The 64,963-nt window shown below is 41.9% G+C and overlaps 1 protein-coding gene across 1 annotated transcript; it reads right to left on the bottom strand.

The window, feature by feature from the left end:
• Nucleotides 1–6,359: 6,359 nt before the first annotated feature.
• Nucleotides 6,360–58,144, bottom strand: LOC130386056 (opioid-binding protein/cell adhesion molecule-like). The gene is made up of 4 exons (XM_056594839.1): nucleotides 57,707–58,144; nucleotides 22,526–22,761; nucleotides 8,118–8,273; nucleotides 6,360–6,490 (listed from the first exon to the last, which is right to left on the bottom strand). Exons 1-4 carry the CDS (start codon nucleotides 57,862–57,864, stop codon nucleotides 6,360–6,362), a joined length of 681 nt encoding a protein of 226 aa, XP_056450814.1. The 5' UTR covers nucleotides 57,865–58,144.
• Between the last annotated feature and the right edge of the window lie 6,819 nt (nucleotides 58,145–64,963).

Raw genomic sequence — 64,963 nt, 5'->3', positions numbered from 1 at the left:
TGTTGAGACTCTGAGGGAGCTGGCGTACTCACACTGAGTGGCAAGGTCACCGTTATAGAACTAAAACATAATAAAATAATTTTAGACAGTCTGTAAGTAAGCACATAAGTAGGAGCGCAAGTTAGCGAGTGAGCAAGCGTGTTAGTTTGTCTGCGTGTGCGTGTGTGTAGTGTGGGTGTGAAGTGTGGCATTATGTCAGGAAATCAGTTAGTAAGAGAGTGAGTGGGCTGGTATGTAGGTGGGAGGCGAGGGCGTGGGTGAATGAGTTAGTGGCTGTATTAGCGAGCGTGCGAGTGAGTCAAGAAGCATCCGAGTCTACAGAAAACATTGATTCCATCCTACTGTCATTTGCGAGAGCGTTCTACTGCGGTTGCATATTCAACTCTGTTATGGCTTTTGGCAGACCTGCTTGGAAGTGTGTTTCCTGATCACTGTCCCAGATGGAGAGCCAAAAATAACTCCTCAACTTTACTTTTTTATGACCCGTCCTTCGACTGTGCGTTTGTTTGAAATTGGTATTTTGCATCTCTGTACCTGAGATATACCCACTGATATCAGAGTATAACAATCAAAGAACCATGGTGATTTTGGTGTGCATTCCTGTGTGTGTCTACAAGCCTTTGTGCGTGTGTTTGTGTTTTTTAGAGTGTGTATGGGTTTGTAGGTCTATGTGGTGTGTGTGTGTGTGTGTGTGTGTGTGCATTCGTGCGTGCGTAAATGTATCAGAGCAATTGCTATTCATGAAAATGGGCATCTACACAGATACTCCTGTTGTGGTTTTGAATGTGATGATATCTGTTACAGGAAAGGGTAAACTGCCCTGGGATGAGTCTCCATTTTGCAAATACTGTCAAAGGATGTGTTGATAATGTTTGTGATGTGGCAGGGCTTGAGATTGATCCCACACAGGAAGAACCGTGTGTACTTTAAAGACAGCCGTCCTATCTGCGTCCGGACATAAGATACCACGTTTGAAGTCTATATTTGATAAATAGGGTAAAAAAGGCAGTCAGCATTGGAAACAACATCATTGTGTGCGTTTGTTTACTGATAAGACCTCTGTGGACGTGTGTGGGTTGGTTGTTTGTGTTGTGCTTTTCCAAAAAAAAAAAAAAACATAGTCTGTGTGTGCGTCGCTAGCCAAATCGAATGGAATTTGGAACAGCATTATCATATATTTGTTTAAGTTACAATTCGACTTAGTTTTGAATGACATACTGCATGGCTTGGCTTTGTATTTATCTATTTATTTGCCATCATCAATGATTTAAGTCAGTAATGAAACTCAATCTAAACACAGCCTGTTTAGCTACTCTTAAAAGGATGTTCAATGAAAGATAAGGCCAGCATGATTATACGCAATCATTATTGCATTTATCCTGAATGAAATAACCAAGTAAGACAATTACAACATTCGATCCTTCAAACTATTTGATAACAAAATCATTGGCCATCTTGTTGTTTCAATTGGGTTTGGCCAGTATTTTCTCACGCTATGATTGCGTGGTTCAGAAATGATTCACACCTGCTGTGGTCTGAAGAAATCAGTTGACCGTACAATTTTTGAGTCCAAACCTGACTGTTGCACTCAATAAAGGAGAGAAAAAAAAAACATTGTGACGTTTTGTCTTGTTATTATCTCAGTGCTCCCACATATTGACCAAATAAGAGTTTCAGGTAAAAAGCGTGAGCAATTTTGTAGTAAACGTAGCCCATAAAAACGTTCATTGTTGGAATCCTTGCTTCAATCGGCTACCGCAGGTTTCAAGATTTTTGGGCAACAAAAGATTTTGAAGCTTCGATTAAACGGCAATGGCGGTATTTCTAAAGGCCCGTTTACAGCGCTATATGTCCTCTGCCCGCCCCCCAAATCCCCTTCAGACGCGACCCATTGAGGAATCATCGTTTGCTGCGGGGTTTTAAAGTGGCACCCCTCTTTTTTTCGTTTTCCAAGAAACACCTGTTTTCAGGACATTTTTTTTTTCATATTTTTTTTCATCTGTCAAAGTGGTATCTGCATGTCTAATATAAACTGCCAAACACTGTTCTCATTGGGAGACAGACGTAGTGGGGAATAAACAAAAAAGGAGAGACGCCATCAGTGTGTTTTCTGCACGAGCGTCACATCAGGGGACTCGTCAAACGTCAGCGCCATTCACCTTAGCCACAATTGTTACGTCAATCACAATGCCAAAATGGGGATAGATTTATCTTCAGTTTCTTGGCGCTTTTTCACTTAGCATTGCCCTTCAAAACAAACTCCAAAAACGTCCTTTGGATACTCCTGATGTTTCTACACTGTGTGATTCGAAACCAAACACACAACCACTCAGACACACAGAGACTAACTTTAGCGAATGTTACCTATCTAGATGCTTTCATCTATCATATATAATTATATCCAGGGACCTCAGCACTATGGACAGCTCCAGTGACAGCCAGAGTCAGGACCATGGACAGCTCAAATGACATCCAAAGTCAGGACCATGGACAGCACTACTGCAACCAAAGTCAGGGCCATGTACAGCCCCATTGACATCCAAAGTCAGGGCCATGTACAGCCCCATTAACATCCAAAGTCAGGACCATGTACAGCCCCATTGACATCCAAAGTCAGGGCCATGTACAGCCCCATTGACATCCAAAGTCAGGGCCATGTACAGCCCCATTGACAACCAAAGTCAGGGCCATGTACAGCCCCATTGACATCCAAAGTCAGGACCATGGACAGCAGCGGTGACTCCCAAAGTCAGGACCATGGACAGCAGCGGTGACTTCCAAAGTCAGGACCATGGACAGCACTGGTGACTTCCAAATTCAGGAACATGGAGAGCACTACTGACGTCCAAAGTCAGGACCATGGACAGCACTGCTCACTCCCTAAGCCAGGACCCTGGACAGCACCGCTGACTCCCTAAGCCAGGACCATGGACAGCACCGCTGACTCCCTACGCCAGGACCATGGACAGCACCGCTGACTCCCTAGGCCAGGACCATGGCAGCACTGCTTCAGCAGTAGCCTGGAACTAGCAGACAGACTGAATCAGTACTAGCAACAAGAACATCAATACAGTACTGAGTACACAAGTATAGTTCTGGGAACCTCAGTATTGAGCACTACAACACATCAGTATTTGGCTGTTGAACATGTGGCTGTTGAACATGTGGCTGCTTGAAATCTGATTCAAGTCATTGATACCTGCCTACAATGCTGTGAACAGCTCTGGCCCATCCTACCTCCAGGACAAGGTCAACCACACACCCAGACCGGCCACTGCGCTCTTACCTGCCAGACTACTTGCTACTCCCTCACTACCAGGGGCCTCAGCTGCCGCTCAACACAATCTAAGTTGTTTGCTGTCCTGGCCCCACAATAGTGGAACGAGCTCCCCACTGACATCCGGACAGCTGACAGGCCAGCCCTCTTCTGCCACAGACTGTACTAATATCTGTTCAGACTAAATCTTGGCCCATCAAACAAAATACAATTCAAATAAAATAAAATATGAAATAGTCTCTCTTTTTTCTTTATTGTAGCACGAAAAGCACTTATTTTATGAATGGTATGTTAATGTATTATTACACTGAGTATATTGGTGTTGGGTACCTCAGTATAGTACTGAGTACTTCAGCACAGTACTCAGTTCATCCGTGTTATGAACACATCATCGCACTACGGAGTACATCCACATAATACCGAGTACCTCCCATTAGCACTGAGTACATCAAGCCAGTATCGAGCACATCAAACTCAGTACCTCAGTACCTAGTATCTAGCCTAGAGCCAGCACACCTACTGGTAAGCCACAACTTATGCGGCGAGTCGCCTATATAACTGCGGCTGGAGTGTTTATAGTGGATAGCGGGGAGGTGGTAGGAGTAAGTTAACGTCGATAGCATGCATCTCACCAGCACGTAGAGTCCCCAGCGTACGGCACTAGGAGAACAAGGCTACCCTTGTGGAAGTCCTGCACAAAGAATCCAGCGGGCTTTGAAGACACCGCTGTGTTCTGCTACAGCCCGGGTTGCTCCGCTGTCTCTCTCTTAGGTATTGGACGACTTTCCGTTTTTTTCTCTTATTTTGTGTTTCATTAAAAAGGTTCTCGTTTCTACAACCCACTCTTTGCCGCACTCACCTGGAGTTGTCGAGACAAGCACTGTTCTCGTTCTTATTTCCAGGAGATCCAAGTATCCGGCCCTGAGACCACTGGATGTGAGGCTGTCTTCTTTACGCCGCGACTTTGAATTGGCCTTGATCTATCCTCAGGAATGTGCCTTCTAAGGTTCTAAACACACGGGCATGCTGGGAAACACACGCACGCAGGGGCACACCCACGCGCAAGCAGACCTGAACACACGCGTACGCATGAGCACGTGTGTGCATACACACACACACACATACGCACGCACACTGGGAGCATTACATCCACACTGAGGCACACACACACGCACACCCACACATGCAAACACACACACACAGGCACACGCGCACGCACACACAGACACAGGCACATGCACACAGGGAGGGGAGGGCTGTGGAGTTTTGAGAATAAAAACACAAAACTACTTAGTCTGCCTTGCCCAAGAGGACACTAAATGACTGCCTGAGTGTCTTTTGCTATTAAATAAGGACTGCAGGATCCAAGATGCTGATCCATCAAACCTCATTGACTCGTGCTGACGTTGCCGGCCGCACACTGCCACACCGCGGCACGGCAGGCACCTGAGCCGGCCGTGTCCACCGTCTATTTAACGGGCTGGGCCTTAATGCGAGGAATTGATCTACATTGTATTATACCTTGAATAAACCATGCACGCTTCAATACACATATCTTGTAATCCTAGCTGCCAGCCAAGAAGATTAAGTGGACAGAATTAAAAATTGAGTGTGCAGGCTTTTTATAGTGTGAACTAAACAACATCACAGTGACGGGCCCTGTGTATTGAGAGAACAGCCCTGGGAACCAGGCAGTACGCACGGCCCACCGTGCATGTTGGTTTTAATGCTAGCTAGCCAATCAACTCAGCTATTATTTATGGATAAACTGAGCTCCTCAATAGCTCTTTTAATTTAGAGAAGACAGCGTTATTAAACAAGCTTGTCCTTAAAAGGACTGACCAAATTGGATGGCTTCTCCAGTTTGTTGACAGCCGATTGAGGTTTTTCCCTCATCCTCATCTTATTTGTTATTGGGCTGTTAATTCGTGTGTCTTAAAGTCTTCTTGGAAGAGAACCACGCCAAACAAAACAAGGTATGCTGTCGTCTTAACAATGACACCAGGCTAACACGCTCAACACAGTCATGTAGCTCGTTGCAGAGTGTGAAAGTTGGTGTGAAACTCTGTGACGATATCAAACAGAGTAGAAGAAATAGCACAATATCAGCTAGTTGAACGTGGCTACATTATGGATTTTGAGCTGCTGTTCCCTTTGGTTGAAATAATCTGGGAAGGGATCTTTCAACATCTTCGACAACAAACATAAAAGAAATTCCGGGGAGCTTGTTGAGGAAACGCAGCTGCTTCACTGTATTTTCAAATCTCCCCCTATCCAAATGCCAAACAAAGTGTACATGTACACATACACACAAACAAACACACATGCAAGCACACACACGACACACACAGACACACACACACACACACACACACGCAAGTGCTCATGTGTGACACAAGCGTGGTTGAATGTGCAGTGGATATTGCTGCACTGCACATAAACCAAGTCATGTTTCACATACATGTGAGCACACACACACAGACACATACACACATGCAGACACAAGCACGGACACACACACACACACAAGCGCTCGTGTGTGACACATGCATGGTTGTATGTTCAGTGTACATTGCTCCACTGCACACACAACCAAGGCATGTGTCACATACACGTTAGTATCTCACACACACACACACACACACACACACACACACACACACACACACACACACACACACACACACACACACACACACACACACACACACACACATACACACATACACACACACACGCTCGGTTGTATGTGCAGTGGAAATTGCTCCATACAACAACACACACAACCAAGGCATGTGTCACATATTGCTCCACTGCAGAGCTTGCGTTCCATTGTATAAAAGGAACTACTGTTTACTGTGCCTCTAACTGGATAAGGTGCTCCCGTATCCAGCTTTGGCTGATCATTTCATCTGTATAAATGCGTGCGTGCACACACACACACACACACACACACACACACACACACACACACCCCACACATACACACACACACACACACACAACCACCACACACACACACACACAAAAGAAGAAAGAAACCGAAGGGAAAACCCATGACTTTAACTCAGAGGACCATTCTCTAAATCCGTGCCAGCAGCTCCATCTGCCACACTGTCCCAGCGTGGGGGTCGGTGGCCGGCATAACCCTGTGAATCATGTGGCGACGCCCGTGCCCTGACTGCCGTCCGTCCGGAGACCGTTTGTGCGGCTCTGGTGTGAATACGGCGAGGGTGGTTAATGAGGGGAGAGGAAAACGTTCATGGGGGGCCCTCCCCCCCCCCTCCACAATTTTCTTCCCCTTCCTTCTCTTAATTTCTTGCGGCTCGGCAGCATGCCGGGTGTAGATAACGGCGTCGGGTGCTGGTGGGGAGGTGGAGGGGGTGGGCTGGGGGGGGGGGGTGGAGGTGGTGGAGGGGTGGGCGGCGAACAGCTGGGCTGTAAGCATTCATGTCGTGTCAAGGGCTGAGCATCTGACGCTACGGTGGGGCGACGCACGTGACGCCGTTGAAATGTGCAGGCGGGGGATGGGTGGAGCCCGCCGCGATGAGAAGGCGTCAAACACACACACGCACGCACATGCACACGCTCGTGGGCACCCGCCTGCATACACACGTGTGCTCTGAGACATCGAAGCGATCGCGCTCGTGTGCATAACCGCCCACGTGCATTCATGCAAACGCACATCTTGAGATGCGAGCAATTGCAGACATGCAACACTTACGGAGACAAACACACACACAGACACACAAAATAAACGCTAACACCTGCTGCACACACACACACACACACACACACACAAACACATATTCACACACACACTCACTCACAACATACACACAAAATAACACACTCTCTCCCCTAACACACACACACACACACACACACACACACACACACACACACACACACACACACACACAGACACACAAACACAAACACAAACACGCGCCACACACATACACATACAACCCCCCCAGAGTCTTGGCCCTGGTTCAGCAGCAGAGTTTCAGCACAACGAGGCCTTAGTAATGCAACCGTGTGGCCCCGGTCCAAACCCATGCTCCGATGCACGCCACAGAGACACACCGCTTGTGTGGCATCAGCCCACCTTCCATCCCATCCTTAAAATGTTTCCGGTCCGTCTACGATTTAAGGCCTCCCGCAGCAGTTGGAAACGGCGCAAGGCGGGCATGAGACGCGTGGGTGGACAATCGCTTTAGAAGGGTTGACAGTTGACAAACCCTGCCAATGCTCACTCGGTGTGTGCGTGTGTGTGTGTGTATGTGTGTGGTGTGGTGTGTGTGGTGTGGGGGGGGGGGATAGATGTGGGAGGCCCCCTGTGTGAGGATGGAGGAGAGAGTCCTCCGATTACAAATCGTAACACAATATGTCAAAGAAGCAAATAGGAAAGATAAAAAGAATACTGATTCTGAACTGGTGAAGTCATCTCGTGGTTCTATAGGGTGTTCGACTCCCACCAAGCCAACTGGCTCAAAGGGTTTGAACCCTAATGTCCGCAGGTCTAGCTGCAGGCATCTTTGAGGAAGAAGCCCGACCACTACCGTCTTGACATTAATGACAGGTATCCACAGAGAGAGAAAGAAAGATAGGACAGAGGGACGGACGGAAGGACGGAAGAAAGAAAGATAGAGGGACGGACGGACAAAATAAAGAAAGGAAGACAAAAACGAAAGAAAGAAAGAATGAAAGAAAGACACATGCACGAAAAAAAAGAAAGAAATCACCAACGATACAAACAAACAAATGAACTAAAGAAGGAACAAACGAAAGGACGACGCAAGAACCAAAACAATGAAAGAACAAAGGAGGAATAAACGGCGGCATCCAGGCGTGTCGGCCCCCTCACCTCTCACAGAGTGATGCTTCCACACCACGCTGGGCTCCGGCCGACCGAGGGCCAGACACACCAGGTTGACGTTGCTGCCCTCGTTGACCGTCACGGCCTGGGATATATTGGTGATTCTGGCAGGCACTTGGTCGTGGAGAAAAACACAAGCACAAATACAACAAATGAATATTTATGGACTTAATTCATGGGGGGAAAGCAAACAATATTATAATAAATAACACCCTGAAGTTTCCTTGACTGAACAATGTGGGCGTCGTTAACCTGAAATGACTCAGTGACGTATTGGAAATGATCCGGTTTGACGCGGTATCGCGCCTGATTGATTTTTCTTCCCCGTGTGTATTTACAACACGGCTCACCTCCACAGCAGTGCCATGGATTAAAAGATAGATGTGATTTCATCTCCCTCCCCAGACAGGAGGACTGGGGTGGAACTGCGAGACGAAGGTGTCAGGTGTCGGTGCTTGACCTCCTAGCCTCCTCCGCTAAGATGTGTCTGTGTGCCGACGTGACCTTAAAGAGCAGCCACCGCCATTGATACAAAAGTTTGAAGACTGCACCGTTATTTGGTTTGATTTTGTATTCTGGTCACTAAAGCTGGTTAACTTTAGTGACCACTTCATGTCTGATGAAAAAACATTCCCTTTAGACCCATAGAGATATTACAAAGGAAAATCAATTCATAACGATAGTTAATGGTAGGGCCGAGGTCTGAATGCAGGAAACAATTTCTAAACCACTGGCGTGTCATCTCCCTCCTACTCATGTGTAGCTCAAGCCTATTTATAACGTTTTGGAACTAACTGTCAAACTGAAGTCAAATTACGGTCAGATTACTGTAATAACTTTTAAATATTATTATCGTCCTAAATAACTTACCACCCCTGCTGTGGCCCCCACTTTGTAAATAAGAGCGCTAGATAGTGCAGATGATTCATCTCTTACGGGACGCCCCTGATCTCATTTCAGACTCCAACCAGGAAAGTATTGTGGGCACATGTGAGCTTGTGTACATGTTTGTGTGCAAATGTGTGCTCTTGTGTCAGTGTGTTTACAGTTTCAATTTGTGGCACGACTAAGTAAGCCCTAAGGCAAAACAAATAATATTATAAAAACCAAAATAAAACAAATAAAGCAGTGTGACTAAGATTATAAGAGGTTTTGGTGGAAGTTTGAGCACACTTGCCCACAGGGCCTTTGCTCATAATCTCAGAATCCTTTTTTTTCAGATTGTGTTATAAGAAAAATCAAATCGTGAAAGGCTGGCGGAGGAGACATAAGATCTCATTATACCGATTCTCAGGATCCACGCTGGGACCAGTGTTCTGCATTCAAGCGGAAAACAACAAACGGAGTTCCAGAAACACCAAAGCAGGGACAAGGCTAAGAAAGCCATTAACAATACAAGAGGATTCATAATGTACAGCTGTGACAGCACTTCATTTGGTGCGCCAAAACCCCATCGGTGATTCACATTCTCTTTTACTCTCTGGTTTAATTCCAAATTCCGAACACTCAAGTACACCCAAGCCCACTTCTAATCTGGAATTTCATTTTCGGGTTTGTTATCTGAACAAAGATCAATCTTTAATATGAATGAATGCAAATCAAACATCCATTCAATGCGTGACAGACTAAAGCCTAGGGTGCTCAATGCTCAGCTGAAGGGTTCTGTGTTTGATCCCCACTGTCCTCAGCCTATCTATCTACCCAAGCATCCTTGGCCAAGATGCATAGCCAATACCTGCTTCTTAATAAGCTGTCTCCGGCTGCAGAGACAGCTCATTAAGAATCCCCCTCTCCCCCCTTTAAATGACTAAATAACATCAATGCATGCAAAGCGTTGTGAAATTGACTTGTAGGAGATGGACTACTGCTTGAGCTGCTCCCCCCGCGACCCGACCCCGGATAAGCGGAAGAAAATGAGATGAGATGAGATGGACTATTTCTCCAGGCGTCATGGGAAATTATATTTAATAAAAAAAAATACCCCGATATGGTTGAAGGAAATGTTGACGAAGTGTAGTCCTAGCACGCGGCCTGGACCACAGGGATCAAAGCTGAGCGATTTGTTCCCTTGGCATGGCGTTGACCTTTGAATATCCTGATTTAATTAGCATGCATTCCTAATGGCAGCTGGATGGGTTCATTTCGGACACAGTGTGTGATCAGGTTTTCTAAATGCTGCGCAGAACTCTTAGTAACCCTTTTGTACACCCTGAGCAACCTGATTAATACTAACGCATTCAAGACCAGTCTGAGGGAGCAATGAAGCGAAGCAGCTTGTGAGTGAGTGAAATGGGTTGAATCAGACGTTGGCAAAACCAGTATCAAATTGAGATGAATGTCTCAATTATGGGGAAAAAAAATGTAATTATGAAATAAAAGTCCAATAGTTTGGAGGATTTAGTTTATTTTATATCCTAAAATGTAATTTTAATATTGATATTACATATTTCACACCAATTCACCCCCGTCACCTCAACTTTGCGTCGCCTACTCTGGTGTCCCCAGATATCCCATTATCCGCTGCTAATGTGATTTGGATAAGCAGCGTAGGTAGCATAGATATGCCGGATAGCATGACGGGGACACTATCTGAGATGAGGATAAGATATGGCAGCACAGCCACAAGAAGAAGCGCAGAATCCCTCAAATCTGGTTGGCTACCGGCCCCCAGGTGCATTCCAGGAAGTCAGGAAACATAATTTGTTGTTTGGGGAGAAATGACATTCCTTTAAGTGGTAAGAGCTTTCTTATCGACGGTATTTTCTGTTTATTTTGTTCTTCTTTTTTTACGCTTATTTGGATCATCCAATGTAGACATTGTAGGCATATCAGTAGACAGCCAGTAAGCCGCTAGTAACCTAGCAACAGAGTGTCGGTTGGGTGTCAACAAAGGTGGGGCTGAGAGACCTTGTGAGGGAAATGGAACCTCAGAAAAGGATTCAAACAGATTTCCTTGTGCTTAAGCATGACTGAATGAGTGCTAATATTGGTGTTGGTCTGGAGAGCACTGATATAATGATTGGGGCCAAGTCATTTGAGATTAATTTGAATAATGGACGTTGCATGAAGTCATGTCACGGCCACTGCATTCAAAGTATTACTGATTTCTAATTGGTTGTTAAGACGTGAAAACAGGGATATTAGCCTTTCACCTCTTTAGTGGAAACCACTTGTTCTAGGGAGATAAAGCCAACTAAGTTCGCACGCACGCACGCACGCACGCACGCACGCACGCACGCACGCACGCACGCACGCACGCACGCACGCACGCACGCACGCACGCACGCACGCACGCACGACGCACGCACGCACGCACGCACGCACGCACGCACGCACGCACGCACGCACGCACGCACGCACGCACACGCACACACGCCCACACGCACCACACACACACACACACACACACACCACACACATCCTGTGCAGTTAATATAACTATTTGGCAACATCTTTCCTTCCCTTTAACGTGGAAATGTAGGCTCACCTCATGTACAGCAAAAGCTTTACCTTTATTAAACAGAGTATATTATATTTCAATTTGAAATGAATATATCAGTGAATTAAATCGCTGTGGGTGTAATGTCTCATCCACTTCGGGGCTACAGGATTATTTTATACACTCAGTTTAGATTGGTAAATAGTTGTGACTCTTCAAGGTAATACAATCCACACTGCTTTCGTCAAGCATGAAATGTGGCCGAGTACCCTGCATTGACCCCGGCAATAGCATCCTACCGGCCTCGCTTAAAACCAACACAATGTGCGTTACAGAACTAGAACCGGAACACTGCTGACTCTGCCCTTCTTAATGCGCCACGGGTTCACCGCAAACACATCCCCCGTGAGCATGATGCAGAACAAACATGAGAAAACACATACAGAGGAGTGGAGCACAGTGTATCAGCACCCTGGCCAAGCCTTCTTCAATGCAGATTACTCAAGCGTTGCAGCCAGGGACGTGCCTGGGAGCTAAATATAAATACCCAGGTCCACTGGAAGGGCCGAGGTTAGGGGACTCCCCTGGGAGCTGAAATACCCAGGTCCACTGGTAGGGCCGAGGTAAGGGAACGTGCCCAGGGAACTATAATAAATACCCAGGTCCAGAGGTTAGGGGCTGAGGGCATGGCTAGTTTATAACACATTTAAAAGAATAAACAAGAAACCCAGAAATATCCAGGACACGACCCGGGTAACCCTGGTGGTCGTTACAGTCCGGGTTTCAGCCAGCTGCAATAAAATGAGGGAAAGACTGTACATAAAAAAAGGACAGATGATTTTAAAAAGAAAGTTTTCCCCTGTACTCATAACCTTTGGGCCATTGGAATAACTAATGCTAGAAGTGTCTCTGTGGGAAACCACAAGAAATGAACATAAGAATAGGTCTTGTTAACTTTTAGTTTTAAGGTAGAAAACCTTGGAAAAATATATACATATTTGATTGAAACTCAATTGAAAAAACACACTATTGCAGGTAACAATAATCAGGCAATGCTGCCTAATTCCTCATTGCTGTTTGTTGTTGAGCACCATTAACCATTAAGATATACTCCAATTTGTGCTACATGAGCCATAACGTTTCCTTCAGCAATGTAAACACTGCGGTATTCCATCATATATAACAGCATGCAGTTACAGCGAGCTGTGTACAATACATGACAAATAGGATTCCTAATGAACCCTGCAAGGCCATATTTATTATCTTAGCCAAGGCTAGAATACATCCTCCTCTTTTGGGATCTTTTTATAGAAAGCAGGATATAAATGGTGCAAACCGTCGCTTGTTTACGGTCCCTTGACAATGCGCTGTGGGTGTTACAAAGATCGGCCGGCAAAGAGTACAGGTAAAGAGTAGGTTGCGCACCACTCACCCAACAGACGCATCTGCATGCTGAACCGCAGTCAGGCAAATGCGGCATCAAGTGGTATAGTTACAAAACAATGATAGCCACACATCACCCACTCTGCAGAACACAAACGCATCACACAAACAGTTCGTGTTCGTCTCCATCCCAGTCTGTACAATGCAGTGATCAGCATTTTGTTCTACCTTGTTTCCAGGCTGTTTACGGAGTTCCTGGCTAACACTTTGCGGAGGCCCATAATAGACGGCACTTTGGCAAAATGTACAGATCGGGTCCTGCGATGTTGGGACACCGGCGGCCAGATGATAATCATCAAAGCCTGGTCGTCCCCGAGTTGGGGGTTTAGTGTGTGTACTGGCTGCCCTCCCTTGGGAACCATCACTGTAGATGTAGTCGCAAAATAAGGTGCTGATAAAGCAGTTGATTAGACAACGAAAATAGGAGGAGCGGGAAAAGAGCGTAATGTCGATTATGGATTTTGAATAGGCCTTTTAAACAACAGTGGTTCATTGTGTCTATTCCGTTCAACTTCTTTAATTCAATAACGTTTGGATAATTCTCACCGTCATCACATAATTTCAACTGGCACTTTAAAAAAGAGTAAGAGAGAAGGGAGGTGAGTGCTTAATAGTGCTGAATAACCTGTTCTTCAAGACAAGTCCCAATTATGTAATTGAAGGCTATCTTAATATGATGAGCTGTATTTCAGAGCAATGTCAGCACAATTAGTACACGGTCAAATTACATCGAAACCTCTCCACTATCCTCTTTTATGTTTGTCTGCTTGAATGCAACAGTCCTTTGGTTCAAATTAAGCAGTCAGTGTAGTACTGCAGGGGAAAGGAACTAGAGATGTGTGTCAAATAGATGAAACTGAAAAGAATATTTGAGTGCTACCTTATTCAAGCTAATAGGTTTGAAACCGTTTTGTAGCATGTGATATGCTGGATAGGCTCAAGCTTAATAAGACATCAATGTTGCACTTATGTCCGGGTGCAATATTTTTCCCGAATCATATTTGATTAATACATAAGTTAAATTGATTAAAGAGGTATAAGCTAATGGGGACGGAACAGCATTGCATTTATGGAGTAGACTCCATCTAAATACGTAAATGTGATTTTTTATGAATAATTGAATGTCTCTCTCATTTCCAGGTATTACACATAGTAGTTCAGTCATGGTCAACCAGAAAGGTTGGTATATAAAACAACCTAACCTTGTCTACATATCTTTAGTTCAGTAAGTAGCAATTGGTAGCAACATCGAAACAGGTATAAATTGAACTTCACACAAGATAAGGTTAAACCTGTAAACCCCTAGACAAGGTACAGTCAGCGCCATTTAGAGGATCACACTCTTGTCCAACAGCACTGAGGGTAAACTCAGTCGTGTCAACAGCACAGGCTCATCACACTACTTAATGATCCCAGGGCGGATATACAGAGGCCAGGTCATTAAACACAAGCTGTTTAAACTAGACATAGCAAAATACCTCCCATTCTGCGGCAGGCCATAAATCAAACCATAAACACACCAATCGTCAGCGTAGTTATAGTAGCGGCCTATCCCCTTTTACCCAAGGGAGAAAGAAATGCCTTACCCTCAGCAAGTGATCTCCAGCTGTGACCACAGCTGTTTACCGGTTTACCAGGTGAAGACACGTGACATATTAAATGGATCAATTAAACCACTGGATCCTTACAGCCAGTGAGCTCCACAACATGGGAAATGTTACTAGTTCTAGTAGGAGCATCGCTTCAGTGATGTCCTTCAGCTTTGTATTTCTCAGCGTAACAATGCAGAGTTGTCCAACACGAAAATACACATAGATTCTGTTGTTTTGTGGCATTCGGTAAATACTTGTTATTTAAATGTTACCTAATTTCACTGGCTTTAGGTGCAGAGGTTAAATTTACCTCTTTTGACTAATTCTGTTTTCGAGGTCTCTAATTTACCACAACATTGTCTTCTACAAAGGAAGCAGAACGTGACAATTGAAATATTCTGTCCAATCAGCTGCCACACATGCATCCGGTTAAATCAACAATTGTTGTGGATTATGTGCGTGCGGGGGTCTCGGCGGGGGTGATGGAGAGTCTATTATTAAATCAAGAGAATTGTGAATTGTAATATGACTCTGAGAAGCAGCAGGCATGTTCTGCCTGTGTCAAATAGGAAAAACAGAATGGTATGAGAAGCAACAGACATACTGTATTCTGTTTGTGTCGAAAAGGAAAACCACAAAGCTCTGAGTGGGTTTGAAATCTCTTAACTTCAAGGACAAGAGTTTTCCCATTGAAAACCGCCATTCAAATCTTTAACTGATCTTCACCTCATTGGTAAAGATCAGTTCTTGTCACGTGCGTCATCTCTAAATCCTAGCTAATACACAGCGACATAAGGGGTGTTTGTTTTGTGCACATTGTCTGTCGATAAAGTCCAACACCAGAAATCCACACCAGAAAAACCAAACCAGACCGGACCATGGAGATTCTTTAAAAACATCACAACCTGGGTTTTTGTGATGAAACGCAGAGATGAAAGGGGAAGCCATGGGAAGGTGGATATAATCGAAGCTAGTTGTACAACAGTTAGAAGCCAAAAAGAGGTTTCAACTAGGGCTGAGGCCGAATATTCAAATATTCGGATATTCGTTCCTTAGGAATATATTCAAATCTTGATTCATTATTCAAATCCCAATGTGTTTTTGAATGCTTCACTTTTTTTAAAGAAAAGATTTACATAAAAAAGGTTTTGGGATGTCTATGGATATTTGGGAACTGAACGCAGAAGGCTAGGTTACATTTCTTCGGAACATCTCAGTGACAAAAAATATATGTAAGGGGCCTAGACGTCCAACAACAATTCACGTCAAAGCATCCATTGAGGTAAGGGTAGCCATCATTAGAATGGTTAAATATGTGATTATAATTAAATAGTTTTTTTGTTCGATTTTATCTAAAATTATTTGGATATTCCGGTATAAACTTTGAACAGTGTTCAAACCACCCATTTGAGTTGTATTGATTGGAAGTAGGCCAACACACAACTTATTTTATCATTGTTTTATGTTTGTTTGTAAGCACTTTGGGTCAACTCAGTTGTTTTTAAATGTGCTATAGAAATAAAGTTGACTTGACTTGACTTAGGAATGGTTTAGGCTGCATTGAAGCTCTGCTTTTATTAAAATAACACATAACGACTAGAGGTCTCTTCCTGATACGTGACACGTTGAAAGACACGCACTATGAATGGATTTTTTTCTTTCTATTTTCCCCACCGAATATTCGGATATTCGTTTGGAAACATAACGAATATTTAGGAGCTTGAAATGATGTATTCGGGCCAACCCTATACTGTCAGCAAGCCACTAAGCTCTCTGTCTCGGTTCAAAGGCTGTTTTTTTTTGCACTACGGGGCCCCCCATTTCATCTTATGTTCTGGGCTCCATTCCAATGCCATGACAGCCGCATGGAAACAAACTAAAATGACAAAATGGCTGAATGAGTATATTGTCCTGAGACATGTAATTAATGTAACACGTTTAATGGATTCAAATTCACCACTGAGAAACAAGCTATGCTGCTTTGCTGGGGGAGCTGGTTCATCAGGGCACATTTGTGTATGCAGCTCCTAGATTGATGCCGTTGACCAGCCAATATAATTTAATATGTGAGTGAATATGTGATGACACACATTGAACGGCAAACTGAAAGTCGTCTGATTCATCTAGTACTATTGTTTAGTGTATTGGTAAAGGAGTGAAGCCAGGAAAGACGGTTACGATGGTTTAATCACCCAGATTGTTATTGTCCATTAATAGACATAAAAGATACACAGTCATTGAAATAGGGAAAAGGATCCAACAAGATAGATTGAACAAAACTTTAGCAAGTAAACATTGAATTTGTGACCTGTGCTTTGATGAATGTTAAGTAGAGTTAAGGTTGCTTAATGGTCCCCAACTGTGAATAGATGCAATGTCCCATTCCATAAGTGTTACTAAGGCAGTGGATATGGAGAGGTTGGTAACTGCAATATTGAGACATATCTATGCAAACGGATTGCTCCATTGGCAACATTTTGTGAATTCTTGGGGAGCCACTGGCCGACTCTTGAGTAAGCAGCATTTATCTTACAAATCGTAACTCGGGCAAGGTTATAAAATGTTCATTAAAAGGTAATAAGGTAGTGTAGGTTTACGTCAGATCATTAAGAATAAGTGTAGTCTAATAGTTTGAGATGTTTATTCAATCATGTTTCAATTTTAAACAGTTAACATACAAGTGTCTTTGTCAATCGTGGTAAACCTTAGCATTATTTTCACTGAAGTTGTCCAGTAACACAGACTCAGACATGCTATTCTGTCATTCAATCCAAGTTAAATGTATACAATTAATCGACATGACTACAGATCTAATCTGTTGCTTAGTAGTTTAACAGCATACAGCCCTGTGTAGCTATTTAAAAAAAGGATTTGTTTGCCAATGAGATTTCACAGTTGTTGCCATTTTATCGCTTGACAAGCCACTTGGCCGAGTGGAAATGATTGACAGCTCAACATCGGCGAGCACTTCGGCATAAGAATAACAAAAGATGGTAACAATTATCTAAGTAACGTCTCATTTCTCTCAAACGCTATTTGGAACATATGTATTATCGGTTCATATTTCTGTCCATGCCATCAATCTATACAATTCCATTCCCTGGATTTTCCTGCTGGTGGTTGAAATAAACAAATATAAAAATAAATAAATGCCAATTAAAACATTAAGACACAATCTGCAAGGCAAGAGGATGTCAAATCTGCTCGACCATTTGGATGAATGTGTTTGCCGTTTCCCTGTGCACAGAGACTAACAAAGTAAAGTAAAGATTTCATGGGAATTTGCATCTGTCAAGATGCAAAGGCTTGAAAGCCTTCCATTAGACTTTTCTTGAGCTTGCTAAAACTGTTTGAACTGAGTGGCTTGTCTCAATTTGTTGCTTAAAAAGCAATTCAAGCGTTGAAAATTATCCTGTGGGTATTTGGTATCTCTGACCAGAATATTCATGAGTCAAGCATCTATTTTTACTCACACATTTATTTTATGTTTCATCACATAATAATCATCAACATATGGGCTGTGTGAATGTAATTTGCATAAGAAGATGGAAAATAAAAACCTCTACAATCTATTTTTTGTATGCAGGTTTCACACAGGTTTCACACACTTTTTCACACAAACGTTTTGCTTTTCTGTTTCACAATGTAAGATAAGATGGAAAGAAAACCTTAGAGACTCCCCAAGGAATGCTAAGGGTTACAGAGCAAAGTAACAATAAAAGTGAGCATCAAAAAATAAATTAATAACAAAAATGTTTGTAAAAAAACTGCTACGATACGTGCTAGTACTGCACAGCTTGACAGCTGCGTAAGTGTACAAACTGTAAAGAGATGTCTAAAAGTGAAAAAGAAAAAAACGATTAAAACCAAACAAGGAATTATGAGCGATTAGCAAAACGTAGGGGTTGATGAAGCCTTTAGCTAAAAGCCATGGAAGCTAGTTAAAGATACTAGCCCTGTGTTTACATGATCAACAGAGGGCGGGTACAGTATCCTATTGTTAAGTAGGAAAAGCAAACAAATGCAGAGAGCTGCAAATCCCTCCAAATAGCTCGGGAACGCAGGAGGTGAGAAATTGAAAGTGAAATCAGGGCCAGCTTCATCAGAGCACAAGTGCTTTCTAATGTGTTACACAAGCAAAGCTTATAGGGCTCACTCTCCAATTTAATTTATCCTAATGTGGAATATTTCCAATGGCTCATTACTCGCCCTGCCGCTGGAGGGGGGACTACCTCCTCTCTACGATCCTTCTCTGTAATGAGCCCTGAAGTTTATTAGAGCCTTGTGCACGGAGGGGCCCGGTCTCCTCGCTCCCTCTCCCGCATCCCACGGTAAAGTAGCAAGGCCCGGCGCACTAATCGCTAACGCCACATCGTCGCTCTCAATGAAACCAAACACAAAGGCACGGTGGGAGTATGTCTTTTCGCTTTATGACCGAATGGAACTCCTCCCCGCTCTCCGAACACAACGCCGACTCGGAATCTTTCGGAAGACACGCTTGAATGTTTGGGCCCCGCTGTGAACGTGACTAAACGGATCAACGATTTTAATGGATCGCTTCCTTTGTGATACCTTAAAGTATAAACGATGCATTTCTGAATGATATTATGATAAACGCTATACTTTTGTGCATTACGCTGGGGGTGGGGGGTAGTGCAGGTTGTACATGGGATAACATTTTTTGAAGAAGAACAGAAGAGTTAAATTATATAGACAATTGCCAATGTATTTTAAATATTGTTCAGTAAATGTAGTTAGATGTTTTTTTATTCGAAAAACCGTATGACTTTGTGCATTCCATCATAGCATCAAAGTTTTCCATTGATGGTTCGTTCTATTTCGTGACTTATTAAGTACACTGGGAGCACAAGCAGCATTGTAGACTTTTCCTTTCAAATGTGTCCCAGCGGCCATGGCCTTCTTGCAACAATAACAGTGTATAAAGGGGGTGCTCGCACTCTTTGCCCAGCTGCCGCATGTGTGAAACATAAGTGATATCAGAGAATCCAGGGTCGAGGAATGGAAAAGTAAATACCATACATTCAGATTATTGTACGAGGACACGACCGGTCACATTCTCAAGTCGTTCCCTTGTTGCGTAACCTTCCCCCATCCGAGTGCTGGCCGTTTGCAAAGACTGCAGAACCATATAACAAGTGTGCGCGGTAATGCGGCGCTGTCTCCGCATTGAGCCTTCACATAGCCACCGCCTGTTCTCTTGCGAGCCACATGTGAGGAAAAAAGAAGAAGCAAATGTCCATAATCCTGGGGATGGGAGTGGGTTGAGGAGAACAGGCTGACAAGGTCACTGGGCTGATTGATGTTGGCCTCCAGAGTTCCTCCCTGGGTGCGGGTTCAACACAAATCTCTATTTCAGAGGTGCTGGAGATGAGACGGGACCAGCGGGGACAGCAGGGACCCAAACCTCCTCCCCACGGACCGCCGAGGAGCCCGGCGTGCGGGGAAGGTAGGATGTTGTGGCGTATTCATTCATCCCTCACCCCGGGCCATCGGCCCGTGACTGGACTGGAGTGTGGGAGGCATGCTGATCCTCCACAAAGGGAAGGGAGGGGGGGGGGGGGGGGGTGCTCCAGAGGGGAGACTCGTGGGTTGGAGGGTGGTTGGGAAGGGGGGGGGATGGAGGAGGTAAGGGACACCGATGCAAATGTTGAGAGCATGGTGATGAACTATTTTAATAAGCGACCACACCGAGGGAGACCCTTTACGTCTACTTTTCACACAGTGCACTTAGCAGAGATCTGAATACATCATTTTGTTTCTCTATTCAATGGCATTGGTGAACCCCCCCCAACCCCCCCCCTCCCACTTTACACACATGTAGACACGGGCAGGCAAAACACACACACACAAGGACACACACACACATGCACACGCATTAACGGCATAGAAAAACATACTGACTCCGGGAGGATAACTACCATGAATGATACAGTTCCTGCATTGCTGTGGCTCTCATCTATTATTATCATCATCATCGCTACCTTCCTCATATCCTCTTCCTGCTCCCTCTTCTTCCCCCGTTACCCGCTTCGTCTCCCTCACGTTACATGATAGACAGCGAGCGTTTGCGGGCCCGAGCCTAACACATTCATCAATGCATCGGATTAATCACAGCCATTAGCGCGCATTCCACCAATAGCACCGACGTCAAGACAAGCTGTTTTCGATACGCACTCTCTATTTAAAGGCAATGCACTGACGAACGACGGAGCCAGCAGATGGACAATAAATCGAAACAAATCAATCGAAGGAATACCAGAGATTTCCAGACAGTTTTTTCTTGACTTCAGAACGGAAACAGCCGCACACGTCTGACAACAGGCACTGCACATTTACTGATGTCCCATTGGACTTACTGTGAGTGCAAAAAAACAACCAATTGAATCTACAGGCAAAAATGGGGTTAATGGAAACATGGCATTGCTCAATGCGAAAACGGTTTAAGAGATATATATTGAAACTTGTGTGCACTTCCTAACAATGGTCCATTTAAACATTTTACAATACGAATACATTACTCGGTAATTGCTGAATTATGTCCATCACTTGCCATAGCTTTCTTCCAATCCCCATGCTATTCTGTATTCAAACTGTGCCAGAAACTGTTTTTGACATCAACACAGATGCACAGAGAGTGGGGATAATGAGAAACGTAGTGTCTAGGTACCTCTCTGTTAGTCTACATAGAAATCATTCATCCATTCATATTTTCTGTCAATCAGGGAAAAATCAATTTACTTTAAGAAGCCAGTGATGCAATTTGCTGCTCAGACTTCCACCGCTGCCAATGTACACACAAAAAAAATCCCTTTCATATGAAGTGTACCTTCGTATAACATTCATATTGATTGGAGTAAAAAAATCTCTCTTTGCATCCTTACTACTTTTAATTAAGGCGCCTGATTAAGTTTAGCTCAGCGTCCATGATGTACACCTCCCATCCCTGGCACGAGAGGTATCGATTGTTTTTCAGAAAACTGAGCGTGAAATGAAATTGATTTCATCGTAAATGATAACAAAGGTCTATCTGCTGACAGCTGATTTAGTGGGCCTTTGCTCCGAAAGGGAGCCAGGATATTTCTCAGTGTCCCCAAATCAATATCTATCAGCAGCCCCAAATTAAACCCCCGCCCATTTTCAGCAACAGCTCTAATATATAGTGGATTTTAAGTGAAGTAAAAAAAATAAAAGGGCACATGCACGAGCCAATGATTTTCTTTTTTGAGCCGCAACTTTCTCCACTTCCAACAGTTAGTTTGGTTCAAAAGCGTGCCAATAGTCCCACAACTCCTGCAGTGTGTACCGACAAATAAATAGAAACTACCAACCCGTTGTCCCCAATGCCATGCGTGTGTTGTGTTCAATTGCAATTGAGTTGCAGCAGCAGAAGAAAATAACTCCACACGGTGTGGGTACTGTATTGTGATGTTATCTGTGTTGCCCCAATGTGTGCGTGTATCTAGTGTATTGTAGGGTTTGTATGTTTCCTATGTGCGAGTCGCAGTAGGGGAAGAGACTACACACCGTGTAGGAACGGTATTGTGATCTTATCTGTACAGGGTTGCCCAATGTGTGTGCGTTGTGCATCTAGTCTTTTGTAAGCCATGGATGTGTCCTATGTGTGAGTCGCAGTAGGGGAAGAGACTACACAACCTGTCGATACTGCAATGTGCTGTTATCTTTATAGCCTTGCCCGAGGTGTCTGTCGTGTATGCATGTGTTGTAACGTGCTCCTAACGTGCGTGTGCAATTTTTTGTATCCACTCTCTTAAAGTCTGTGTATAGCTTTTATTAAAGCAAAAAAAAGAAATAAATTCAGTTATTCATTGAATTAAATAATGAATCAAGAGAAAAGAGAAGTGCGCGCTCACCTTGAACGATGAGGTGAACCTTGGTGGACTTGGGCTTCTTGTTGGTGAGGATGGTGCACACGTAGGGGCCCTCGTCGTGGACGTCCACACTGAGGATCTTGATGCTATACTCGCTGACCGGCGTGTTCTCCATGAGCACCACGCGGGGGTCCAGGGTCCACTTCTCGCTGCCCGCAAACAGGATGGTGGTGCGGTTCAGCCAGGCCACCCGCGTCACCTTGCTGTCCACGCTGCATCTGTTTAGGGACACGGTGACGGTGAGGAGGAGATGCAGTATGCTAACGACACACAAAAGCGCACGCATAATCCGATTGTCGGCGGGACGACAAGACAAGGCAGTGAGGAGATACAGTATGCTCACACACACACAGACGCCGAGTGTGCACAAGCACACAGTGCCGCGGTGATCCGACCAGCTCTCGTGCATCACACACAGCCTTCGTTGATGTTGTTTTTTCCCCCGCTAAAGTTGTTGTTCCTGAACTTGAGATGATAATGGATGGCATACAGGCGCCCTCCTCCACACTCAGACGCCCACCCAGGACCAGAATTTTGTTTGACTCTGGCATAACAATAAATGTGCAATAAAAAAATGATGTCCGCACTCTGTGTTTGGTCGCCTGCGCCGGTTGCCCACTCATACAAGAATCAGCTTCATTAAAACTATATCCGTAATTGGTTTATCAGGGTTAATGGATTTAAATATTGCCGGTGTAAGTAAAGCCTACCATTGACTTCAAATTGATATGCTTAAATGTTCATTTCCATTGGGAAGCAGCAGCTTCAAATGGATGCTGCAGAGACGGTGCCCTTCCTGCCTCAGGGCCACGTACGATATCTAAACTAGGTGTTTTTTAGACAAATAATCCTGTTGTTAAACGGGCCTCGGAGGGAGCTCCCCCCTATAAAAACAACGGCAGCTTCATCAAGGTAGCATAAGCGTTACAATCTATTCTTTGATTTGAATGTAAAACATGCCAAGGAAAACCGTTTTTTGCATCATTAGGCAAAACAAATAGGCCCTGTGCGTCTGCGAAAAAATCCCCGTGGTTAAGAACTGTTGTCCGTGAGGCAGGCTGAGGTCAAACCAGCAACTGAGGGCTGTTTTTTGCAGCGTATCAGGATCACTTTCAGAACCCCTTAAAACCCAATACGCCTCACAACATATTGGCTGTTTTCGCTGCAAATCTAAGCCGGTCAGCGTCAGGACAATTTCGATTAAACTATAACCTCTCTAATACAAACAAGGTCACCAATCTAGAGGGACTCAAAAGGTGAGATTTAAGATACCGGTAGTCGAAAGACTGCCACAGGATTGGCGTTCAGCGTATAGGTTAAAGGACACACCTAAAGGACAAGACAGTGTATTGATACCACATCAAACAATAAATGCGTCAGTCCTTTTTCTTCTGGTCAAAATTATGGGATGTTTGTGTCTCTCTGAAAAGTGTACAGTAAAAACAGCAAGGGGTGAAGTATTTCAGGGCGGGGGGTTTAGGGGATTCTGTAGAAAGATGAATTTAGCAAGATAGATAGAATATCGTATAAAATAACATGAAATTCAACACCTTGCATTTTCGGAACATATTACTCTCTACACTGGCTACCAATAACTTTCAGATCAGACTTTAAGGTGCTATTGTTAACCTATAAAGCCTTGCATGGATTATCTCCATCGTACCTGAAGGACCTGATCATTCCTTATAGTCCTTCTCGGTCCCTCCGGTCTTCGGGAGCTGGCCTTCTTTCACTGCCGAAGGTTAAAAAGAAATCGGCTGGACAGAGAGCGTTTGCCTATCGAGCCCCTTTTTTATGGAATAGGCTGCCATCAGCGATCAGGGAAGCTGACTCTGTGGAGCTATTCAAAGGGAAGCTCAAAACGCACCTCTACAATCTTGCATTTGGAGTGTGAAAACAACTGATGCGAGGCGAAGACTACTCTGTTTGCTTGTGCTTTTCTTATTACATTATACATTCCCACTATGTACTTTTCCGTTCTAATTCACTATTCTGTCAGTTGTAGCGTGCTGCGGGTGCTGGACTGGATGCCTGGACTCTCCTCATGGATAACCGGCCAGAACCCCATCACCATTTTAATATGATGTGCATGTATTTACCTGTGTGTCAATTGTGGCACCCATTGCACTCCTGACCATCCCTGGAAGAAGGGATCCCCTACACTGCGTTTCTTCTCAAGATTTCTTCCTTGCTGATTCAAGGGAGTTTTTTCTTGCCCGTGTGGGGGCATGGGTAAAGGGGGGTGTCACAAATATTTGGCCTGTTAAGCCCTTTGAGACTGTAATGGTGATTAAGGGCTATACAAATAAAATTGAATTGAATTGAATTGCTGAAGATTAATATTTTTCACAAATTGAAGATTTAAAACAACAATTACAATTTATATTATAATACTGCTTCAAACAAGTGAATACGGGTATGAACTCAACAATTGAACTTTTCCAATGTTTTTCTGAAACTGATTGAAAGTCTCAGACGGCGGCATTTTCACAACTCACCCCCGAGCATTGCTCCTTTATATAAGAAAGATCACCATGTGTGATGCTTCCCTTCAGTAGGTAATTATTTTCTGCATTGTTCACAAGGGAACAGAGTTTGTTTGCGTCACTCAATTGACCGCCGTACATTTAGCCCGCTAGCCTTGCTCTTAAACGCCACTTTCACGTGATGTCTGCTCCGACAGGGTTTCCACTGCGAAAAGGCCCTGGCAGACAGGTACAGCACGCAATGATTCAATAAATCGGCATGTGTCAGGCGCCTTTCAAATAGGCTCCACTTTTGTGATACAGTATTTGGAAAAGAGGCAAATAATGGATGGTGGTGTCAACAGCGACCCAGATGTAAGCACTCACGGTGACAACAGACAGAACTCTCCCCAAAGAGACTTTATGGCAGCTTGATCATTGTTCAGTAACTAATAGGAAACGTGTATTCCACTTGGCGACGTGTTGCTGCGACACATTTCCAGCAGGGTAGGACTGTTGTTTACATGTTTTTGGTCGCGGGCACAACAGGGCATGCGTCTTTGGGTCTTTGTTATGAAATTATTTCATGATTGACACGACCGTTTTAACGCTTGAATTTAACATAGAGGAAGAAACAACAGAGAAGGATCGAAACCCAAAAAGATGTCATGAGACGCCTGTCATGAAATGTCATGAAAAAAGTGAATTTACGGCACATGGCCAGCCCTACTCACTCCTCGATCGCCCGGCGAATCTATTTCAATCAAATGGACAAATACAGGTAACAATTTAGAACAGATCTGAGCTCTCCCTTTCAGTACAATAAAGAGAGAGAGAAGGTTAAACCATCCCCGGCGTCCATCTATACCTACGGAAGGGGATTCAGCGGTGACTCGCAAACATTCATATTCAGGACATATTGTTTTCCCCTGCATCGCCGTGGGCCATTCCTCAATCCAATGGACTACATTGGATGAATATCATAAATCATCCTGCCATTTCCGTCTGCTCGACCAGGGTCAGAGCCCATCGCCAGATGAGAATCCACTTCCATCACAGCGTTTCATCAAAGTCGCACGGAATGGATCGGAAAACGCAAGAGAAACTGTTTTTGTTTTACTATATCATATACGTATATATATATATATAAATAGAACGATTTCCCAAATTCACAGTTTGGTACGATAAGGTACGGTTCTAAATGTTATCGATATAAATGCCGGAATTTCTCATTTGTATTTAGATTAAAAAACATATAACAGTACACAACATGGATAGTTTGGTTTCCAGCAGCATATGGAAACATAAACCAAACATGAGTGCCTGCTGAATAGCACAAACTATAAAATAGTAATTTATACGCTACTTCAACAAATGAATGCACAGATCAGCAGCATATGGAAAACTGAAGTCACACAGCAGTGCCTTACAACCAATAGGAACGCTGTTTTAAAGTTGAGTCTATCATCATGAAATCAAAGGGTGGCTGGGCTTATTATCTTCCAGTCTATTCTAATGAGCCGTTACAGTGAGGTTGCTCTACATCTCTGGACGTCCAACCGCGCCTGCAGCGCAATAGAAGACTTTTTCTGACAACTCCACGTCAATTTGTTTTTCTGATGTGAATGTTTCCGGGCAAAATGTGTGTGGGAAGTAATCGTGCAACAACAGGTCAAGCCCCTTAAACAAGTTAGTGAACCGAGTATTCTCTAGCACGGAGAAGGGTCTCATATCTGCCTATTCGTTCTGCTATCTCTGCGGTGATCTCTATGGCCCTAGCGGAATCAGCAATCAACATTTTGTTGCCTGGATGCTTCGGGGGGAGATACTGTTTCTGTTTGCTTTGCCGTTTAATTTGTTTGCCTAGTCCTGTCGATTTTTCTCATCAATGTGTTAACTTTGAGATGCGGTTGGACAGCGTGTGCGCCCCACTCCATTGTTTTTCTTATGGAGAAAGCGCCGCCACAATTTCAGGGAGGACACACGACCTCAAAGCGTTTGATTTTTTCCTGGAGGGTTCTTGCTCCAAAGATTTGCAGTGCAGTCCGAAAGCCGTGACTTTCTGAGCCGTGGTTGATTGTGTGTGTTAAACTTCCCGTTCTCGAGAACAGCGCATGACCTAGCAACTTGTAAGGGATCCGACCATGTCTCAAGCAACAGAACATCAGACCGTATAAGGATCACTTAACTTTGTGTGGATAATTCCCTCGCATTGATCCCTATATATATACAATAATGTTTTATGCATAATTATTTTATCAAATCAACTGTGTGCTAAACACAATAACTGGTTTGCAGTGTATTCTGATCTGCGCACCGTGGACCCTAAACGGTAAGGAACAATATGAATACACGTACCGCTTCACCAACAATATATGAACGAAATCGCACTGATATTGTCAATGTTTCATTGGCCTTCAGAATACGTAGCACATAGATTAATACACATTTATGTAGGGGACAAACTTGACTTTTACTGTACGCGGTACAACTGTCTCAATAAATATGAACATGAATTATGCTAATTGTCATAAAATAGTACATGAATATGGATAGCACAACACAAGGTCTGCACAAGGTTTCATGTAACGTTTAAACTTGCGTACAGTATTTTGCATTTGAAACATATTAAAACATTTGAAACATATTATCATATTGAGCGGTGACATTGGCTGTTCGTCTTCAACGTAACTTTCCTTTACCATGTGGTACTTTGTGAATGTTGAGTTATGTTCTCGATACTTATGCACTCACTCACAGGCACACATGCGAAAACACACACAAAAACACACAAACCCACCACTCCACGTACACAAACACATACACATACCCACCCAACCTACCCACTCAACCAACCGCCCACACAAAAATCGACCACACAAAATGAGTCCAGTTTGAACATTCAGCAAGCTTGACCGTTCTGCCTCAGCTAATCGTGCATAAATCACGCATAACCCCTCTACTTATCATCTATTGTGAAAATAGCATCCAGTTTAAATATTCTCCTGCATCTAACAATAGATTGCACCTGGACAGGATATTCCATAAACAAACGGCATTAACTAACATGACAATGAATTACCATGAATAATTCAGTACTTCTCATACGGTATTTTTACCAGCAAGACCCAGCTTGTGTGCCTGTGGGTGACTTGAACACTTGCCACGGCCTAGTCACATACATGCTGTGGACATACAGATCAGTACAGTGGTGGGCGTCAGCACGGCAAGTCCCGAGCATGCAGCTGAATCTTTAATGCATCACACGCCGTATTAGCATTTAAAACGGTGTGAAGGGAAGAGTTTGCCAAGTTATTAACAGGATACCATGTATATATTTTTCCCCTGTAAAAATGTGTAAATGTGTGAGTGTAAATAATTAACCACCTGTACCGCGTAGGTATAATATGTGACACATTTAAATTTACATAAATACTGCAGATAGTTGTCGTCGGTGTCTGAACACGTTTGAAGTCCAATAGGACATTAGAGGAACTGTGTACAGCTTTCTTGAGAAAAGTTTATTCTTAGTAAATGACACTAGCCTCTGCAAACTGGTAGTGTTTGAGCCATCCGCCAAATTCTACAAAATAGTTCAAACAGAAAAGTTGAACTGCCACTTAGCAAACTAGTGTTTGACTGACACAAGCACACACACACACACACGCACGCACGCACGCACGCAAGTGTCAAAAGGGTTGGTCTGAAGCAGCCTAATTACCCGGAGGTGTGGTTTGGGCGTAACGTCCAACAAACCAATGAGAGTGCCAGCTCCCATCCCCTTTAAGAGCCATGAGCGCATTTGAATCGGACGAGTTGATATTTTGACAGCGCGTCTGCAGTCTCCGATGAGACAGATGCACATGAATTTCAAACTGCAAATGGCTCAGTTTATTGCCAAATAATATGGCCTAATTCACACATGGAATAAGGGGTTTTCTTCCACAACTTCAGAAATACTGAGTCTTCAAATAAATTTCGCCAAAGAAAACGTATATGATATAACATATGATATGCGGTAACTGGTTCTATTTAATGATATACGCAATACATTATAAACATTGTTTCTTATCAGTATTGTATGCTATCCTAATATGCATGTGTCCCCGCGGTAATAGACATTGCCATTGATTGTATTATGCGTTACGTGTTTAGTTTGTGTGTGTTTAAACAGAGCACACACGCGCGCCCGCATTCATTCATTTTTTAACACTCACTCGCGGTAAAACAATGTTTTTCACGATCAAATACTCATCAATCCTAAAAGTTATGGGCATGTAGGCCTACCTACACGATGTCTGTGTCAAGAAAATATGTTTTTGCTGTACGGTGTTTGCAGATGCATTGATTTAAAAGTACAACTTATTACCGCTGCATCAGCTGTTCTTTCCCAAATAATTTACCAAGAATGTGCGGCTAGGTAGAAGCAAAGTGTATGCGCGAGGTGCACAAGCAATCCGTATGCATCGCATGCGCGTGTATGCATGCGCCCTTAAAATAGCATCTGAACAACGCGCCACTGACTTTAAACCAGGTATTTCGATGTCAGTAGCGCAATGGTATTCAGCAACGGCAAAATAGCGTTTGCGCCAGAACACGCCTCCTCCTTCCGCCGAACCGCCCCTTGGGGCGCATGATCAATCCCTAATTTACCGGCGAGTGGCGCTGGTGGGAAAAGAACGCTCTGCGCCAGTTGTAAACTAGCAACGACACATGCGCCAGTGACTAAGTCACTTGCGCCGGATGCAAGATAGGGCCCAAAGACTTACTATAGCTGTCAGTGTTAAAATTTGGTTTTAAAACTTACGTTTGCCATTAAAGCGAATGTCGCTAGCTTGAGACAATTAATGCCTGCTTAGGAAGCTAATGCCAAGTGAAACAACTTTCAAGTGCGTGATTACAGAACATAAGTACAAAACTATACCAGAAACAGTGTGTATGATGTTAAAGAATCCTGATAAGATTGTTGGAATACAAATTATGCACTGATCCGTTTAGCTGGCCATACGAGATAGTCAGAAAAAAGATTGGTTCACACGATGGTTCACATAAAGGGAAGAAAACATGTTTCCCATAACAATCTAAATGTAAACTTGCAGAAAGGTGCTTTGTGCAGTTTTATATAACCCCCCCCCCCATTTAGAAACTGCACACTTTATAGGATTATGTGTCATTCATCCAGAGAAATAAGACGCTGCGGCTTGACAGAAAGCTATCAACATTCCTTAAGAGCAATGAAAGGGTATTCTAGTTTCAATTTTCCTGTTGAATGGAAATATAGACAGTACATTTTTCCACAAAAATGTATACTTTCTAACATGCATGAGTGCCGAGGTGTTTTTCTTTCGTCTCAATCTCTAACAGAATGTTTATATACAGAATAAAAATGAAATCATAAAACCACATAGGAGGAACTTTTAATATGAATGCTGAGAATTTTTAAAAAAATGTATTGGGTCAAACATATATATTGTACATAGATACAAGGTATGTTGATTTCTTTATGGCCACGGTGAGCTTTCAAGTGTAAGATCCCTAATGCTTTGATCCTGTATTCGCGCCCAGCTGTATTACGCCATGAAACGCTTTTCTGAATGTTTTCCTGACAAGGATTTTTTATGTGCCATTATTATTAGGATAAGATGACCATGACTTTAACAGGACAGAAGTCATTTTCTCCTTGCAAACAGAGCAACAGTGAAGCCATCAAAGAGAAAACCCAATAAAAGTATTAACAACATTTCCTTGGTGATTTTCGCTCAACATCTAATCAGAATCTAAACTCCAATGCTAATGTGTTCAACAGTACAATGCCGTTCCTCAGTTTTGTGGTAATGAATATCCCTGAAGCAAACTCAAACGCGCTTGTTACTTAGAGGTAATGCTTCGGAGAATCTGCTCTTTCAGGAATGTTTTGAACTATTCTTACTATGGCTATGACGTTGTTCATTTTTTAACCATTTAGTTATGGCACAATAACTATGGTCTTGAGTGTCGCTTTATATTTACCCTGAACTCAACTGTGAAAATGTGTTTCCTATAATATGCTTTATAATTTAGACTTCAAACAAGCATCATATTTCAGTATTGTATTATTTACATATTTGAAGCACAAATATCGAGAACATAAACGACAAGCAAATGTGCTTGTAGCCACTCTGTTAATGACGGATAACAATGTGCACAAGAGGAAGCATTTCATTTGGAGAGTTTTATCATGTTAGGAAGGCACAGCATAAATATGCATTTTTGCTAAATGTTGCACAAAGTACTCCATTCGTCTGTCTGGCACTAAGAAATACATGCCAATCAAAGTGAGTGAGGAAAAACAAAGGTGCAAAAAGATCAAACACAGCTGCTACATTTTCTACAGCATACACTGAGTTCACAATGTGCTATATCTCTATCTCTTGTTTACCAATACGGTACCCACAGGTCTTGAATCCATCTATCACGACTCAATTAGACCACATTCCTAACCTACTTATCACACATATCGAGGCATAACACCACATGTTTTTTCGTTGTATAGACAAGATAAACATGCATGTGAATGTGTTGTGTATGTTTTTCCCACTGTAATACTATCACCTTGTGTGTTGTTAGCATACCAAACGTATCTCCGAAGGTATATACACCTTGCAAGGTATGCTTGAGGAATCTCTACCCCCCCCCACCCAACCCCCCCTGCTTTTTTTACACTGAACCTGTTACCCGTTTTTCCGTCATAACAAAGAGTAAACAACTAACCCCACTTTTATTGTATCTTAAGCTCAACCCCAGCAGGAACGGGGGAGAGTGCCGTTTGCAATGCCTGCCTCTACAGTGTAGCACAGACACACAACTGCTCTAAAAGATGCACTGAAATCGAGGGGAGGACCACATGCCCTTAGGGGGTCATCTGGGTTTATGTAAATCCGCAGAATTTTATCTTTGAAATCCAGAGCGTAATATTTAGCCGATTTTTTTCTGTTTGTATAGCTAGGCTTTTTTTTGTGTTGCTTTGAATAAATACCAACACAGAGACAGATCCAAACACCAGTCAGCCAGCGCACGCACACGCAATAGACATGTGATGTGTCCTCTCCTTCAAGGCCTTTACGAAATAGGCAACTCCATCCCAAGAATGACAGCCTTGCGTCACGAGAAAAAGCAGAACCGATGAATTGTGCTTGGGTACACACGGTCGTAGCTGCGACTGCTGAACCGAACGGACGGCCTTGGCTCCATTCTTCATGGGGAGCCTGCAGTGGGCTAATAAACTATTCATTGTGGTGGTGCCGAAGATGAGAGGCCAGGGCAAAGATACAGCGCTGCACACCGCAGGGTGTTGTCACAGACAATATTCTAACGAGACTACGGCCGACGTGAGAGCCCACCAGAGGCAACAGCTAACAAGCCACGGTTCTGCCGCTGCAGCTTACGCTCAAGGGAGGGGGAAAGGGAGGGGAAAGTAAGGTGAGGCGGGGGGGAGCTAAACAGGGGAAGTTAAGGCAACCATCATTCAACGTCAAAACCCTCGCCCACACAGAGCGATCGGAAGGAGCGTGTGACGTCCATTGTTGCCATGGTATCATCATGGAATTGACCTTGAAGCTATACGCTGTATGGATGTCGTAGGAAAGGATTTTTATTAAAAATGTTTTACTGGTGAGATGTGACTATAACACATACAAATATAAAATTAGTCATTTGTGATGTCGGTCGTCAAAGTGATTGAAACCATGGGGTATTGGAAACCATGGGGTAGGAAGTGCATTGTACGATATCCATTGCCTACAAAGAGCAAGCCTCCTTCCTTTAGTCAACTAGTCATAAATCATTTTTGTATTATCCTCATAAGTGGTGATACATTTTTATCATTGACATATTTAATTTTAACATTCAATAGTCTTACAAAACTTTGGTGATAGTTTTCGCCAAATTACGCACAGTCTGGTCTAACATGTATTTTATAGCGTCTTTGTGCGTTACACCTGCACCAGAGCCATTTTTCACCCGCTTTTTACTGTTTACTGTACAGCTAGCAGGAGACAATATTGTGTATAAATATTGACGATGGCTCTAAAGAGTGCCGCTGCCCCGACGGCTTGGGAGCCCGGTCTTCTCTCCAACAATACACACGGGACTCATAGCGGGGGGGGGTTGGCGTCTTCCGTTTCCCGAGTCAGATCACTGTAATTCGGAGCGTGAATATCTGTTTGATTATTCAATATCTTTCACACTACATTAAGCTGCTAATGAGATGAGATTCTTGGAGAACACCACCGCCGTAGAGCCATGTTGCCTGCTATACATTTCACTCTGAGCATTATGGCGCCGTGTTCCTTGCACGCCGTCATCATTGTACAATTTGTCAAACACCAGGGGACTCCGTCTTGCCAGGACAGTCAGTCAGCATTGGCGGACTAACCTTTTTAAGCTTCAACTACAATTAACCTTTTGGAGACTGCAACAATGAAAGCATGTGCTTATCATTACTAAACATAAGATTACTAAACTTACACAAACCTTTGTTGGGCTAAGAGCCCCGCAATGAATCGCCTAGTCGATTACGAGGGGTCAGGTCCCCTGCATTGGTTGGATGAATGAAGATGTGTGCTATTAAAGCATTGTTTTTCATCACGTGGAACACAGATTTCACGCAATTACTCGGCTTTCGCTTCGAAGTTAAAGGATCGTGACAGACCCTTCATAATCACATCACAAAAAACAAGCCTGCGCAATACTCTACTGACAAATAGTACGCTAATATAAACCATATCTATACATATATTAGCGTCATAAATAAACAACAGCGACGTTACTGCTGCTTATCCCCGAGAGACATGAGAGAAACATTCTCCTTCCGTGCTAATTCAGTAATCAAGCCACTTTACAAAAACAACTCAACAACAACAAATTAAGGCCAACTGCTCTGCAGAAAAATGCAATCTGTTTTGTGCGTAATGTACATCTAACAAAGGCTTTTGAGAATAATACATTTAAAAACTCCTCGCAGAAGTTTTCCTGCGACCTGCGCCGGCGACTTAAAGGCGGACAAGATGGCAGTGTCAGCAACATGCACTGCTGCCTTAATGACTTAGTGAGGGGTGGCTTTTGAGCGTCGCAATTGATTCTGTTTGTTTCAACGCCCAGGCTTAATATGCTGAATGTCAAGACGCAAAAGCATCTAACGATGCCACATTGCCTGATTAAAGTTCTCAATAAAACAGACATGCTCAGGTAGTTACTATGTACCAGGAAAACGCTTGGTGGGAAAATAACTTATTACTTTACTTTAAATTTGATTAATTCATTGATTCAATTCTTATCATGATTAAAATAGGGATTGGTTGTGAGAAATATTCGCAGCAAGCTAACAGCTTTCTACCTGTCAGTACAAAGCCTAGCACACATCACACACACACACACACACACACACACACACACACACACACACACACACACACACACACACACACACACACACACACACACACACACACACACACACACACACACACACACACACACACAGTCCCTGGGTGAATGTCTTTTTGCAGGTGTGTTCATTAGTTTTGGCTATAAATTTGATTTACTTTTCCATAGGATGGGGCAGATGTAGCGGTTGACTTGACTTATCGTTTTTGTCACTTTTGGCTAGGGAGAATTTCATATCATTTCACACATATTTCCTCTCGAGCCGCAGAGCTCCGGGAGTTCCTCCTTGCCGGACGGCGTTGAGCTAACACGTGTGACGGAGACAGAATAACATACCGTCGTCTGAAATGGGACCCCTCATAACACACAGGGATTGTCAATTTGGCTGGACCGCAGACAACCAGATTTATCCCTAGATACAGCTGTCCATCATCCGTCCCATCAGTTTGGACTTATCCTTCATCCATCTGCATTACTACAGACCGTGTCTGATAACCTGCCGGAGGGCCTGGTGCTTCCGTTTCCACGACGACGGGATAAAATTGACAGCAGGTGTGGGACGTTGCGCAGGTCAAGATTTATTAACCAGAATATCTATAATAACAGCGTGCGGTTTGACATGTGTGACATTTGGCATTCGTTAAAAAAAAAATCCAATACGACGGCATTTCACGGCTGTATGCGATTAAGAGGGCCTCCATATCTACACCGATCTACAAAACCGTCTGTCGTTATAAGCGCTTGTTAATTTTTTTTTCACATTTATTAAAATTTCTGCAGCTGCTGATCTTGGGTCGTTCTTACTATCCGCTGCTGTCATTTGAGGCTAGAGCATTTGATCGACATCAGCAAATCAGTAAGGATATGAGCACGAGAGATGATCCAATGATAGGGGAGGTACTAAAAGGGCAGCTAGCACTATCACGGTAACTGTGAAGGCCCCGGTCTGTGAACGACTAAAATCTGATTGCAGACATTCAGAGTAGATCCAGGTGAAAAATCCCTGCTGCTTCTGTCAACCGATAGCCAGGATATAAAACGAGTATATGATATTGCTAGTACAGATGCCACTGAACTAGCAACACGTGATCGTAATCAGCATGGCCGATGATCCTGCAGGAGCCAATCACGTGACTCCAAAAACCCAATATGCACAAGAACAGTTTGAGACAAGACGTGGCTGTCATTATGTCAGGAATGAAACAACTTAATTTGTTGTCCTGCTAATTAACAGAATTCTTCTTTAAATGCCCTGACTCTCAATAAAGGTAGGCACCACTCAAAGCATAGATAAAGCCTGATGCATTGATCTGGTTTTAGTATGCAATACAAGCCTGCATCTTTAGGTTTGCACTTAAATAGTAGACCTACACTATGTCATTATTCTCCCCAGGTTACGTGTGAACCGAATGAATTAATGTGAAGGACAAGGCGAACTAGACTGAGTCCATTCCGCTTTGTGTGCAACTAACTATTTTACTCCCACTGCTTCAATAGTAGATGAGCAGATGCCAAATACTGTCTGATGTTTTGGTGAGTGAAGCTTGGACAGAGCTTCTTTTTATTGGCGGGGCCTCATGAAGGAGTCGTGTTACGTAAATACTTATGGCATAGACCTATATAATCAATGTCGAGGGGTATACGCTTCCTTTTGCATACTGGGTATTGATGTTTGGTTTAATATTCCGACATGTTGCTTTGCCTCAATTGATTCATGGAAATGGGTTGTCACACAGAGATAAAGGAAATCATTGTTATGGAATCGGATGGGGCTGGACCAGTATCACATTAAAATAGCTGGATCGGTATCGGCCTAACATAAATCTGATTGGGTAATCCCTGAATGCTATTCTATTACCCCAAATGCCTGTTAGCATGATACAGTACTTTTGTATGGGGTGGTATGCATGAAATAGAATAGAATATTGGGGGGGGGGGGGGGGGGGGGGGGGGGGGGGGATATGCCAGACGATTAATTCTACTCTGTGGCGGAAGAGGAGTCCTAGTAGACTCATGGAACACATTGGAAACAGACGTTCTAGATTTGTTTCACACTTCTTAAACTGAGGTCTGCTTATTTCGGGACTGTTGACCGTAAATCCTAGGTGTTTGCAGAGACGATTTAAAGGTGTTTATAATGGGATATCACCCACCCCTTATTAGTGTATAATCAGTATAATCAAATTGTCACACCTGCATTAAAATAAATGGCTCCAATACTGACCAGCGCTATCGCAAGAGAAATCAAACAATAAAAAAAAATTAAAATCATACACCACTCTATAGACGGGTTTAATGAGAAGCAACACCTAACCTGAAGTAAAATACCGATCCAAGGGTGATTAACAAAGCCAAACAGGCCTCAAAGGTATGTGGCAGGAGTAATTAACAGCCCTCCTTGATGTAGCTTGGATGAGCTTCTGTCTTTGTCAGCCCTTATGACCCAGATGGGTTCTGTACCGTGTCAGGTCTGTTCATTTTCAGCTTTACACAACAAATTAGGCTAAGAAGATACGTAAAAAGGAAATGTGTCATAGTACTTGCCTGTTCTCGAAGTGAGCTAACACAATTACCTCTGCGTTCGAAGAACGCAACCAACAGAAGAAAAGCAAATATCTCAGATTGTGTTATATCTGACAACTCAGTAATTCCACACTACACTTCGAGAGTTTAGTTTGATAGTTTGATAATTCCTAAAACAATAAGAAATGGTTTTCCCTTTGGGGGGGAAAAATTATAGTACTTGACAGAAACAGTCTTTATAAAGTTAGCTAAATAAGCAACACAATTGTTATAATGGTGCGGACATAATGCCTATGGGAATACAGATTGAAATGGCAGACACTGCAGCATACACAAAGACACACACACTGTTTATAACTTATCAAAAGAATGACCACCAGCAATTCCACGTGGGCTCCTGCAAGTATGTTCCTTACCCAAATCAAACTGACACTTCCTAACACCTCAAAACACAACCTCCCTTCTAGAAACTAAATCATTTTATGAGCACCACTAATTGCCAGAAACTCCTAGAACAATCAACATTAGTTTCACTCACCAACACACACACACACACACACACACACACACACACACACACACACACACACACACACACACACACACACACCACACACACACCACACACACACACACACACACACACACACACACAAAATGTGACATAACTAAAATAAATGCCAATTATATTTGTGTGCGGAGAATGTATGACTGCAATGTGTTATGCACTGGAGGCTTTTAGGACAAACATGTCCAATTAAGCTTTTTTTCAGTTCAACATAAAGCTTTCTTCACGTGGCCAGCCAGGTATGGGTGTGTAGCTAACTGAAAATGTCACATGTAGCAGTAATGATTGCGTTTCATGACTAGAAATCGGGCTCTAGAAACTATTTGTTTTGATAAAATCATTTTTTGGAGCTCGCTGTAGTCCAAAGAAGAAATAACAGTTCATTACCTTTCTTGCGCTAACTGTGTGCTATTCGAATTGTCGTGGCTTTTTCCATTCTCTCAGTCCCCAATGTAAAGCTCTGAACAGCAATGATCATCATTAAATGTCTAGAATGTTCTAAGGGCCACTGGGTTTGCCTATCTGGGCAGTGAACACACAGTTTAGACCTTGAAGCTCGAGGCCGGCTACATGAGGCGACGGGGAAAGGCCGAAGGGAGGGCGAATCTTAATTGGACCTGGCCCCAGAATTCTCGTCAGGTAAAATGTTTTGTTTTTTTTCATTGAGCTTTGTTCCAGTTACATGTGGCTTGTCACGGCCATATTGAAATGAGTCTTGGTGGATCTTAATCAGGTCTGTATAGCCAGTTGGATCTTATCAAAGGCCCCATACAGGTGATAGGGTGAGCCTTCTATCTTTACCCTAATCATCTGCCTGAGTCTCAATTCATCAGTTAGCCATGATCTAAACATTAACTATTCATGAACTTGTATTTTTTTTTCATTAGGAGACTCTTATCTTATATCGATAAAAAAAAGTAATTAAAAAGGGGGGGGGGGGGGGTCAGGCAAGTATGTCGACAGGTCGGCTGCAGAAATTGGGGATCAAACCCAGAATCTTTTGTGTCAGAGTCCATCGCCCATGCCACTAAACTTCCCTCCTTCTTTGTATGAAATAACGACAGCAAAAATAAGCACCATTATTATTATTGTAAGGAACGTGATCCATGGAATTTACACTGCAGTAGTGATCATGGAGGTGGGTCATATTCCAGGTTAAAACATTCCCCAGTCAAAGCCTTGAAGTTTCTTTATCTTTCTTTTCCTACACACACACATTCAAATTCAGTAGTCGCCCACTCATATGGGAAGACAGTGCTCTAGTCCCAGGGAAGTAGCTATCTAACATTGTCTTGGAGGAGGGCAGCATGCTGAAAACCAGCCTTTCCTGCTGTCATGTTCCCGGTGCACACCCCGGGTTGTAGGAACCGATACACTGTTGTCTTTGCTTTTTTGTTTTCGGTTGTTCTTCATCTAGAAGGGTTACTTTGTTCATCATTTTAAGTAGGACCTCAATATGATTTATTTGTAATCCAACTTTCAGTTTATTACCCACATTACTTTTGTTGTTCTGTATCCTGCTGTCATAGCCACATAATGAAAACCATTACTAGTATGTAGTAAAAACCTTGCTTTTGGCCATTGATGTGCATTGTGTTAGAATTGAAGAAGTGTATGAACTATCAGGGATACAATGAAAAATTATGAGACCAATTACTCTCAAAACCATTTTCCTTTTTGGATCAGGTTCGCTTTGCATCATTTTACACAACCGTTATGGTTCATAAAGTATAGGCTCACTGTAAGAGCCCATGCTACGAAAAAGACCCTTCTAGATTCAGCCCTATTATTCTCGGAACTTCTTCTAAGTATGTGTTATTTTCCAGCTGGATATTTCTGTCGGACTAAAAGAGTAAGCGCCGTGGTTCTTTTATGGTGTTGTCATCGCCCTACAGCTCAGAGCCGGAGTCTCTTTCAGCCGTGATGTTCCCGCCTTAATTACTCCTTGAAGTTATATTAAGCACTTTAGTCTCCCACAGCAGGATTGCATCACTCGCAGGAGGGGAACAGAACAGGCATTGTTCCAACTGCCGATGTGTGTTTATGCATATTTGGATGTCTTTTACCCCCTCGCGATTGGGTCCAGGACTGTGCCAGTCGCCTGGGTTAAAAGAAACGATGCATTAAACCTATTATTTTGATGTGTTAAACGCAGCATAAAAGTATCCATGCGTATTGCCGGTGTGAACATTTAGTTGATCAAAACATTTTATTATGTAATATCTGACATATTTCTGTAATGGAATGCAAATGCCTACATTATATTTTATTGAAATGGCACCCTTACTGGACTACAAACTGTGTAACGTATCAGTACTCACTGCTCCTTAGAGTATACAAAACAGGATTTAAAGTCTGGGAAAGCTTCATTAGGTTTTCTAGCTCCAAAATCGCTTCAAAATAACAGCCAAATCTTCTCATTAGTACTGTACTTAATCTACCCAGAAAACAGCACCGCCTGTGATTCATTGTTGTCCGAAGAACAGACTAAATCAATTCACAGAGCCATGCCAAAGGTTGGTGCTTCACGGTTCCAACTGGACAAATTGTGTTCACAGGAGAGATAATAGTTTGGCAGATGGTCAGTTTGAAGGGGTTTTAAACCAGAACAGACAATAATACTTCAGCAAGTATGCTTTTCCTACTGTAAAAATATCTATTTTTGTAAATGCAATTTTTGAGCTTACAATCAATACCTTATGTTAATTGTTTTCTTTACACACAGATGTGCATATATATGTCTTATACAAACTATTCAATGACTTGCAGATGATGCGGAAGAGAGACATATTCTATGACTCAGTATGTGCTTTTTCAGTATTGATTCGGGATTGTTGGTTTAAAGTGAAATATTCACCAAGCGCCACATAGCTGATGGGCCTCAGTGGACACAGGCATCCATTAAACCACTGATGTAAGAAAACACATCCCTCACTTCTCACTTCACACAGACATCACACCATCAAAGCATCACAGCTGCACAGCTGAACGCCCAAAAAAATAAAAAGGTACAGCAAAGTGTTCCACGCTCACAGTCTTGCGTTAGGGGTGTATTTCACATAGCCTGGAGTCTAACAAGCCAAACTCATTCTCCCCCTTAATTAAAAACCAGACGGTAACATATAATAGAACGTCTATCTTGTGTATCTAGCAGGTGACAAAAATTCAAGACGCTTCGAGATATTCAAGTCTGTACGCCATTCAAATTCTTCCTATTCCCCGTAATAGCTTATCATTGTGCAATAATGTCCGATGAAAAAGTGCAGCTGACACACAGCAACACGCCCACCCATGCAGATGTCTGTTATTTATCATTGTACTGTGCTCCTTTGTAGAGGCCAGATCGCTCAATTGTTGTGTTATGATTGCTATTCCTTGATGTGAGTGAAAAAAAAATACTTTAGCTCGACCAGAAACAGGCACTTTTGGACATTTGCTTGGTAAACAATATCAACCAGTGTTTAAAAGTAATGAGCAGAAAACCACGCAAGCCATTTCTGCTCGTGCAGATGCCCATTCAGTCCTCTCTTCTGGGCCTACGGGACTGGTTTTATTTCCTTCTTGTGGGCACACTTAAGGATTGGATTATGGGCTGCCCTTGAGTGAGGTCGCTGTCGAATTGTGAGCTACAATCTGTCGAGCATCCCGCCTGAGACTCGTAGCAGCTTGTCTTTATTTTTTTTGTTGCATTGGTAAAACTCAGGCGAAAAACAAGATATTTGTTTGTTAGCATACCACATTCGTAACACACTGTTGGTGAAATGAAATCTACTATATGGAGTGCTAGCTAAGTAAACTGTCCCGGCAAGCAAATCCACCAGACAGACAGAGTAAGGGGACGGAAGAAATGCGACTGCAGCGGCTGGAGAAGGCGATGACCCAGAAGACGAGAGGGGCCGCTACTCTTCCTAGTACGGGCCCTCATTTCACCGCTGCCAGTCAGCCTCCTGCCACCTGCCTGAGAACTGATCCTCTGGCCAATCCAACATGCACTCAACCGTGCAGCATGAGTTAATACCAGGGTTTTTGTGAGGGGGGAGGCCACATCTGTTTTGCAGTTACAGGTAGAAGTGAGACATGGTTCTTGAAGGCTCCTTATGTGGGCCTGAAAATGATGTGCTTGCCGTCATCGAGCCACCACCATGTTTTCTCTTCTATTTATGCTGTCATGTGTCAGAGGTGAGGAACAGGGACCTGGACAGCTTTCTAGGAGCTTTCCCAGGTAAGATTGATGATGGTGGGCTGCCTTGAGTCAGGCCTGAGACCAGCTCTCCTTGTGTCTTATAGTATAGGCACCAGGCATCAGTTTCCCCACTTTCAATCAAGAATGCAATGGCAGATTAAAGGACAAAGGTGATATCCGTCTGGTCTGGACTAGTTTTGGGCCCCAACTTATTCAATCGGGTATATTTCTTAGCACACCACACAGCAGCAAACCTGTGTTGCCGTCCTGGTTAAATAAATAAAGCAAAGGCTAACTTTTTTCGCTTTAATTACATTTACCATGGGTAAAGGGCCTGAGAATATCACTTTCTAAGCAATCTGTGGTAGAAATTATAAGCAATTTCATTAACTGGCTTCCAAAGCTTCAAAATGTCAGTACAGGCCTCAACAATTTAAATGGTGAGCCAAGCCAAAGAAATGGCTTTTCTGTTGTGAAAAGCCATTCTGGTGGCTGCTTCCCTTGATGAAGGAAATGTTCAGTGTTGTTTCTCTTTGCTTATAATCACCAGGAACATGACTGTTTGACCACTGATAACAGTTATAACCATTTGGAAGGGAAGGCTGACCATTATCAACCAACCAATCAATTGAAAAAGCAAGCAATTGACCCAGCAACCAAATCAAACCAATGGATCAATCAGGACCTTTGTTGTTTATTTAAAATAAATGGAATCAGTTGCATTCCCTGATAAGGTTAAGAGAGAGACAGCAGTCATATAAAGATGTGGACGATATGTATGCATGTATATATATATATATATATACACACACACATATATATATATATTTTAGAGTTTTAGTTTCTAACTCAAATGAGCATATGACACAATGTGATAATGATGTGCACTTTAAAATCTGGAAAGGATTCAGACGGTTGAAATTAGTTTTGTATTTGTACCGGGAAGAAAACTTCCCCTGCTATAAGGAATATGGGACATCTTAAATGTCCAATCCAATCCTGTAACCCGCTAATGTTTATTTTAGGAAGAAAAATATGGGAACAGTCAATAAGTTATTAAGATAAATAGCTAAATAAATTGCTACCTCCTCATTTTATTGCTCTTTGCGTGGTAATAATAATAACATTTCAGTCTCGATTTCACTAAATGCCATCAATATCCATCCCTAATATTATCATCCGTCATTGACTATTGAAACCACTCTCACAGGATTGTTAGTTTTTAAAGTTGCCATAAACTTTAACTTCAGCTTTCACCTAGTGTCCTTGTATGCCCTGCACGTGGGCAAGTACATCGTTTTCAAACTCTTGGGTCTAACTCCTGGTTAACTTACTCCAGATGGTAGAAACAATGATGATTAAAATAGTCTGGTGGAACCAAAGTTGACAAGACAAAATCAAACAAATCTGCTAAAATACTTGTGATTGCCTAATTAAAAATATGGATAAAAGCAGTGGTTTAAAACTGGAAACAAGCAGATGGAGGAGAATGATACCTGAGAGGACACGTCACACAAATTCACACACATTCATGCACCCAAACACATGCACCTATTTTTGCACATGCCCAAACGCACACACACTGTGCATTGAGCAATAGTTTTTGAATAAAGGAAAAGACAACTGATGGGAGTTATGTGATTGTCAGTCACGTTAAAACAATTATTGTCTTCAGAGGGATCACTTTTGCACGATTGCTTGATGTACTTGGGTTGCGTTGGGAATTACGATGACATTCATCTGATCATTTATTATTTGCACACTTTGCATCTCATTGTTGGGCAGATTATCGCTCAAAACCTCAGTGGATGCTCCTTAGGGATGGAAACGTTTCCTGCTTGCTATCTCCGTTAGACTCCATGATGAACCATCCCATTCTCCCACAAAATCATTTATGTTGATTAACAAAAACACGACATCCAGAATGATAATGACGCACCAGATCACACTTGGTGGTCGTTGGCAGACAAGACTGCATACAAAATGGTGGGCCTCTCTCTCCCCAGCCAGACCCATGACTACATACATCTCACTGCGATTGTGGCGAAGGAGTATCTATTTGTTAAGTTCAGATTAGTTTTTTACCCTCATTGAGTTTTATTTTCAACGTGTCCATTACACGTAGTTCATTATCGTAGCCCACAGGCTTGCTTATGGGGTTGTGGGGAGTAATTATAGATAAAGTACTGAGTGAACGAGGTGAATCGTGCATGCAGGTTTAAAAAGCTAAAAGACACAGATACACAAAGCTTGGCCGTTTATACTATACATACAGTATTCATATCTAGCGAATACACCTATACTTCAGCAATGAACACCCAATGATTCTCACCTTTATACACAATGTTCCTATGTGCATTAGAAAAAAATGATCATTATTAAGCAGGATCTCAACCGATAACATTCATGTTAGTTTTGGAGGTGCAAGCTAAATAAAAAAAGAATTTACTTTTGTTCCCTTACGCGTTCCATAAATAGATTAAGGTTGCTAACTTTGACAGACTAAAAAGACAAAATTGACGAGGAAACAATCGTCAACAATACTTTTGCTGTTCGTAGCCAGCACTCAGAAACAATTTTCTGTATACTCTTAAACTAAGAAGTTATTGTAAACTCTAAAATACAAATTTACATTGGGTTTCAGAGCTGTTTTTTTATTATATTCAAGCAAAGTGTATCTTCTATGCTATGTGCTGATATTGAGGTGGCAACATGCCAACGGTATTGAATAATGATGAAGGATAAGCCAAAAATGCAAAGGAGTCTTAAGCGATGACTTAAGACATATTTTATCTCAAGTGGTCTACCTGAGAGAAGGTGGGAATGTGATGCAGGAGTGCACTGCAACACCCCGACTTTGTTTCAAGGAGTCCCCTTGGTAATTGAAAAGACAAAAAACTTCAATGTGTTGAGTCATCTTTTATTTATAGAATAAAAGCCCCCCCGCTTTTTCTAATTGAAAGGCAGCTCTTTTACTAACTGCTAGACACCAAGCAAGGTTCCAGCCACTAAGACTTGCAGCCAAGATTGTATCTTTATGTCCTTCTACACCCATTACCTTTTATGTAGGCAGATGCTGCGGGAACAGAGCACGACATAGCGTAACTTAGCCGTACTTGCTGTCACTCTCGCTGCCAGAACTTCCATAACAAAATTGGCGGCTACGGTCACTCTAGGGCTCGGCTAATGAGGAGTTTTCCAGCTGGAACGAGGCCATCTTCCAGTGACCGTCCTCCCGGTTTATTCAGAAGGCCATTAATTCATCAATAAATACAGGCAGCTCAAACTGATCAGACCGAGTGACCACTGTACACCACAAGACTGAATGCTGATTTCCTCAGAGAAATAAAATAAAACCTTGCAGCGACTTTCAGTCCAGCATTGATAACACAATGCATAACCAGCGAAGTCCACAGGCTGTGAACAGTTAAGATGTTGAAAAGTACCTCCGCAAATACATGGCAGTTACAAATGAACTATTGTTTCTAGCACTTCCTCTCTCTGCCTCTATTAGCTGTTACGTACAAGGATTGTCCATTTATCTACCAAAACCACATTAACTATCACAAATAGGTCAGAACAATTTGTTCATTCATTTACTGAAGTCAAGAACATATTTCCATCTATTTATGATCTTTTACCTTTCGAATGGTAAACATTTCTTCAATGCACTATAATAAAAAAAAATGCTTTTTCTTAGTGAAAAGGTTCAGGGCTTTAACGACCATAAAGAACACTGATGTCGTGTCCTCTATATTTTATCTTAATGGTCCTTTCACTAAAAGGTATCTTCAATTAAAATTCCAACTCAGAGAGAAAAGCTGCATAGCTCGACCTAACCCGCCAACCATGGCCTTGATTCTGTTCTGCTATGTCCCGGATCGTTATGCTCCTGCATTAATGTTCAGAAGTACTATGAACTAAAGGAAAAGGAAAAAGGTTTTTTCGGATTTATCATTCTATTTATTATTGAAATCTTGGATTAAATGTTGAATGAAACGGAGACAGAAGTACTGTAGGATAATAGTTGAAAATAATGTACTAATGAGATATCCTATTAGCACATTACTTGTACAAATGGGATGCATATATGGATAGGTCACATAGGATACATATGTTGGCTGTGTGATCTAACATCCTTTTTGTTTTCGAAAAAAATTATTCCATTCCATGTCAACAGTGTTGTAATGTCTGGAGCCCTTCTAATTTGCCTGGTGGGAAATCCATGTCCAATTAAAAAAAACAAAACATTATGCATATTACAATGTGTTATTTCATGCAAGGTTTTCTTTGTGGATCCTAATGGCCCTGGCTATTTTAGAGGTCTGCTAGGATTTTTCAATGATCCTTTACGGTGAGATGGTGCAGATTAGTAGAGATTAAGCACATAAGAACCATGCCATGTCCAAGCCATGTTGGATATTAGCTTAAACTCTAATTTCCCATATCCGTGCCATAGTTACAGAAACCATAATCCCATTTTCTTTGGCATTCAACTTTGACAAGGTTTCAGGTCATCTAAGGTCTAGAAAGCGGTTGGAAAGGTGATTATAAGTCGACTTTGCTTTGAAAATTGTCTGCTCAGCTTTTGTTTATGTATTTATGATACTCATTTGCAATTGACATGGACACACATTCTTAAGCATAGCATGTTTGTGTGTTTAAAGCTTTCCACTTGCAAGAATTGTTTTCATCCAGAACCATTAAACAACTCAACAACATTTGTACTTGTTAACTCTATAGCTGTTATTTGCTTGAATGAGGGCAGATGGTAACATTACATTGTCATTGTATTAAAGATAGATTACTGTCTTGACATGATATTCTGCCAAACATTTGCTGAGCAGATTTCTGAATTTGAATCAGATTTACAGTATCCCTTTGAGTTAATAATATTCAAAAGAAACATTTTTCACCAAATTAAATTGCTGATTTATTTGTCAAACCATCTCATCTCTTGCAAACGTTACACATTGACATTAGGCCAACATGACAAAACAGTTTAACAGATTTAAGAAAATGTATACCATTGTTAATTGCTACTCTATGTTCGGAATGCAATTTTAGGCTTAATTTTCAATTCAAGGAAAATATGTTGCCATCCATGGATGAACAGAGAATATTCCCTGGCAAATTTTGCAGACAGATGCACTAAACTGACTTGAACAGCATGAACTTTCAGACCCAGTGGCATACGTGGAATTGCATGGGGTATATACAGGATCACCGAAACCCAATTGATTAAAAGGCTATGAACCATCTGCCACATCTTGAAGGCTGCACAAAAAGATTGATGATGTTTATCATGTTTCTATAAAACTCCAATGGTGGTTTAAGAGCCATCACATAACTGGCATCTCGATCGATCGCTACAAGATACAAGCTAAAGATAAAAGCATGACGTGTGTGTGTGTATGTGTATAAGTGTCTGTCTACGTGAATGTGTACATGTGTCTGTGTGTGTGCATGTGTTTATCTAGTGAGCAGGAATTGTAGCATCTGCTAGCAGGCCCCCTGCTTCCAAGCATTGAAATGGTTACTGAGCGCCCTCATCTTAAATTCAAATAACAAATATGGTATAGCCATTGTCAGTGATGCTCGGACTGGTTTTGTTTACAGACGAGCTAAGTGAAAGCAGTCGATACCGACTACAGCCTGAGCAATTCTGCGTCTATGCCATTTAAATGGACATCATAGATAGAAGGCCCGCGATGTCTTTGAGATATGGATCTCACTGACTCCATTCTGTTCATTACTTTGGACTCTGCTTGGCCGAGATAAGAAAGCGTTTGTTGTCTCTGCAAGGTATCTTATATTAGCTATAAATCATACTCTGATCCATGACTTTCTAGCATACTTCATCCAACCATTATCTAAGCACATATACTCTACCAATATCTATATCTATATCTATATCTATATATATAGATATAGAGAGAGAGACACACACAGACAGACACACAGACACACACACAAAAACTCACACACACACTAAATATATTGCATGTTTTTCAATGACAATCTATAAGAAATTAGAGGAGAATTAGAAAAAAAGGGAATTATACAATTCTACATAACATACTATCAACTAGTGATTTGGATGACTAGGAAGAGTGAACCAAAATGAAATATTCAATATTAGTTTAACTTCATCCGAGGATTCGACCCTCGGCAGAGAAATTACGAAGGGGAAAAGGGAATACATTGTATCAAGTGGCAAGGCTGTGCTTGTACCTCTAGAGGGGCAAACAAACAGAGCAACTAATAGTATATTATTTTTTTCTTCAGGGCTGTGTGAGTATGTGAAATTATAATAACCTCTGTATTTCTTATCTCATTCACAGAGAGCATGCAATTTTCTGCATAACACATTGGTATTTAACTATTAACAAATAAAAGATTTAGTGAATTAAATTCCATTAAAAAAAATCCTAAAAATGCATTTAAGCTTACACCTAAAAAAAATGCCAATTTTCTTTAATGCATTACCGAAGATTAAATAAAAGTTCATGTTCAATATCTAAGGTTGTGTAAAACCTCACAAAACTGGATGAAGCTATATTTGATAAGGGTGGGACATTGTCATCAATTCAAATGAGGACTGAGATGGAAACCATGGACAGAAAAATGACACTTCTACTTGTTAATTAAACATAGTGCACAGAGTCTGTGTGTCTTAAATCTCAATATTCTTTATGAACATGTGAATACTGTGTCATTCCTTTCCTCTTCAATCGATTTTAACAGAGTAGACACATGGCCCATGCCAGCTATGTCTTATAGACTATATTAACACGAGCATGCAGTAGAATACATAAAAGTCACGCAAACAGAAAGCAATCTATGACAATGCTGTCTTAAAGTTTAGACACTGTGCTACAACATAACAACTCAAGCTTTGCAAACCTAATGATGCAGAGTGTAGCCATTTTTTAAGTCGAGAACAGCGGAGGCACTGATCCAGATTGGCATGGCTCATTTAATGCAAGGCATCAGGCTGGCTTTAAAGCTGGAATATTTTCTCTAAAATAAGCCGTAGAGTACCCAAATCAACACCCATGAAGGAGACCATGTCCTTGTATCTGAGCTAATTTTACCAGATCACAACTTTGCTGTTCTATTTAATTTTGTCCAGTAAAATGTGCCACCTGTGAGGTTGACAAATTAGTTCGCGGCCCTTTTTTAGACAGACAATATTGTTGACATTGAGTGCCCTCAGAACTTCTTCAGTAACAATAAGTCAAATTCAATAAATACATGCATCGACATATTTTGAAAGCATTTCATACATCACTGAATAGGCATGCTATATATAGCGTTCTTCAAGCACGCAACAAGATTCAACTTTAGCTATGAATACAAGATGGTGTTGATTCATTGTGTTTAGGCCCTGAGCTGCATTATTTCAGTCTTTTGTGTCTGACAATGTTCAGCTGGTCTGGAATTTGTCAAAATAAGCGTCCAGAAAGGAAAAGCCTGTAGCATCAGATTCCAATGGAAATCCATCCCAGTTGGGCTGACTCTGACAACGATTTCAGCTGACAACAGCAAGCAGAAGATGACAACTAAAAGCTGTAAGCCTTGCTAGGCTTACAAAATGGGCTAAGTGATAGCATCTATTAACATGGTTCCTATTTTCCTTTTTAGTTTTCAAGCACAGACACGGTATACTTGTGGAATAGCGTAACATCACTAAATCATAATGTATCGCTTTGATACAAAGGAATACGAGTACATTTTTGTATGAGAAGTGAGTGTAAAAAAAATCATGGAATTCCCACCTAAATTAATTCCCCAAGAGGCCCCATGAAAAGTCCCAATGGTTTACAGAGTGGCCAATGTGTCAGAGGCCTTGGACATCTGTCCTGTTGCATGACATGTATCAGTGTTGAAAACATATAACCCATTCATCTGCTACAATAACATAATGGGTTTTGAACTGAGCTGACGGATCTGAAGAGCAGGCACTTCACAACACTACTCTTTCATCAGGACGACTCATGTATAATTAATAATTAATCACAGTTCACCGTTGCATCATACAAGGAAGTGTGATGTCTTGAAAAAGAGCTTTGTCTTGGATTGTTGCACTTCTTGATGTCTGGCTTGTTACGCACATTGGACTGTAAACAAACACTAGCCAACAGTAGTGTAATTAAACATGCATGGCCATGATGTCTCTGACCCTCTCTGAAGTCAAAGTCCTGTCGCCCCTCCAGCGCAATATATCAAAAGCCAAGGATTAGTCACCATCCGGCATCTCATTGTTGAAACAGCTCTAGCTCTGGACCTCCATTCCATCATTCACGAGACCATGCTGGCTTATTATTTTTGCAAAGTTGCAAAGATTGGAATTTAACTGGTGTGATAATGGCACCCGTCTTCTGTTTAATTTTTTACAGATTACCCCCATTCAGAGTGAAGTAAGTGAGTCATTCATCAATATTATCACCTTCCGTGCCATAAAATAAGGGAATGTGTTCCTTCCTTCCTCCGAGATAATAAGGATGGAGGAGAGATACTGAAGTGCAATTTCAGCCTCTGTTGTTGCTTGAGCCTGGATTCCCATTTACAACACGGTTGATCTTCTATCATTCATTTTATTTTAGATTAAAGCCCAAAAAACCTGTTAAGACATATGTTGCATAACAGAGATGCTCCTGTGCCTTCCTGTCTTTGTCTGCGAATGCAGATAAAAGAGTGCTTTGCTCAGGTGACATGCCAGATGGCTTGGGCTGATGGCTATCATTTGAGATTATTTGCAGCTCTGAAAGAATGTATGTTTCAAGCCCCATATCCACATGCGAAACATGCAAAAAAACAGCTGAATTTTTTTTTTTTTTTTTTTATGAACCGAAGATACCTAACCCTAATATCCCAAATTTAAGGAGGCCCATGCCTTATTTAATCATTATATTAAAACTTTTGCTTATATCCACCTTGGGTCCTTCTTGGCATTAGACTAACTAATGGTGAGGCCTGGCAGGTGGTGCAACAATGCTGCACAAACGTTATTATGCCAGAAATAATGATGAAGGAAACGAGGAAAACAAAGACTTCGATTTTCCAATGTTGTTCTTACCTCCCAAATCAAATAGCTGGGGAACATTTCAGATTACTTCTGAAGCCTTATTACAAGGGCAATTGCTCTCTCCGCTAGCTTGAGTAATCTTCTTCGTGCCAAACCCATTGTCCCAGCTCTGCCATTTTGCAATCAAGTGCAATTTTGACATGTGTGATTAATAGGCTAGAATCACACATGCAAAATCTCATGCTAAACCCTCACATTGTGTGTGCAAACAAACCAAAGGCACGTGCACACATGCACTTTCTCCATCTCTCTCTCTCACTGCCCCTTCTCGCACACTCTATTTGACTCACTTTCGCTCTATTTCTCTCAAGCACAGACACACATGCACATATACGGACATACACATATAAATGCACACACAGGCAGGCACACCAACACACACACAAAAACACAAAGTTACTCATAAATGAAATACGAGATGTAGACCCAAACTATTTGACGAGCATTTGATGAGCATTTCCAACAGCAACAGAAACAACATGACCTTTTTAGATTACCATCACTGTAATCCTAATTGTATGTTGAAATGGAAAAGGACTGAAAGTGTGTTTGGAAATCTCTCCAATGCTCAGACATGTGACCGCTCCCTACCTTCCTCTCACCAGGTTGCATGTTTGGTGACCGTGAAGGGTGGCTTCCCCCACCCTCTGGAACTCCCTGCTGATTATTGTTTTTAACGCTGGGTCAATTAGCTAGAATGATTTTCTATTGTAAAATGCGTAAAAATGCTATTTACCCTGATTTGATTATTATTGTTGTTATTTTTGTGTACGATTACACAATAACAATATGAATTATTATTATCACTAGAATAGTAATTAGTGGGATGATCATTAGTATTATACCTAGTAGTAGTAGAAGCAGTAGTAGTTGGTAGTAGATGTTGTATTAGTATAATGGAAAGTCTTCCATTACTAGCTGTGTCAACAACAACTCTCTACGAATGCATAGTGCAATCTGCTGCAAGCATTTGTCCACAGCATTGTGATCAAGGACATATTTAGAGGAATTACGTCGCATGGTCCAGTTGAGGTTGTTCATCTCTGGAAGGTCACCACTTTGGCAACAGTGAATCATTGCAGAAGCCACACACATAATTTCCCAGCCTCGCTCAGACGATGCCTTTTTCCAATATCTAGTAGTCAACACCTGACAACTGCAATTTAAACAGAATACTTCCAGCAAATTGCACTTCCCAATTGCACAAGTCAACCGTCTTCATCTGTCACCTGCCACATCTGTTTACATGTCTTCCCCCCCTTCCAAATACCAAATAAATTAAAGATTGGGTTCTGTTGAACTGAGACATTGATAGAGGCCAACCCTGTATCTCTGCGGCTGTAGTGTCTAAGAAAAAGTGATATACACGTGCATGTCTATTTACCATTTGATGAGTCAAAACTAATTTGATACCCAACTGGTTGTTATTGTCGGAGAATGTGTTCATCGTCTGGCCAATTCCACCCAATTTGCATGCAAGGTTGTCGCATTTTAGTTCTTCCTATACTGCAAACTGCGCCAGTGTAGCTCACTGTGGCTATGGATCTGCATTTGCAGTCTGTCTTTCCATTAGCTTTAAAGCTCCCGCTGTCTTCACCGCATTGATTAAATGTGACTCACTTGCTCTCCAGGTAAGTTGTTTCAAGCAATCCCTGTTCCATTGCACGCAATCTTGCTGCCCTACTACACACTTTCATATTCATATTGTGGTGATTATGTTTGTTTCCAGCAACCTCTTCGGAACGATTGTGATAATTCATGGTGTGATATTTTTGTGCAACACAATACATATTCCGATTTGTTCTATGTCTTTTAGCCAAAAGCACATATTTTGGGTTCATATTTGTAGCAAAACGTAGCAAAACATCGTATTAGACTCATAACGATTCTGAGCAGGAAAACACTTAATTATGAATTCAAATCTCTCCAGACATTATTTTGTCCTGATGTGGTCGGGTGTCTTTGGCTTTACCATGATATAACTAAAATATAAGTATGTAATTGATAGATTCAAGAATCAAATTGACCAAGATCCTGTTTTTTTTCGACAAACACTACAGGGTGTAAAACCTTTCCAACTAAAAAATGTGCGCCTCTCAACATGGTTGCAAATCAGTCAAAATACAATCAGAAGACGCAGGACGCAGGCTGGAGGCTTCGAAGCTTTGTCCTTCCAAAACAAATAATTAAAAGACTGTCTGGATCCAGAGCAGTGGATAGTGTCAATGAAGCCTAATATTCCTGTCGCAAATATTTATCTTGTTAAGCCCTTTGAGACTGTAATGGTGATTAAGGGCTATACAAATAAAATTGAATTGAATTGAATTCCTCTGAGGATGTTAGATATTACTGTGACCATGATTTAAAGAAACACACAAGACGGCCCTACACATGTCCTAGTTACAGAGATGATTGCATCTCAGCCACTGGATATGATGGATGAAGTTAATCTTGAAACAAAGGTGAACGGCCAAACACAGCTTTGCGGAGAAAGACAGAATTGCAAGCCGCCATTTATTTTCTGTGAGATAGAGCTAAAAACCTTCAGATTAGCCTCCATGATGTGAAAGAACTAGCTTTCACCAGAAGAAGTTCTGTTTGGCTTTATATAGCAATGCTTGGCTCTTGCTGGAGGTAAGATGTCTACAAGCTGGATGGATACAATATGTATAATTCATCAATGTATTGTAATACTAATATAGCTGGAAGCGGAATTGGACTTGTGAAGATAAGTAGGCTATTATATTATTTGACAAGTATATCAAAAATCCTAATATTCAACAAATAACCTTTAGATTTAGATCCTGACCATATAGATCCATTGTCCTGTTTTTGTCAATAGGTGTGGTAGCTTGAATGCAGTGACCTTTTCAAACAGAATTCAGTTACTAAGCAGAGACTGCTAGGCAGTATAGTAATGTAAATGGATCAACAACAATCGGACACAATCAATAAAAAACATTTCCTAATGTGTACATAATGACAGTAATACAAAGCCGGCTGCATGAAACATTCATCCATATTCATGTCCATGGCTGGGCTTTTACATTGATCAATTCAAGCTGCTAAAATGTGTCAGCCAATTTCATTTAATTGCCATAATAATAGCATCCCACATATCATAGATGCGTTTGCTGGGGCTGAAAATGTTCCATGAAGATTTGTAGTCTCATCACTGTGCTAACCTTTAAATACATTTCGGTTACTTGAAGTCCAAAAATACAGCTTGCAGCACAACTCTTTCTCTAACAGTCACAGTAGAGCGGTGTGAAAACAGAGTGCAAGAGCCAACCCCCATTCAATCACAATCTAGTGTATGGAGACAGTTTTAGTAATGGGTAGCGTCCGAGAGACGGTGAAGAGTTGGGATTCAGGCTCAAACTTTGTTCTGACCTGAGTGGCAGCCGTCAAGTAATGGCAATCAATCAATATTAATCAATCAATATCTTTTGTCAATATGGTGGTTCTATACTTGTCCATCATCATTGATGCAACTCTATAAACCGAGTTTGAAACTATAGCAAATTGCATCTTCTCGGTTGCGTTTTCTTTTGGCCATTGTTGAGGAAACCAAAACAAAGAAAGGCTGTTTTCTCTGCCATGTTCCCCTATTAGGGTGGTCTTTTTATAAATAAGGGTCCAGGATTTGGCAAGAGTCTAGAGAGAATTAGAAATGATTTGTGTGGTCACAGGAGGCCGGTACTTTGCGTTGACATATGGTTGGAGACATCTAATTTCAGGATTGAGCTAGATCTGAAGTGGATTGGACACGCAACAAAGCCAAAGTGATTTGAAATGCAGCTTTCTGCTGACAAACACGGTATCAACATATGTGCTAGCACTTGGATGAATAGGCTTCTGTGATGAAACTGCTGTTCCCTTTTTCTATACGAGACTGCAACAAGTCATAAGACTTGAGGAAATGGGAGTAAATTATAGTGCCTTTGGTTTCCCCTTAAATGTCACTCCTTGGTACTCTCTCAATGCTTTCGACCTGAAAGTTCTTGGTTGCAGATGGACTTGTATTTTGAAAGTGGTGTCTCCTGTGGTATATGAAAGAAGTGCCAGCGCAGCATAAATCCGCAAGTCCTCCAAGGGTATTCTGGTCATTTCTGCAAAACATGCCCTACTTATCTTACAGCAGAGATCGACCTTCTTAGGATGTGGAGGAAGTGCACACGCAAAGGCTGTAGCAGCAAGTACTTTTTGTTTCATTTCATTTTGTTAAACCTAATGTTGCACACTCTGTTATTGTAGAACAAGGTGTCTAAGTATAAGAAAGTTGTCATGTTGTATGTGTCTTGCTGTCTTATCTGGCTTTATTTTCTTGGAAATTCAAGAAAATAATAAGAATTAAAGGATATAATCATTTTCATAGTCCATTGTTGCTGAGATATATACGTGTGATTTAACGTAGGTGGAGACAACAAATTGGAGTAAATAGTTGTGAAGGACTTAAAGAAGAAAAAGTAGGACACTTGCAATCAGCAGAGCATGCATTTGCTGGCCGAGGGTGACAGGAAGGTGTTGCCACTGATGAGTATTAATGATATCAGAGAAGTGCGCAGAGACGGGCAAGAACGCTGGCGTTGATGAACGCGGCCGGCCTACACTGGTGGTGGGGTTCTAGTTGAACAGCGCCACAGCACACAGGTTTCTGGATATTAAACATTAATGAGCAGCCCTGTGATTTATGACAACATGAAGAGGCTGTAACCCAACTGGTGCAAGATGGATGTCCACACAGTGCTCGCGAGGGGAGAGTGATGCAACCCTCCTGGGCTGGGGAAGAGGGTGACACCTGAACTTGAAAGGATATCCCAGGGGACTGGCAGATATAGTAAGTTAGATCATTGCATCATCGTTATAAAGATTAATGGGTCATGTGAACTTTTTATTACCCAGGGCATTGGCAGACTTGAGAGATTCTTTTCAGTTTTAGTGCAATAAACTTGTTCTATTTCACAACTATTATTTTTTCAGCGAAGTCATACAGAAATGTGTAAATGTATTGATATAGTTTTGCTTGGTTTATCAGCCAGGCCTTTCATGTTAATGAGCCGTGTTCTATGAAATAGCATCCTTTGCACGATAACTGCCTTATGGTCAACACATTACAGGATTTTACTATATTTGAAGATTTTTATCTATTGTTTGGATTTAATATTTTTCTACATAATCCCAATAAGACTTAATAAATCAGAATGTATAAAAATGTAATGGTTGCAAGTGGGTACACCGAGACAGCTCTGTAGCAAGCCATATTTTTTGTGGTTAAACTATCTGGTCACGCCTCAGTGTGTAGTGATACTATATTGAGCATGTCCTTGTTTCACCTACAACCTGCCACACCACAGTAAGCCAGAGACCCTCAACAGGGGTGCCCTGCTGACAACAATCTCTGTGTCTTTTAACACGGTTCACATTAAAGTCATTGACCCAGATGCCAATCAGTGTGACATGGTTAGCACACTCTGTGTCTTTGCTGGGGCTTTCCCTCACCCTTCCATTATAACCTGCTTCTACGTATACGTTGTGTGTCTGTGTAAAGGCAATACGCTATGAAACAAGCCGTTTATAATTTAATGCATTTAAATGAATGATTCCAAGTCACAATTGATTACCGGCAAGCATACCACACATAATTCCTGTCAAATGGGGAATACAGAAGCTTGTGAAGCGTTTGCAGTGAACAGGCCAATTACGCAACTGCATTGCAATATACAGCCGTGTTAGCAATACTGCCTCAGACCTACAGGGTCCTTGGAACTGGCCTTCAGTGTGTTTGTATGTTCTGTCTGTGCTACCTCTTGGCTTTTTTTTTCCAGGTGTCCCAGGTTCACCCCCCAATCCAGGGGACATTTATGTTAGGTTAATCCCCCATTGCCCTGGAGCGGGCACTGGCTGTACACCTGTATCACACCCTAGGGTGCGCCCCACGGCTGACCACTGCGATGGTTAAATGCAGAGAACACATTTCATTGATCTCCCAGGGATCGATAAAGGGTGTGTATTTGTTTTTGTCTTGAACTCTGAGGGGATTAGTGTACAAACGACATAAACATTCTTTGGAATGCAGTTTGGTGTACACAAGATGTTTTCTTGTTCTCTGCTATTGGATGTTAAACGTGTTTTAATGGGATCAATTTTTGCCAGCCATAAGTCAGATTTCCATTATTTTTTTATGTTTTTCTTACATAAACTGCCTTTGAAAATTGGGTTTACATGAAGCATACATTCGTCTAATGATAGAGCTGAAGATGAAAGACACATCTTCAGTCTGAAAAACATCTACAGAGAAAGCACCACGTTTATGTACAATTGAGGACATTTCCGAGAGATATCTCACCAGTAAAAATACAGTAGAAAGTAAACAGATAACAAGAGTGTAATTAGGGGGTCTGATATGATCCAATACCCTTAATACACCAATCTCAGTTTTGGTACTGATTTTCTAGCAGTGTTATTGCAACGGCGCGTTTCACATCCTTTAACGCGATTTTAATGCAATTGGTATCTGGTCTGAACCGGCTATTCAATAACCAACAGCCTTCTAACGCGGTCAAGTTGAAATAAAACATCCACTGACATGGTAGGCTGCATTCAGAAATGTCATAAGGCTCAGGCGCTGAGCATCCCCGGATCAATAACCTTCAAGGACAATATTAAAGATGTACACTCGGGAACAAAATATGCATTCATGTGCAGATCAAACACAAACATTACAAGACTCTTTTTCTTCAAAATAAAAAAAAGAATATGAATAGCCTTACAATACGAGCAAGGCCCAGTGTGATGATTTAGCCTCTATTTAAAAACACACAAACAACACTTGTTAATCGGATGAATACCAACACACCAGAGTCAGCACGACGTGCGGATCAATATGACGCACTGGGAAATGACTTACTTTAGGACGGCGCTGTCCCCTTGTCTCACGGTGATGTTGTCCTTTAATAAAGAGTCCCCGCTTCTTGCCGGAACTCCTGCAGGTATAAGGAACAACAATTTTAGTCCGAGGACAACAAGGCATTTACCGGGCACGGCGAAAAAGCCACCAAATCCCATTTTGACAATGCGCAACTTCCAAGGGAAAACTTGAAGGGTATTCCTCGAGTCGTTCGGCACAAACGGAGAGAGAGAGAGAGAGAGAGACCGCAGATGAGCACCACGAGACGCAGTTTGGTTGCAATGTGTTCCCCCAAAAGAAATAACGAGCGACACTGTCTCCCGTGTAAATGGAGAAAAAGTGACTCTTCGCTTTGAATGTCAGCCGTCGGGTTACTTTTACGCTCGCAGCGAACGTGTGGGTACTATTGCGCTGGCTTGAGGCTGAAGATAAACAGGGGATCTCTTCGGAGGATTGCAGACCGTCCCCCCCCCCTTTTGCTTCCAACTGTAATTGCCGTGAAATGGACGCTCGCGCCGAGATGCATCAGCCAAGTCTCCTCGTTTTCTTTAAGGACGTCGGGTGTGGGACGGGTTCAGTCTTGAGACAAGTGCAATCCAACGGGCGGAATCACTCCAGTGTCTCCGTTCATTTCAAATTCAAAAGTGTCCTCTGCGTTCAAAAAAACGACCCAGTTCGATTAATAAACCAGGAGGTGGAATCACTGCACGAGACTGTGATCTTTTTTAGCGCGCGGTAATCAGCACTCCGCAGTGCCCTCGTGCGCGTGTAAACTCACTGTCGTCCGCACGCGTGATACTGCCCGTATGTGTGTATTGGATTTTTTGGTTACACCACCCCCTCCCTTCTCCTTCCCCTCTCTCTCTCCCGCTTTTCACCGAGTTATGTGATTCTTTATTCCCACGCCACGTGAGTCCATCATCTTCATATCACATCGGACATGTCCCAAAGTGCAGTTAACGAGTTGGAGTAGCGTGTTATAGTTCTCTTTTTCCCCATAAATAGCTGCTGTGCGAAGTTGGCAGATTTGATTCGGTGTTGTCATGTTGTTTACCGTCGCTCGTTAACGCCGCTGCCTCTTCTGTCACATCATGTTATATACGTGCATGTTGGGGACGCTATCTAGGGGGAAGAAGTGGTACATCGTTGTGCATTCCCACCCCTCCGGACCTTCATGAGGAGACTCATCATGACTTAAGCATACGTTGAACATATTTAAGGAGGGCATCATGGCTGTCAATTGTAAGATGCTTCCACTGGAAAAGAGACTGGTGTTGTCTTCCTTGTAAACATTCAATGTGTTGTTTACATTTTTTATCAGACATTTTGAAAGCATCTGCAATACAACTGTTTACCAGATGAGTTATAACCTCAAATGATTTGGCTTTCAGCAGATGGGATTTAGAGGCTGAGGCAAAACAGCATAATTCTCTGGAATCTAATTTCACAAGATGTATAGGCAAATATTCATGAGGATTGATTAGGCAAATCCCAGGATATGGAGGTCACTGTTTGTTTTGACACAGAAGCAACCTCTTTGTGAATAGACCAAGCCCAATTTCAATTCAAGGTTGTTATGGTAGGGGTTAGGATGGGCTGGGCAAGGGAAGGTGGGCTAAGATAAGAGTTAATTAAAGTGATATCTGCCCCAGATGCAAACAGCAGTCTTGACAACATGCACATCTTAACGCTTTTTAAATTAAAAAACTCTTGCTGACCTCAGCGGAATCAAAGATGTGTGGTCTTAATTAGAGTGAAAGGTGGAGGAGGGTGAGGCGCTGAACCATTAGTGATCCCACCACCACCACCATCACCCCAACCACCACCACCACAACCAACTGCTAATGAAAATGTCAACATTTGGGACGGCGGACTCTTCCAGTTTTTCACAGGTGGACATCGTGTCTATGGCGATAACAATGCACGGCACCGATGATGACAAGAGATTAATAACAACCGCCACTGATTAAAACAAAGGCTTTTTTTCACCCAGCCGCAATCCATTATACTGGGAATGACATGAGGTCTGAAGACACCCGGCGTTCTCAGTGCTCTATGGAGGCCCAGGTGCGACCTGTGACCTTGCCGGCGAGCTGCTAGGTGCTAAGGCTCCCACACAAATAACCACTTAGGCACTGCAACAGCGTTGTTTGGCGGCTGGCCAGCGTGAATCGCTGATCGCTCGATGCACACGAGCTCGGCAGGATCTCGTGTGGAGTAGGAGAGAAAAAAGACCAAAAGGAAGTCTTTTAAGGGTGATGTCATGTGCAATTGTCGTTCCTCAAAGGCAAGGTATCCATTGTTCCACTGTCAAATTACGGAGCTAATCGATGTTTAAAATGTTTCGGATTTCGACCGATTTTTTTTATTTTGTAGAAGTGCAGATCCTAACCCTAACCCTATTATGGTAATACCGATCAAGTGGGGTTTTTGGAATAAACCTATGAACAGACTGTCAAATGCAAGCTGGAAACCCAACCACAAAGAGAGGGAAAAGTAGAGATTGAAACGCAACGTTTTATTCCATAGACTTGCAGAGCCTGCATCGACATGTTGCTAAGAAGTCCTTATAATCGGTTTCCAGTTCCACTTATAATGAAGAGACAGCAAACCCTTCCTAGGTTATCTAATCTGAAACAATTAAATCCTTGGATAATTAGCCCTTAACTACATGGATTGTTTGATTGGCAGGTTCTTGTTGTGTGGACCAATCTGATGGCGAACAAGTGAAAGCCCCAGTCAGTTGATCCATGAAATAGGTGTTTCAATTCAAACACTGATTTGACGCGATGGATCTGTGTATTTGGAGCCAGGGTTTGTGCCTTTGTTAAGCAGAGCCCCACCATGATTCCAACCTTGATCCCAGATAACATATCTGCTTAAGCCAAGACATAACACGCTTGTGTAATCAGATGTGCAAGTGCAGTTACAGCCCTTCAGCACAAATCTGTTTGTTATGTGTTCGCCTCCTTTGCAGTTGCACAGAGTGGGTTGGTTCTGAGATTTTGCGTATGATTCCTTGACATCTGCTCCCTCTTTATCCTCACAAAGGGTTAATCCTATGTTCATGAGTGTGTTCATTTATGCCACAAATGTAGTGTGTGGCATAGTGAAGGGATAATGCACAGTGTGTACATTGTACCTTTGCACCTTTGTAGGGTGAATAAAGACCACTCCGCTTCGTGTTGGAGACCCGCATCACCATGTCTGAGTTTATTTAGCAATGTCTCATACAACAAAAAACTGCTTTTTACAAGGCTACTTACCGAAAGATCTATAATTTGACACCAAATATTACAACAAAAACATATTTTATTGATTTTAAATTATTTAATTGCTTCTACTAAAATAAATTGTCTGTTGGAGTCTTAAGTCGGAACAGGCATGCTCCGCAAAAGTCTTTTCATCATAGCAGGGGTGCTTTCGGAAAAAACAGACAGTAGAAGGCCATTAATGACCAATTCGAATTGAGTATTCAACAAAGCTTCAACATCTTCAGATGTAGTTTTGAAAGTAGAATATATTCTTACTGTTTAATTCTCTTATAAAACACCCCGCACAGCCAATCTGGAATGCAAATACCGTGGTTCAATGGTTCAAGGAAATGTACTTTGCACAATGGGTATTCAGCATTTGGTTCAAGTAAAAACTTTTTTCCTCTTCTTTGTATCGGAGTGAAGACAACTAGACATAAAGTGAACCGTTTTCTTTCCATCCTTCTATCTTGATAGTGTCCAATCCAGGATTATAGCTCTAAATAGCTTGTGTAATCAAGTCTTCAAGATGGAGTTTGAACAATTACCAAGAGGACAAGATCTTAATAATCTTTCAGAGAGAGTTCGAGAGTGGGAGAAAAAGGGATAAAACTAATGAGCAGATAGATTATCTGTCATTATTAAGCTATGTTTACCAGCTGACCGAAAATGCAACTTTGTTTGTCCATAGTTTATCCACTATGCTTGCCAACGGAATATATATATTTTTGTAGGTATTCCTGCTGGAAGAACAAAGCTTGCAGTAAAACGAGTCTGCATTCTATTGAACATCTGTAGGAGAGACCCTGCTGTGGTTCTTGGTAAAAGCTGGTACAAGTTAATGAAGTCAGCAGTTTTGCTGCTTTATTGTCATATTTATTAATATTAAAAATAAGATTGATTTTGATTCAGCTGCTGTTCGAGCCCAAGGTTCTAAATATATTGTGACGATAATGACAAATTCAGTAATTTCCTCCCAGCTTTGCATATTTTTCTTAACGCTTTCATTCCATAGATACCTTCTGCTTATTTCAATGGGATCCGAGTGAGCTATTCCCATTCAGATATTACTGAAATTGAACTAATACCTTAAGGTAGAATGAATAAAACAGTCAGATCAAATGTGACGTTGACATATAGATGGCGGTTAAGGGAGTCGGGGAGATGTATCCAGATGAAAAGGGAATATTTTAAAAAGGGGGTCACGCACAATTTCCAAAACGGTTCTCCCACTTTTAATATCAGTAGAGCTATTTAATGGTTCCAGAATAGGCTTCAACTCCTTCAACTTCCTTTCCTATTATTGCTATAATTGTGGACTTTACCATCAATGCACACTGACTATGCTAGTACTAGAGTACTCTTCAAAGGACTTTTTTTTTTATAGAAAATGACCTGATCTACTGATCAACTTTGATGCTATCATTTTTTCATGTATGTAAATTATGTTAACACTAAGGTGTCTGTGTTGTAATCAAATGCAATCCAACCTTGCATCACATCAAGTATATATAGTGCCTGGTGAGACTTGATTGTTGATTGCACATATTATTTTGATTACTGCCCCGTGCAATTTATGTGTCCCATTAACTGCTTGGCACTCGAAAGAAATATGTAAATGACCAACATAAAAAAAACAAGCAGCATTCACATACATACACAACTTAATCAACAAAGTCCCAAGTTTGAGTTTAAAAAATCGCTTTGAAGTTGCTGAGGGTCATGTAGTTTGGTATGAATTTGTAGGCCCTTTTGTCTGCTCCATCATTATGAATGAACATTGATTTGCACGTAGGCGAAGGCAGCAAAAACACACACACGCAAACATTTCCCCGTGATTACACCGTGATTATTACCGTGATACAATACAATTTATATCCTGTGGTCATTTGGTAATGCTCCTTTTACTAATTACAAAAAATAATATATGTAAAATAAACCCCCTGTGGATGAAATGTCCAACCATTTTTTGTTTTACAAAAGCATTTATTTGGCATTTCAGACCTACTGCTCTCACACACATCTCCAACACTGAGCTACAAGTGAACTAACATCTGACACTGTTCAACCTGCATGGAGAGCCAAAATCAAATCCCACCTTTTTGCCCCACACCATATGTAATCCAGCTAACTCAATAAGATGATTGCTCGTCTGAATATTTTCACAACAGAGCCTGTAAAAGAGTTCACTTGTAGATTGTGATTCAGTCGTCGCTGTTTTTCTTTGGCCAACCAATTTCTGCTCTCACTGTCTAAAACACTGGAGGGCACAATTACAACTGGCAATGGAAAGGAAAATGTTGGCATTGAGAAGAAAAATGAGGTTAAATCTTGCTCATTTTTCTTATCTCCTGAAGTCCGATGAGCCTGGGAGTGTACAGTATTTCCCCTGATAAAAGCTAACACGATATTCAATTCAAATAAACAGTAATGCCAAGAACATTACAGGCCCCACAATCTAAACTTGGCGTTTATTTTATTGGGGATTTATTCCTTATTTTATTTATGCTCCAGCCAAACACAGGGATTTTCAGCCATGCATTCATCCATAATTATTTTTTTTTATTAAATGTGCTGCTTTAATTATGATTTGCACTATTTGAATATCACAGGGGGTTAGTGCAGATAAGATAGCAGCAGCCAGGAGCCAATGATTGAAGAGATTCCAGATGACATCACTCGATTAATTCCACACACTCAATCTTAATTAACTCTGCACACAGCCATTCAGACAAGTTTTGAGCTGGTGGGATTTGCTCTGTGGGGACGAGAGCTCAGGGCAGTCTCATTCACTATTCATTTCAGACGCATCCTTCGAGGTACCTTTCTCGGATCAAGATATCCGTCCGATGGCATTGATGGGATCCTGTCCTTTTTTCCCATCAATCAGGTTAGGGTTAAAACATCCAATCCGATTCCGTTTTTTGTGTATTCATACAACTAGGGATGGCAAGATTCCAATGCAATTTCAATATTGCAGCATCTGCTGGTAACGTTTGATTAAGACATCTTGGTGTTTAATAAACCACTATGAAGCTGTTACTGCTCAATTGGTTCATCAACTGCCAAGCTTCTACTTCCCTGTATGACAAAGCATGCTTGAGCTACAATCTACAGCCCTAACAAGTAATGGCATTGTGTTTCAGGAGGATATTTTCAATGGAGTCCCTTAATATCAATAAGCCAACATGTGATTAAGTTCTGTATCGGACTCAACGACGACCAAATTTTTTTTGCGTTACTATGTAATGCATGCATGCATGTCATAAAGGCTGTTTTCAATATTTTCAGAGGAATTCGTGATTTCTAAAGTGTTTGGTTTTTGTGTAATGTTTAAGGCCATAATGTCAGTAAGGGATGAAACCAAAGATGTGAGAAGGTACCAGAGCCTTTCCATTTTCCATATGCCTATATGTAGGATTAGCCCAAACTTGCTTGAAGGATGGATTTATTATCCTTTCCCAAGCAAAAGGGAGAGACATACCATCAAACTATTCTTCTGATCTCGTCTCTTTTCAGCGAAAATCCCTTTTGGGGATGACATGACAAATAAAAGATGATTCCTCAAAGTGTTTTGAGACAAAGGAAATCCACAGTGTTGCAACTTTTCAATTATAGGATTGGATGAAGGATAGCTGAATTGGCCCTTTTTGGGTGTGCAACCTAAAAACCCAGAAACTGGTCAAACAACATGAGATGCTGTGGAACCCTTTCTTGCTGCCTAACAACAGATAACAAGGTTACGCTCAGACAGCTCTCTGATTGGTCATGATATATTACTCTGTGCTTACAGAATATATTGAAACCCAAAGTAACATTGATAGCTGTAATGCAATAGGCAGAAGAAAAGGGGAAGGTTAGAGTGATAAAGAAATATAGTTTTTGCTCGGATGTTGTTATTGTTTCTGCCAACTGTCTCAAGACCAATGAAACACCTAACATTTTTACCAGCATAGCACGACCAAGGAATACCTCAATTTAAGTCAATGTCTCCAAAAGACCA

The sequence above is a fragment of the Gadus chalcogrammus genome, chromosome 7 (genome assembly GCF_026213295.1).
Source record: "Gadus chalcogrammus isolate NIFS_2021 chromosome 7, NIFS_Gcha_1.0, whole genome shotgun sequence".
NCBI lineage: Eukaryota > Metazoa > Chordata > Actinopteri > Gadiformes > Gadidae > Gadus > Gadus chalcogrammus.
Note: the sequence above shows the minus strand (reverse complement) of the source record. Positions and strands in the feature narration are given on the sequence as shown.

Coding starts and splice junctions, on each gene's coding strand:
- LOC130386056 (XM_056594839.1), bottom strand. CDS start 57,864: ATGGGATTTGGTGGCTTTTTCGCCGTGCCCGGTAAATGCCTTGTTGTC. Junction 22,762..57,706: donor GGGGACAGCGCCGTCCTAAA/GTAAGTCATTTC, acceptor GTCCCTAAACAG/ATGCAGCGTGGACAGCAAGG. Junction 8,274..22,525: donor GGTTCACCTCATCGTTCAAG/GTGAGCGCGCAC, acceptor TCCACGACCAAG/TGCCTGCCAGAATCACCAAT.